Source organism: Pungitius pungitius, chromosome 7, assembly GCF_949316345.1.
Source record: "Pungitius pungitius chromosome 7, fPunPun2.1, whole genome shotgun sequence".
Taxonomy (NCBI): Eukaryota; Metazoa; Chordata; class Actinopteri; order Perciformes; family Gasterosteidae; genus Pungitius; species Pungitius pungitius.
The window spans coordinates 12,525,752-12,597,840 of record NC_084906.1 but is presented as its reverse complement, the minus strand read 5'-3'; the positions used below and the strand labels follow the sequence as shown (position 1 = coordinate 12,597,840).

The 72,089-nt window shown below is 41.4% G+C and overlaps 3 protein-coding genes across 3 annotated transcripts; all 3 read right to left on the bottom strand.

Moving 5' to 3' along the window:
• Window positions 1-17,851: 17,851 nt before the first annotated feature.
• Window positions 17,852-54,137, bottom strand: kdm4b (lysine (K)-specific demethylase 4B). Its single transcript, XM_037469319.2, has 22 exons — window positions 53,988-54,137; window positions 51,417-51,833; window positions 50,825-51,000; window positions 49,628-49,742; window positions 49,071-49,264; window positions 44,142-44,191; window positions 40,028-40,131; window positions 37,284-37,421; window positions 31,758-31,954; window positions 31,143-31,390; window positions 30,221-30,465; window positions 29,677-29,797; window positions 29,099-29,259; window positions 28,650-28,842; window positions 26,987-27,063; window positions 26,486-26,541; window positions 25,881-25,989; window positions 21,624-21,818; window positions 21,202-21,378; window positions 20,630-20,749; window positions 19,472-19,564; window positions 17,852-18,766 (listed from the first exon to the last, which is right to left on the bottom strand). The coding sequence occupies exons 2-22, from the start codon at window positions 51,804-51,806 to the stop codon at window positions 18,323-18,325; spliced, it is 3,603 nt and encodes a 1,200-aa protein (XP_037325216.2). The 5' UTR covers window positions 51,807-51,833; window positions 53,988-54,137; the 3' UTR covers window positions 17,852-18,322.
• Window positions 54,138-54,667: 530 nt separating this feature from the next.
• On the bottom strand, window positions 54,668-64,009 carry uhrf1 (ubiquitin-like with PHD and ring finger domains 1). Its single transcript, XM_037470375.2, is given in 18 exon segments — window positions 54,668-56,430; window positions 56,723-56,821; window positions 57,028-57,176; window positions 57,373-57,475; window positions 57,789-57,926; window positions 58,132-58,294; window positions 58,384-58,490; window positions 58,656-58,760; window positions 58,874-58,981; window positions 59,109-59,232; window positions 59,598-59,784; window positions 59,964-60,079; window positions 60,242-60,457; window positions 60,911-61,062; window positions 61,670-61,936; window positions 62,213-62,375; window positions 63,863-63,925; window positions 63,927-64,009. Coding segments are annotated over 18 exon segments (2,490 nt in total). The 3' UTR covers window positions 54,668-56,283.
• A 467-nt stretch (window positions 64,010-64,476) lies between these two features.
• On the bottom strand, window positions 64,477-71,170 carry kcnn1b (potassium intermediate/small conductance calcium-activated channel, subfamily N, member 1b). Its single transcript, XM_037469776.2, has 10 exons — window positions 71,047-71,170; window positions 69,170-70,315; window positions 68,557-68,985; window positions 68,322-68,417; window positions 67,762-68,180; window positions 67,334-67,475; window positions 66,942-67,052; window positions 66,583-66,710; window positions 66,315-66,384; window positions 64,477-65,711 (listed from the first exon to the last, which is right to left on the bottom strand). The coding sequence occupies exons 2-10, from the start codon at window positions 70,298-70,300 to the stop codon at window positions 65,424-65,426; spliced, it is 2,814 nt and encodes a 937-aa protein (XP_037325673.2). The 5' UTR covers window positions 70,301-70,315; window positions 71,047-71,170; the 3' UTR covers window positions 64,477-65,423.
• Between the last annotated feature and the right edge of the window lie 919 nt (window positions 71,171-72,089).

The following is a 72,089-nucleotide window of genomic DNA, read 5'->3' as shown; positions in this document are numbered from 1 at the left end:
ACTGCATCCTGCCCCAGCCCGAGTGTGACAGAATGACGCGACCCAAGGAGGACTCAGCAGAGTTTTGGAGCGGTCAGGGCCCCGACTATTTGGACGTGGGAAGTCCATTCTGGCAGCGCAAGACGGACCTTGTTCTCGGGCCCAGAGGCTACAGGGAGATGTGCCTCGAGCTTCGAGACCTCCTCAATCCGAGGAAAGGGAGCCCGGGGGGGGAGGAGACCTCGAACCCCCCGGTCCCGGCTCCTGTCCCGGCCCCCAGAGTCTCGCCTGCGCCCGTTCCGGCCCCCGGAGTCTCGCCTGCGCCCGTTCCGGCCCCCGGAGTCTCGCCTGCGCCCGTTCCGGCCCCCGGAGTCTCGCCTGCGCCCGTCTGCGCCCGTCCCGGCCCCCAGAGTCTTGTCTGCGCCCGTTCCGGCCCCCAGGGTCTTGTCTGCGCCCGTCCCGGCCCCCAGGGTCTTGTCTGCGCCCGTCCCGGCCCCCAGAGTCTTGTCTCCGCCCGTCCCGGCCCCTCGACGCCCGATCTTGACCCCCCCTTCCCACCCTCTGGGGACCGTCTGGAATCCGGTCCTTGGAGGGGGATTGGGGTCAGGGCTCAGCCCGGTGATCCCCGCCACGACGACGCCGGAGCCGCACCGCCCGGCGCCCCCCGCCACGACGATGCCGGAGCCGCACCGCCCGGCGCCCCCCGCCACGAAGCCCGGTCGCCGTAGCGGCCGGCCCCCCGAGACCCTGAAGCCCGGTCGCCGTAGCGGCCGGCCCCCCGAGTCCCTGAAGTCCGGGCCCCGTGGCATCCCGGCCGGAGGGACCCGACACTGTGCCGCCGACTCGTGGAGTCCCCTGGGTGGCCGGGGGTTGTTGGGTTTCCCGCCCTCCCTCCCTTGTCTGTTTTTCTAGGTTCCACCCTCCTTTAGGACCGTCTGGAATTCGGTCCTTAAGGGGGGGGTTCTGTCACGGTTTGGCCTCGCTTCCTGTTTTAGTTTGAAGTTTCATGTCTCTTGTGGTCCTGGGTTAACTTCACTTCCTGCCTTGTCTTGTGATTGCGTGATTGTCTCCACCTGTGTCCAATCACCTGCACCTCCCTTGTGTATTTAAGCCCTGTGTGCCTGTTGTCCTTTGTCGCGTCATTGTCTATATGTCCCTTGTCGTTGGAGCACGTCTTTGGTTTGTCTACAATAAAGAGCACTTGGATCGAGAACCTCTGCGCCCGAGTCCTCACTGCATCCTGCCCCAGCCCGAGTGTGACAAAAGGCATATACATATCATGTTTTAAATTGGTCTGGAATTCCCCTTTTGCATATCAATTTTGTAGTTTTTGGAGATAAAGGAATGTTTACACTAAAAAGCTTCACTTAAATAGATTTTAAGTCTCTTACAGTAATAGAAATTTGACATGTAGATTAAAGGAAGGAATAATTAAGAATGTAATTAATATAGTCAGTATTGAATAATCAATCATTTCTTGAACAAAATGTCATCAAGTACCAAGTTTCCAAAAGTGTGAAAGTCTCCTAAAGCAGAAATAGTGTAGCAGAGCTCATCATTGTGACTCTGGCAGAGAAATGTGACAGCCATGTTCTTAATTCCACCCACAGAGCTTTCATTGGCTTAGAAAGGAGCTTTCCCTAAAAGCTCCACAGCAGATGGACATTTGAAGAGTAGATAAAAAGTGCTGAAAAGTTCAGTCTTTCTGACTGGACGTGGTTTAACTTTGACCCTGTCTGTGTAGTACACATGTGACGCTGTGATGGGTGAATAATCGTGACCGCACAAAACCTCGATCTTTGAACATTTCATATTTCTATGGACAATTTCAGTCCCAAATATAATTAAAGTCTTTTACTCTTACAGTAATAAAAAAATAATAGTATTACAGTCATGCATTTCTCTCTCTCTGCCAACTGAGGTCAATTAATCAAATACTTTTTTCATATTTACAATGTGCTGAGCTAAGCTGATTACTGCTTTCAACAGGGCTTATGCTGCGACATAATGTGATGAGGATTTGGGGAAAATGGCTTTAGAGTGATCTGATTGGCTCTCATCCCTGAAAGCTGAAATTACAGGAGGAGTACAACATCATTAACCTTCAGAAAACACCTGTAGCTATTGTGTAAATTGCCAAGATTGCAGAATTGGGTTATGTCCTCTCACCTTGCATTCTCCCACTTATTTTTCTTTCTACTGCCTGTCAAATCGAGTGTCCATACCAGGGTCATAAAAGCAGAGACCAGGCTGTTACTATTGGGTGAGGGGCAGGCAGAGAAGATGTAGGCTAAGCCCCTCTGTGACCATCGAACACAGCAGCTTCACCCTGGTCGGAAAAACATGACGTGCGTTGTAGTGCCACCAAAATCATTTTGAATTTTTCCCCCAATGCATGGTAAGAGTATTATAGAAATTTGAGGCAGGACTGTGGTCACACGGTACTTGTATTTCACAAGTGTAAATGTAAAGCGAGGTCTTTACAGGGCACATGGGGGGGGGGGGGGATTAAGCCAATAGCAGCAGCTCTTAGAGCGTAAAGCCCTTACAAAATAGAACACTGTATTTCTACTAGTACTTATGGTCATTGGGGTAATACATATAACGGTTAGCGCCTTGCTGGAGTTCTGCATTATGGCCACATGCACCACAGGTGATTCGGCCAGTTGTAAACACCGGTGCTCGGCTTAACGCTGTGCCTTCCATGTGACTGAGTTGCTGCATGGAGGTGCAGAAACAAACAATGTTGCTTTTAAAGAAAAACCTCGCTGGCAGAGAAGTCCTAACTTTGCTGAACTAACAACCGACGAGAATAGAGATTGGAACAGAGAAGGTCTCTTGGATCCTGTAACAGATAACTGGTGCACCTCTGACCTGCAGAAGGAAGATTCACAGTATTGTTCAGAGAGAACAAAGGGTAATGTCTACTCGCCATCTTCTTATTTAAGTTGACATGTTTTAGAAATTCCTCTAAAATCCATTAAAATCACTGCTGTCGAACAGAGGATTTGTTTGCTCAACCTTTTCCTACATACAAACACAAATACACACTCCCCTCACCCTGGGATTTGCTTTTAGGTATTGCGCTTGTAGTTGTTTGTTTTATAATATTTCTTTTAATCAATCTTAGGGAAATAAACTCTTATACTTTTAAGGAGCGGTATCAGTGATTGTTTAATATATAGATGTTAGTTATCGCTATGTGGATTAGTGTGGGAATAGTCCTCATGAATATGAAGACTTTTATTAGTGTCATTATTTTGTTTTCATACTTTCTAATCACCATACACACTTTTGCCACGTCCCTCCGACCGGGCGGTTTGATCCCGTGCTCCATAGTCCATGCCGATGTTTCCTAGGGTCAGACTCTTAACCCCAAAACTGTAGCTGCGCTCAGGGTGTGAAGGCTGCTATAATGTTAGTTTGTCCTGACTGGCAGGTGGCACCACGGGAACCACTTACAACAGTGTATGACTGGGTAAATGATGACATACAGTGTTAAAGCTCCGAGTGGTTGGAAGACTATAAAAAACATGTCAAGACTACAGGGGGGATATTCTTGATCTAATCAAAGCACCGCTAACAAAGAAATCCCATCGCCTTCATGCAAGTACAACACAGGCTTATTTAACATAGTGACATTAACATCGGCAACATGTTACTTTGAGGGGCTGAAGGGAGGAATAGTGGAGGGCGTGTACGTTCCAACCACGAGACTTCCACTTTCTCCATCAGGGCAATTGAGATCAGTTGTGCCAGTAGACACATTGTGGACCTCCTCTCCTCATCGAGGAGGGCGGGTGCAACAAGGCACGGAGGAGAGACGTCAGGGGGTAGACAGGTTGGGAGAGGAGCAGTGTGGGGGCTCCCTCGTAGCTCCAGAGTTGCTTTGATAAAACAATGTGATAAACCAAGTTAAAACACCATTCGCCTCTTGACTGCTGCGCTGAGATTAGTCAGAGACCTCGGTGCAATCCTGTTACAGTTACATTGCGTGTTTCTGAGGGTCATTTAATTTCACCCTCTACTGCGCTGGGAATCGCAAAGTTGGTTGGTTCAAACCCCAGCTGCTCCGTGAGTGTCCCTGAGCAACACACCCAACCCCTGACTGCTCCCTGGGCGCCTTTACAGCAGCACACTGCTCCCACGGGTTAAATGCAGAGAATCATTTTTCCAAGGGGATAAAAAAAGGACACTTTCTTCTTCTTAATTTGATATGAGACATCGAGTTGTATTACACCCTTTAGATCAGTTGCTCTTCTTTTCTGCCTATCGTCTCTTGCCCATTCTGCCTCTTTACTGCTCAAACTACATCGTTATTCTGATATCTTCTCACTACCCTATCCTTCATAAAACGGGGCGGGAAGAAGAGGGAGAGTTACGCCGGGATTAGGTCTCAGCTGGCTTTAATTCAACCTCCTGAAATGAGATCCGCGCTGTGACCAAAACGATGGCAGCTCGCATCCCTCACACACACACACACACAATGCAAAAACCTACTTTCCTCTATTTATATCTGGGATTTTGTTAGATAGAAAAGTAGTGGAAGAAGATGGGAGACTTCTGTAAAGTTGTCTGAATTAGTCTAAGATAATTAAATTCATTGGCAGTGAAACCACCTCATCTTAGCAATTAACACAGCGAATTTACACTTGGAGTGGTTTAGTCATTAACAAATATCCCTGTCCTATATTTATTTCACAGTATCATACAAAAATGATTTTATCACAATAAAATAAATGAGTCATGTCTATCAATTACCTATATTTTGTGTTTGTTACTTACCTCTCATGTTTATTGTCACTTCACTTGCAGCCTGTGTGTTTTCCTACCACAGTGATTGATCCTACACAATTGATCTCCAATGTAATCTTTCCTTTTTTCATCAGGGAGTAGCTAGATGAAGGACTGAACGACTGTACGCTGTGAATTGAGCAGGATCTGCAAAGCATAGAGGATGTTCCCACCATTCATTTACTGGGTGTGTTGTGACCACTGAAATAACAGGCTTTTATCGACACATTAAAAGACAGCAGACTCATTGTCTCATCTAGAGTCTGCAGTGACTTCAGAAACCTTGCAAATCTTTGTCTTACTGCTTACAAGGAAAGTAGATATCCCGACTAATTTAACTGACTCTTCAAAACAAAGAGAATGCCCCACTACTCCCCAACAGTAAATGGACCCATCTATTCTCCATTTAAAACATGCTTTCTTAAAATAACTAAGCAGGGATAAGGTTTAGGAAGTTTTTAAATCTTAGCCCTGCCAATCCTTGGAGTTAAGGACATTCTTTAAGCAATATTCATCAGAAGGATATTAATAGCCACCTCAAATAGTATACAATCAGGTAGGTTTTCCTTCTGTCGTTAATTTGTTCAATAACTAGTCATGACTGACCCGCAGAGACCCGACAATGCTCAGGTAACGACTGCATTGTTTAGGACTCAAAATGGTGTGTTAAATCACACTGTGGAAAGAAAAATGATTGCAGACAGTGACAGAGATGAAAACGTTGAAACTTTAATTGTTTCAGTGTGTGTGTGTGTGTGTGTGTGTGTGTGTGTGTGTGTGTGTGTGTGTGTGTGTGTGTGTGTGTGTGTGTGTGTGTGTGAATGGAAGGGGGGGGGGGGGGTCAAAGGGTGAACCAATTAATTCTGGGTGTTGTCATCATGAGTGAACATGTGGGGTTTTACTGCCCCCCAGTGGCAATGTGTGGACGGAGGTTTGACCAGTTATGAAGTGATGGGTCAGTGTGTGCAGCCTTGTATAACTCATTGTGTGGGGACATAAATCTGTTTGCACTGTCACATTGCTGGGACTAACAAAACGAATGACTCCATGACATAAATCATGACATTAAAAGGTGAAGTCTTTATTCAGAGTTAGGGAGGCATCCAGTTCACACAATGGTTGAAGTCAAGTAAGTTATGGTTATTGTTACACTAAAAATCCAGGGAATGAGTGCTAGTCAAATAATTTACTCTAAAGTGATTGATGACTCAGCAAGATAAATTAGGATAAAATACAGAGACAGATGGGGGATTTCTAGAGTAACGGAGCAAGAAAAAAAGTGGAATAAAGCGGGTTGAGGAGAGAGTTAGAAAACTGCAAGAGCTCCTGCAAACATTGGCTACAACTCTCATACACTCAACAAATTCAAGAACGTGTGGGCAAAGAATCATCTGGTTTCAGGGGACGGGCTGAGATTGATTTGAAATCAATGGATTTGATCCTTGTTAATACAACTGTGTGGTAAAAGAGAACTAGCAGCAGTACATTGATGGACCATTACAAATGAGATTTAATTTTTTTAATACTCCATCCAGGTCATCTCCTGTCCTACGCCATGGACACAGGGCCAAACCAACATAAATGGCCATATGGAAAGAGACACAGAAGCCGAAAGACCAAATCCAGGGATGATGGAGAAAGAGATTGAAAAATGTCCCCCTCAGCGCTTCTAGGTAGTTTTCACTGTCTGGTTGTCTGTGCGTTCTGTCACTCACCTGGTCTCTCGTTTCGGGCTCCTCCCTCTTCCTGTGTGATTCCAAGCTCCTCCCTGACTGTTTCCACCTGTGTGTTGAGTCTGTGTCCCGTGAGCTTACCAGAAATTCTTAGTGTGTTTTTGCCTTGTACCTGTTACTTAATGCCTGTGTGACTGACTATTATTTTAACACAACTACGTTGGCCTGAGTGTGCTTTTGAGTTCTGCCCCTTGTGGTTAGCAGAAGACACAGAAAATGAGTGAAACCGAATACTTTAGATACTATATTAATGAATTAAATGTCCTTCCAAGCAATCCAGCACTTACAATAAACTATATGTGTTGAAAGAGACGAGCTGAGGGGAGGAGCAGATGGAAGATAATAGCATAGACTTTCCATTCGGGGATTTATACACAGAGGCGTTGATGACCCTTTAACTACACCGTGCAGGACAGAGGTCACAGATGTCCAACAACCATTCATTCCTTTGGTATCTGTGTTTAGGGAAGTCTATTCAGAATTACTATCCACGGGTGTAAATTGAATGGCAGACGCGGACATTTTGTAGGGCTTTATGGCAAGGTGAAGTGAGTGTTGAGGTGTGGTGCCAAAAGAGGAGCTGAACTCATCTTTATGCAAATTTCAAGTGTCGGCAGCAATTGCGCGCATACATTAGCGAGCCACTTTATTGACGCGAGTGCATGGAGCACTTTGTTTGGCCTGAAACCAAAAATCTAAACTGGCATTCTACTACCAACCTAACCTGACATGATAAATACATTGTTTTCCATGTTGGAGTTACACAGTTCAACTAAATGTTAATTCATCTGAGTTTAACGATCACACAGGTGATGGTTACATGAACTCTCATCTCAGCCTATTTATTCAACCATTCATCTTTAAATCACCAGATGTAACTAGCGGGATCACAAGTCAAAACCCTGCACTAGCATCAAAGGGCTTCCTGCCATTGGCCAAACGGTCTCTCATGTTGTCCAGATCAGACGATAAGGTACGGAGCATATAAAGAACCTCTGTATGCCAGTCTAAGAGGCAGCTACAGCCATGGAAGGTACAGAAGCAATGTCTGCCTTTGAGTCTCATTTCGTAACGATTTCCATATGGACGGCCTCAGAAGATCGCCGTTTCTTTCTGCATACGAATGACATGAAACCACCTGAAATGGACAAGCTTTAAATAAGACATTGGTCTGTGCGGGTTGGGTGAATAGAGAATGCAGGGTGCATGTCATCTTCAATGGAGCAATATTTCACACCAAATCTCCAGTTGATAACTAAAAATGCCAAAAGCAAAAGTGTAACAGTGTTGCCAAAACTCAATGTATACATTATTTCACTCGCTTCCTTGTCTCTAGTTTTGACGGTGTTGGCTGCATGAAATTATACAAATAAAAGAAAAATGACATTTCTAGTGACACTATATTTGAAGTTGTCGTAAAATGTTTCAAGCTGGTTATAGATGCTGTTTCTAAATTGACTTCTTATGGTTGCTTTTAAAGACACTACCGGGAGGATTTCTTGATGCAACAATATCAAAGCAATGGAGATGTTGAGCAAAATTCTGCAAATCCTGCAGCTTATCTCTGCCAATGTTTATAACCATGATTCGTTTGTTAAAAAAAAAGCAGAATATTAAGAAAGAATAGGCAGCAGCATTAAGCTGCTTTGTTCTTTCAAAAGGCAGGATTTATTTAAAGGTTTGGCCTTGGATTTTTCATGAAAGCTGTACATTCCTTTCCTGTAGGGTGTTAAATAACATCCTATAACTCTAAACCCATTACAGTGTTGGTGAAATCCAGGATTTTAAGACAAAATAGAAAGCACTTAAGATCACGGCAGTTGCTTCCAGAAGCTACTACTTCTTTTCATAGTAAATGGACATAATAAATGTCCATACTTTGTATTCTTAGGTGTAGAAACATCCACCGTTTAGTGGCGTTATCTTTATTGCTCCATTAATGCACTGCCATGGGCTCGTCTGTCCTCTCTTCTATTTCCATTTCTGTACTGCAGAACAACACTATTTGTATTCTACGGCTTATTTGTTAATCATTGAGTCAATAAAGAGACCAAATAAGGACTTATAACCTTCTTAGATAAACAGACCCAAATGTCAGGGCTGTTGAGTTTTTTCCCATTTAACACTGAGAGTCATTTCTCCTTTTGTCTTAGCGTGTATTACTTGCCAATGTGTGGTTGTCTACTTTGTCCCAATTATTTCCCACTGTTTGTAATCATCCTGCTCACTATGTGTTTCTCAATGTTTCACCTGTTATTCCAGTTCCTTTTCTCCTCTCGTTTTGAGTTTATTTGTCATTGGCCTTCGAAATGTCCTTACTGCTTGTTTCCTGCCTGCCTCTAGTCATTCTGCTTATAAGTCGTTTTTTCTTTTTCTCATCACTGTTGTTGTTGCTTCATTCTTTTCTGTGTTTATGGTCCAACCGGCATTCTTGGCACATGTTTGCCCACTGAAATTTGCACAAGCACAGCCAATCAGGCTGTTCCTAAACAAATGTGTACAAGGCATCACACATTATGGCAATAAATGTTTCCTGATTCGTGAAATGTCAGACATACAAGGAATTTGACTTGGCAGTTGGTGCATGACAGCAGACAGTACGACAATAGAAAACAGACAACATAGTGCAGGAATAAGATAAAAATATAATAAAATATGATGCTATGGGTTAGTAATCTAGAGCTATGGGTTATTTAAGTTACAAATAATGATAAAGTGCACCAGCCGATAGAAAGTGACAAAGTGTGTGTACATGTAGAGAGGGAAAGTCAGGGGGGGGCCTGTTGATGAGCCCGACTGCCAAAGGGAAGAAACTGTTATTGTGGTGGGAGGTCTTGGTCCTGATGGACCTCAGCCTCCTGCCGGATGGAAGGGGCACAAACAGGTTCCGTCCGGGGTGAGAGGGGTCGGCTACAACCTTTAAAGCTCGCTTCAGGGTCCTGGAATTGCAGTCTGCCGTCCCATTTCTCCTCAGCGACTGGTGATTTGACCACTGCCTTCTCATGATTTTCTTTGACAACGACAACAAGGTCACCTGCCAACAGGTCATCCTGGGTGAGGGAATGCTAAAGAGAACTTCTCATCACAGTCTGGTACTTAAGCATTCCACGGCGAGTATCCAGATGAACTTCCCCTTATTGGCCATGGCTTTTAAGCCCAAAGGCAAATAGTCTTAATCCTATATAGACCCCTATTAAACTGTGGTTGCACATTTTTGGTGTGTGAGTTTTTTTTTTTGCTTTGACAGGCCGTAAATTCATCGTCTCCGCCCACTTTACCATCAGCGCGCCGAGGAGAACGGGGCCTAATTAAATTAATGAGTTACGTTTGCAATATTTTAAAGTTCCATGAGCATAGAAAGTCCTCTACCTGTGAACCCTTACATTCCTAATCCGCTCGCTAAAGGAGTTTTAGGGATACACACATGTTGAATTGTACACTTATTGTATTCAGGTATAGGTACATCCTGATTGGCACGCTGTGGCAAATAATCTCTTCCAATATTGAGCATTTTAATGAAAGCAATTCTTTAAGATTGAGGTGTATTTGTTGATAAAGAAGCCTTTTTCCTGAGCATCACTCTGCAGTCCTGTGCAGCAGAAGACGAGGGGTGTCCTGCTTCACAGCTGGGAGGGAAAGCCAATTATATCTTAATTCATTAATCACCTCATTACAAAGGCTTTGGCCTTCCTTTAAAGGAGAGTTTTGTCCTCCTCACACTTTATCATATTAGTGCTTGATTTAGAATTATGTCCTAGCATCTTGGTTTTAATTATGTGAAGCCCGGCTCCATTTGAAAAGTAACCAAAGGGTGACATGCAGCAGCAGCAGCTCCGGAGGGGAAAGACAGGGAGGGAAAAGCACCGTGGCCTTTAGCTGAAGTACTAAATTTAGCCTTAATGATGGAGGGCACAGCTTCCAGTCAACTGTTACTTATTTGGAAGCGCAAACATTGATGCGCTAAAAAGTAGAGGGGCGTGTGAAGGGTTGCATGTGCCCTCACCAATTCAAAGGGCTTTGGCACTTCAAACAAACACAGCTCAGGTCAGCTGTTGCTGCTCATTAGCTCCTTTGTCTTCCTCATTTCAACATATTTGCTGGTATTATACTGGGGCATCTTTGTTGTGAAGCAGACTTGGTCCTTCAACCTCTTGCTGAACTTTGGCAAACAAAGCAGCAGCAATGTGCAGACAAATTCATCCTCAAATTGAACCTTTTATTTGTTCAGGTTGTGTCCAATGAGATCTGTGTACAAAAAATGTACTACAAATAAGTAAAGTCTAAAAGGTTAGGAGAAGATGGAGCGGCATCCAAGTAAGCCTTTAAAAATCAGTTATTCACTCACTATTTAAAGTGTTGCATGTATACTAAATGGTGTGTATTTCACAGTATCTTAAAACCTTCATAATTCAGTGTTTTCATTTCATTAATTCTTTGTCTTAAATTGTAATCTAATTAATGATTTTTGATAATTAATTCAGACAAATGTTGTTGTTTGCTGCTTGTTCAACCAATGTTAATGTTCAACCTACTATAAGAAAACGATGAGGTTTGGATTATTGGTATCATTCTGCACCATGTTTAGAATAACTGTTAAAAACACCCAACCTGATTTCTTCTTACTAATAAAACAAATATGGAGTAATCAATATGTTATTAATTGAATGACTTCAAGAGGCCATCAGAGCTCAAGAACATCCAACTGAGAGGAGGCCCCAGGGTGGACCCAGCACATGCCCAATAGATTTCCCATCCTGTCTGTCCCTGGGATGCCTCTGTGTTCCCCGGGAAGACTTGAAGAGACCTGCTTGGGAGAGTGACACCTGGAATGAGCCTTCCACCCAGCAACCTGCCACCGGATCAGTAGTAGATGGAGATGGATAAATGAAGGGATGTCTTCTTTCAATGGTGCGTGGCACCTTATCTGGCTAGTTGACAATTAATCAACTCAACATATTTGTTCCTGTTGACAAGAAGAACCAACATGTTTGCTTTTATTCATTTCTTGGTTGCTAATGTTGACCCTCAAAGCCTTGGTGGCACACACACACACACACACACACACCAGTTTCTCTGTGATGCTGATAGTGTTTATGCAAATGTATGAGAGAGCTGAGGATGTTATGATCATATTATTTAGCATTTAATAATGACACGTATACTGAAGAATAATTCAGATTTTTATAATGAATATTGTTACGTGTGATTTTACACAGTTTTGCGTCTGTATCCACATATTTGATGATTGTGTTTAAACATTTGATGTTTTGTTTTTTCTTACCACATATTTAACAAAGTGAAATATAATTTGTTCAATTGAACTTCAAAATGTTTGATTTTCAGGTATTCTGGAGAACATTTGATTGTCTCTTAAGATGTGTGCTTGTAAGTAAAGAATAGACCTTTCTTTGTTCAAAATTGCTAATCTCTTTTTTTAACAGAGGTTTGGTGAATGTCATTTTTGTTATGGACTGATAACAGGCACCTGTATCTGCATTGCGTCTTAAAAGTTCATTGGGTGTCTCACACGCCCCTGAGCTGAATGATAATGATGATGATAACAATATGATTTAAGAGTTAGATGGAGATGTGTTGAGCTGTTGATTCAAGGCAGACGATGTCTCTGTCTCTGCTTTTCTGTTGTCTTTATTCCCCAAAAGCTAAAGGAGCACCTGGTAACGTATTTCCCAAATGTTAAACGGTAAATAAATTGATTTCAGAAGAAAAGCAAAGTTGCATTTACATGCCATTTAGCTGATGAATTTATCCAAAGCGACTTATATTGCATTTTTAACCCATGGCTTACATTTTGCCTGGGGAGCAATTAGGGGGTTGGGTGTCTTGCTCAGGGACACTCTGTTATGGCACACACAAGGGCTGGGATTGGACCCGCCAATCCGCACCACACTACTCCATGCGCCACCATCGCCCCGTTGGGGTTTATATCAGTAGTTAAGTTTCAAAGAGCCAATTAGCTGAGAACCTGGCAGTGTTGAGGCTATGCAAAAAGAAAAAAAACATTTGGACAAAAAAACTCACTGAAGAGAGGACAGGTGAGAGGATCTTCACAAAACAAATTGTCTGCCTGCGCTGGAACTGATAAGTCAGATCCTTACCTGTGTTGGTGCTGAGTAAAAGAAAATGCATGGGAGGTAGGCAAACTGTGCTTGTTCCCCTTTGAATACGGCAACATTTCCCATTCAACAGTTAGTCCCCAAAAAATGATCGACCTGTAAACACCAGGACACACCCGCCCCACTTAAAATTCATAAGAGACATAATCAAGTAGCTGATTGACTTTCTTCTGAGAAACTTCCCAGACTGCAGAGAAACAGACTGCACTTTGACAAACATAAATGACCCATAGTTTTGTTTTAAAAAAATAACCCATTTAGAGCCAGCTGCAGAAGAGACGCGGCATAATTTAGTTGTGACTTGCCTGCAAAGTAAAAATGATAAGCGTCGTGAAACCACTGCAGTTCACACAAAAATAAATAGAAGCAGCAGAGCAGCTCTGCCGCAGTGAAATCTCTCCCTTCTCAGTGTAATTAAAAAATCTGTGGCAAACGAATGAATAAAAGGCTCCCAGTAGCATTGATAACCCTGCGGTGGCAACAAGCAAAGGTCTCCTTTGGTCCTAATAGGACTGCTAAGAGGGCCTTTTAATATGTTTTCTCCTGTAAACGATCAACACTCCTTTTCAGTAACCTCAATAGCGATCTTTATCCAGAAGTGAAAGAGGAAATGTTCACAAAGGATGGAAGGAAAAAAAAAATACCCTCAGGCGACAGCACTTGGATGGGCTAAAGGCTAATTGTGTCTGAAATGAGATTTTAAGCGGCTGAATTAGCCGAGGATGCAGCACGTGGCTGATGGAAACGGAAGCGAAATGCAGGGGAAGTAAGCGCAGGTCACATACAGATAAGCGTGCCAGCTCTTTGGGAGCCTGACTCTGTGTTTGTGCAGCTCTTTAAACTACACGGAACACTGTCTGGTGATTAATTAGGCTTACTCAGAAGAGTAAACTCTGTCAGAGCACATTCGTCTTGCGTTTCAGTCATTTAGACACCCTCCTCTGCAGAGCAGTATGCAGGGAGTGACGGAATGAGAATGAATTCATACATCTGCAAATAAAAGTCACTGCAGTCTGACAACAGATGGAACAAAATACTCCACCAAATGACTGCGTATAGTAAAGAAGTGCAGAAATATTATAACAAGACAGCACTGTTTTTAGTGCAGGTGGAGGGGAAACAAGTGAAGATGTTGAACAGTTGAGTTTCCAGGTTACTGGTTAAAATGAGTAATGTGAGTATTTAAATGATGGCGGGAGTGAAATGAGATGGGCTTGAGGTGTGGAGAACTGTGTTTATCGCACACAGGTAAGGGACTAACTATGATGTTGCATCTCCAGCTGTGCACTCGGCTCTGTCAGCGCGTGTGGTCGGCATGCAAATACACGCCGTGATGGATGTATTTGGTTTTGTCTAAGGAGAACAAGCCATAGCAGAGGAGGGGGGGGGGGGGGGGCTGCTGCGGTCGCTTGAAGACTAATGGGCCGATTAAAAGCTTAAAGGAGGCAGGCATTTATTTGTTGTGTGTGACTGAATGAAAATTCACTTCATTAATAAGGGATGCCACTTACCAACATTTTTTTTTTCTTACCTCTTGCCCTCCAACAAGCTTCTCTTCTCTATTAATTGTGTCTGGAGCCAGAGAAACCCAATGTGCAACAGAAAAACAGCAGCAGAGCAAAGGAAACACTTTATATTACATATATATACTACACATTATATTACTATATTATAAATACTACAGTATATATCATTAATTATAGAGTTCCATTCATTTTTCAATCGTGGTTTCTTGTAACATTCGCACCACAGGATGTAGAATTAAAGCCAAGGAAAGATAACTGCATCACAAGCAAGCTAAATCAATGTGTAAATCATAAAACAGAAGTAGGTTTATTGTATAGGTGCGCTGGTTGTGTTGATCACACACCTTTTATCGTTCGGTTTTTACTTAATACCTGTGTTTACAGTGTGGTTTGTTGTTTTGAACCTCTTTTGTGAGCACTTGATTTTGATCCCCTTCTATCTTCTTGCTCTGCAAAGGGAAGTGAACTTGTGACATAAGCTAAGATATTAGATAATGTCATTTTAAGCCCTTAACTTGTAGACCCAGATCAGGTTAGAAATGTCGGTAAAGAAGCAAGTTTGGGTTCAAATTCTCTCCATCTACTATGGCTCGAAAATCATTTCATTAGGAGGGTCCAAATTGATGAAAGTTTGTAACTCGGTGTCTAAATGCGCACGTTTCTTAACACTAAAAAACAGAAAACAAAACGTAGGGAAAATAACCTTTTAAAATTCAGTTTATATTCAACACATGTATAGCTTAAAAGTGTATCTAGAGAAGTTCATTGACATCAGGCCCCTCCGACTTCTCAATCACATTCCCTTGGAAGGGGGGACAGTGTTGACAGAGCGTAATTATGGAAAATACAACATCACTGATGTGATTTACAACGCTGAGATGTAATAAAAGCTTACGGTTATAACGGTGCCCGTCGCATCAACCAGCTTCTCAGCATAATTGCCACTTTCGTCTGCAATTAGATCCCGCTGCATTCACTCATCTCCATTTCCATTCGAGCCACTGTCTGATAGTCATCGAGCAAGTTGGAGCTTTTAGTGTCGTCCCTCAAGGACATTTTGGTGGAGACAATTTCCCAATGAATGTCACCAGTTACTCTTGTTCAATATGATCAAAATATCTCAGGTTTCCTGTTCCTTTCCATATTGCCATTCGTTTTTTCTTTTAGACTCCTCGTACTCGTGTTCCTTATTAGTTTCACCCCTGGCCGGGTTCAAATGAATAAAGAAATCAAACTAAGAAGTTGTTAAAGTAATTGCCAAGCTGGCACATCCCCAGTTTCTCTGTAAAGGCACAGTGGGCACTTCAGAATGATAATGTCCAGTGATCCAGCTAGGGCAATGCAGAGAGAGTGTGTGTGTGTGTGTGTGTGTGTGTGTGTGTGTGTGTGTGTGTGTGTGTGTGTGTGTGTGTGTGTGTGTGTGTGTGTGTGTGTGAGTGTGTGAGTGAGTGAGTGAGAACATTAACAATGTCTTGTTCTTGCAGTGACCTTCTCTCCCCACACCCCCCTCCTCCTCTTCTGTCCTTTTCTGGTTGGGCTTCTTCCAAATTCAGAGGCTCTTAACGCTGAAGAGTCAAAGTAAATCCTGACAGTATGCAGACAACGAGGAACCGAACCATCTCTCAGTTTGTATCCTGTGTAACGTAGTTTTCTTTTACAACGGAACAGCAATCCGTAAACAACAGGACGTTTTATCAGAATCCTGAGGCAGGAGTGTCCCTCCCGAGGCAAACATTTGAATGATTAACATTTGCAAGATTGCATTATTTTTTCTTATTAGTCCCAATAATGCGAAAAGTGTTGCTGATGGTGACAAATCAACATTATAATAAATTCTCAAATCAGCAGCCTCCCTGAGCCGCTTAGCATCTCAACATGATCTTTTCTTTATGGAGCAGGCATCATTTTTGAGCCCTTAAAACTCACCGTGCACTACTTGCTCCGCACCAACCAGCAGACACAGGAAGACATTTAGCAGCTAGAGGTGGATGAATTAGGTTAATGCATATTTCTCAATGCTCAATGTATAGATATATATATATCCATCTAATAAATCAAATTAGATGAATAGGGCATTGTTGTATTTACGTTTGGTTTCCGCTCTTCTCAATTGGAAAACACCTAATTGAATGCATATTATGGTTTGTGATAAAAATAAGTTTCTATACTGAAAATGTAAAAAGTTTCTAAAATAGTATGTTTAGAATTTATTTTGAGGGAGATTAAGCTGGGTTTTGCTCCTGCTAATTATACCATTACAAATAAGCGGCCAAGCACAGAAACATTTTTCCCTGTTGTGTGATTCCTGCCAATGAGACACTGCGGCTAATAAACCACTGGTCGCACTGCCAATTATTGAAAATCTCTTCTTCCGAGTTTGAAGCACAGGATGATGTCTAAAAAGACACGATGTGCCAGACCCACATCAACCCTGTTTGCATTAACTCTTTTAATTTATGAATAAATTATAAAATAATTCAAAATATTTATTCCCCCACGCTCAAGGGGAAAATATCTATATATAGAGAGTTGTGTGGTTGTGGCGTACCATATGAACGCAAAAGGGCAGAACATCACTATAGTAGCGGAATAGGATTGTATTCGCTCTCATAGTTTGCGCTACTGAAACACAAAACACTGACAACTAGCAACCAACTTTAATCCATTTGAAATAAAATATCCTTAATGTATATTATTTGGACAAAGGATCATACTTGAGGCCCTACATTTAATTTGAGGTGACAGGAAAAAGAAATATGTATGCAATTTACACATTTGATTCACAATACACAAGGCCTACAATATGTACAAGGAAACTCATCAGTCCATCAGTAGTAGCACCTCTGAAGCACAGATTGATCATACCTGGGGAGAAATGTGTATTTGAGAGTACAAATAGAGTAATTGCCTGTTAAAAAAACAAATTCCCATTTTAGATTGCGTGGAGTTTGTGAATTATTCAGAAAAAGAACAGACAGGAAACAGAAAAACAAAACCATACATATATATATACAATATTGACTTGTACATCCAATTTAAACAAAGATGATGCAACACGTTTCCAGATTTTAGGGTTCCTACAAACATTTTCTTCTACCAACTATGAAACATTTTTCGTACTTGTTCTTATAGTTTTGGGTAGTTGGTATGCTAAAAGAAGAAAGATATCACTCATAATGGACGTCCATCTGTTAACAGTAGCATGTATCGGATATTCCTATTCCAATTAAGACCGTGCAACATTCTCTGGGCTGTTCTGAACTTCTGGAAATGTGTGATGAAATGCTGAAATTCATTTTCCTAATGTAGGAACCCTGAGAGTTTGAGGTGAAAAGTGGAGCTGCCAGATGAGTTTGACTGTCAATACATAAGATTTCATAGTTCATTAGTTAATTATCCTGACACATCTTCACAACGTTTTTATGCATCCTGCAAAAACTCAGGTTTGCATTCAACAGTTTTTCAATTACAAATAATTCAATATTCGACAAAGACATTTAAATACTGAGTTCCTCCTATAATACATGTTTTTACCTCAATCCCCCATTTACCTCTAACAATAAAATACCTTACTGAGCATGTCCTGGAGATTTGAAAATTTACTTCCACCAAAGACTTTCAAAGCCACTGTGGCTGCATTGAAAAATATATATATTTTGTTGCTGGTTATTTTATTTAAAAAAAGAAAGAAAAAAAGCTCAGTCCACAAGGAGCCTCGGTGCTGAGAGGTTGTTGCAGTAATTAGCTTCCTGGTCAAAATAAAATGAGAGTGTGCTGTTACTGAGTTAATGCAACGAGGTATGGAGTTGATACCATCCGGAGACGTATTCATATTATGATGGAGCAGAAAAGCACAGCAGCTGACCAAAAGAGGAAAAACCCTACAAGGCCAAAGAAACTATTAATAATAATAATACAAATATTCAAATGAAAAAACAAATTCTTTAGCTGCTGCTTCAGAGCAACCTAAAGCACCAATGCAAATACATTAACTCAAAATTAGAAAACTAACATGCATTAAAGAGTGCTCGTGTGCCTTGTACTCTGAGTCAGTGGAGTAAATGTTTTGTCCTTTAATCCGGCACTCAGTAGAATCCGCCTGCTTCCTAACGGGTCAGCCTCCACTAGCCGAGTAGCAGTATAGTGGAGTCACTTGTTAATACAGGGGTCCTTGACTACTGTCCTGAGTGAAATGTGAATGGAAGAGGCTCTCCATGTAGGAAACGTCAACTGAAAAGGGGGTCGACTGTGGTGTCGGCGTGGGGTCCGAGGCCAGGGATGACTCTGTTAGAGCATCGGTGAGGGCGACGCTCATGTCCATTGGCGTCTCGGCGTCCATCTGAATACCATTGGGTGGGCTGGCGGCGCCATGCGGGGTAATGCTGGGCTGGGCCGGAGGATGTGAGTTCGCCAGTGTATGAATACTGTGATCTTCTGCTGCGAGAGCTCCTACTGGCGCTGTGGTAAGGGCGCAGGCAGGTTGATTTGACATCCCCATGGAGGTCCCAGCCACTGGGGCAGAGTCTGAGGGCAGCCGCCGGCGTTTTGCTGCTTGGGCTTCATCTGCTGATGAGACCTCCTCCAGTGGCACAGGGATGGCCTGGAAAAAAAAAAAAAAAGTACTTAGAAAGTTCCGATGGCACCCAAATGTCCTCCATCCAGATTTACATTATGGGACACTACATTTACGGATTGAAAAGCCTTACCATAAATCCCTCACAATAGTTTTTCAGCTTAATCGGTCTCTTACAATTGGCTGACCTTTCAACCGTATGTTCTGACATGATTGGACGGCCAGTGTGACGTTAACATGGTGAGTGCTGCAGCATTCCAAGACCTAAACCATTTCTACTTCAGAACGCTTGCGCATGGCGGCCATCTATGCAACGTCAAACCATCATCCGCCACGTGTAAATTGGAGGAGACCGGTGGCAGTTGATCTGGTCAATCTCAAATTGAAACAATGTTCTACTATTTCTGTCTTTGAAACAAGAAAACATCATCAAGATGATGATATTCTTATCATTATTAGGTACAGGAAATATATGTTAATATATATAAATATGTATATAAAGGATAACCAAGACGTTATCTTCTGTGAGAAACAAAGCCTTTTTATGCTTAAATAAATAGTTTTGAAATAGGTCTGCAACCACTTTTGTGTCCTTTTATTAACCAATGCTGGTTGTACTGCCCTTTCTTCAAACAATTTGGAAATCTGCTGCATTACAAGAGATCCATCTTTAACTGAAGCATATAGGTGTGTGAACACAGTTAAAAGCAATAATATATACAATATACTCACCAGTCTGGCTCTGACCCTCTTTGGCAGATCCTGTTCCAGCTGATGTATCTCTGAGTGTTTCAGTATCAACTGGCTCTGGTCCTGAAACTCAACCTGGGCAGATGATGAATTTGTAATTAGAAATCGACTCAAATCATATTTTAAACATACCAAAGGATAAACCTTTTTAAAATAACCATGAGAAATATTCAAAAATTCAATGTATAAAAACATTTTTTAGAAGGGATTTGAAAGATGATTATGATAAAGTCAGTAGTCCATTGCTTGGAGGCTGTACCAGCAGGAAAGCATAATGAGATGCAACCATGGGTGGTGAAGAAATTAGCAAAAATGTTAAAATTCACCCAGTAAGTCACAGATGTCTCCCCCACAACAAATAGTTTAACCAACAACCACCAAAATGCCTCTGACCATGTCCCTGAAGCCTAAAACCCATTTAGCTTTAAAAAAAAAAAAAAAAAAACTAACAAGGAAACAGTCAGGGTCGCAGCATTGACAGAATGACCAGCTGGAGATATGGTTGTTATTCATTGCGCTTCTTGTCTCAAACAGGATTCAGAGCACTGCAGATGGGAGGGTAGCGGACAAAGACGCAACACACACTGAAGAGGTGTATGCCGTCCGGGCAGACAATAATGTTACTTTCTAAACTTCTGTGAATGCCAAACAATTCTCACCCTAATCAATGAGTTCAATGTTTTACTCAGAAAGGAAACCAAATTGGGTTCGAAAGCTTTGCAATAGTTCTAAAACAGCCTCCACAAACACTCTCCCTGTGCATTTATATTACTAAAGCACCAACTGATGTCCTCACAAAAAGATCAACAAGGCAAAAGATTAACAGCCTCTCTTAAACGTTCAGCAGTTAATGCATTCCTGGTAAATCCATGTATGCAGGTAACTTCCAAGATGTCATCCTCTGACAAGTCCCACAACAATCTTTTTCTACTCTGTGAGCACTCCCATATTTGCCCCATGAATTCCCCAGCATGGATCAGTGATGCTGACTCCAACTTCATAGTGTAATTGGCATACTTTATCAAAATGCGCTGTGATCAACAAAGGCAGGCAACCTTGTCACACAGAGATACATACATTGCAGCCAGATCAGATTGTAAATGAGCAATGCTAATTTCTAATAGTTGTGTTTTTCCTCACCTGGTAGAATTTGTGGGTGTGCTGTCGGACAAAGGAAGCATTGACAACCTGGCCCTCGGCTGTGCTGACCACAATCAACTCCCCCACCTCAGGAGGACCGGTACGCAAGCAGTCGTGACTCTGAAGGAAGAGAAACACGATGTAGTTCAATTGGAAGAAGATTGAGAGGAAGAGCCCTAAGAGTTAATGGTGAGGACATACCACTCACTCCCCAGGCATGCCTCATTTAATAAACATTTTAAACCAGCAGTAAGCACCTTAGAAGTTGACCTGAGGCAGTAAAATTCAATTTACCAAGTAAAATAAATTGACAGATTTTCCTAGTTATTCAATAAATACTTTCCACTTTCCCCCAATTCAAACTGTTTTGTCGTTTTACACTATCAGACTACCTGATTACTTAATTGTAGTTCATAGTTCTAACTAGAACCTCATCACGACAGTTATGTGTGTAACAAGTGGCAGCGATTTATCCAAGTGTGTTTGAATTCACACCATTTACGATTATAAATGCTGCTACATTTTCTCCTGACTTATCTATCGATCTATATAAAAAAAATTGAAAAACTCACCAAGATATTCTCTGGGTGCAGGTTGTCACAATACGAGCCATCGTCAAAGTTGACCTCGTAGTAGGTCTGCGTTGCCATGCCGATGATGGTACAGTGGTAGTACCAGCCGTCACTGTTGCGCCCAATCACCCTCTGGCTCAGGTTCAGACTCTGCGGGCCTTTGGATGTCGTCTTCGGCTGGAAGGATCAAAACCCAGACAGACCATTTGAGGTTAAGAAAGGGTTAAACCTGCGTGTGCTCTACCAGCAGCGGCACATACTGTCCTCTGCATGAACACCGAAAGATTAACTTCTCATCTAATGGAAGTCGGTCTGAAGTTAAAAAAAACCCCAAATGTCTACAACCTAGAGAACAAGCATTCAAGCTTGCTAATACAAATTACTTAATTTAACGGTTGACTATTTCTCTTGAAAGCACTTACCTTGGAGGAGACCCTTTTGCTTTTATGCTTTTGACAGGTGACTGACACCACGTACGGCCAGTCGGCCGGTGTCATGACAACTCCAGCGATTTGGGCGCAGGTGACGTGGAAGGACGTGGCACAGTTGTCGTGTGAGCACTGGATGCAGGCGCCGCGGTTCTGATTGGCAGTCTTTCCATGGCAGAACACACACTTCTACAATACAAAAAAGACTTTGGTTGATGATGCAGGTTAGACACAAATGTCTTTACTAAATTATCTTTCAACGACCTTCAAGAATTTTCAATTATAATTTTTTTTTTTTAAAAAGACTGGTTTCCTAATTGCCAGTGAACCTAAAGGGACAACATATCACATACTGGTAGCTGGGCAAGCACATGTGTCAATGAATTTGCGGTTGCCATGGTGGAGGTGTGGAGGTCCCAGTTTTAGAAAACAGGTTGAGCAAACTATGGTGAAAAAGTTAAGTTAAAGTTAAAAGCGACCAACGAAGCTCCAATACCAAGATTCACCCTGGCAACAGGTAGACAGAGACCATTTTAGAGCAATTGGATGTAGATTTATCTTCAATACAAAAAAGTGCCTTATTCAAAGCGGGAAAAGGTGTGAATAAATTCAAACAATTGAGTCCATTAATTAATTACCGTATTTTCGCGACTATACGGCGCACTGAATTACAAGGCGCACCTTCAATAAATCGCCAATTTTAGAACTATTTTCATATATAGAGCGCACCGGATCACAAGGCGCATAGAAGTAACTGCAGTAAAACGTTTGACTGGGGCTGCGTTATGCATTCACTAGATCCGGCTGTGCTAAATCAAACGTTATTAAGCGTTCTGAAAACTCTTCACTCCCATGGTAACGTTGTTCAAACGTTAATGTGGATATTAACAATATCTCTTTCGTTATTGGTTAATGAAAACATTCTTGGCAAATGCTTTGGTGCATCTTGCACCGAGAGGCAGCGCTGGAACAGACGGTGGCGCCTCGCGGCGGACCGTCAGCGCGATCCCGACATCGAACTACGAGCTTTAATGTACTGTAGCGACTCTCGCTAATGAATCTCTGGACAATGTGCTTATCTTCTGGTTTTATTGTCGAGAAACAGGCTACTGTCGGCCGAACAAAAACACACCATCGCTCTCCAAAACAACAACAATTCCCGCGTCCCCATAGGTGGCACTAAGATGAGTGACGTCACATTGTGCGCCCTTCACTGACCATCCCAAAACTCTGTAAAGTGCAACGCCGCTCCAGAACATGAAAACACAGTCCGTTACAATACGCTGTTGGAGCTGGAATTACCGCGGCTGCTGGCACCAGACTTTCCCTCCAATGGATCCTCGTTAACCAGTATGGATCACCCAATTCATCCATAGATATGGCGCTCCGGATTATAAGGCGCACGCGCCGTTTTTTTAGGAAGAAAAGGATTTTAAGTGCGCCTTATAGTCGCGAAAATACGGTATTACCAAAATAGATGATAAAGTGGTGGACTGTATTAGTCTGTGGCCTACGTTACATTGTAAATATATCTGCTCGGCATTAGTCTGACAGGGAAAAGACAGAGGCAAGAAAATAAAGAGAAGAAAAAATAAATAAAATCGAGAAAGCCTAATCTGAGTAATAATATAATTGGAATACAGAGGATTATCAAAAGGTAAGCATTTGCACTATTTGGATATTGGCTGCAGCTTTATACTTTTAAACCGTTCGATATCCTGTCAGAAATTTACAGACTCACTATTTAATAATTTACTTTCAAAATACATTCTCCAACACTTTACTCTAATATTATAGAATAATCAGTGACAGCTGACGTAAACCGACAGATGTATGGGTCTGCAGTCACACGGTTACATCTTTATATAACAGAAGGAGGTGAAGGTGACTTGACGTGTAAAAAGGTCATTTACGCCAAAGGCAAGATACAAAGTAATGACTGACAGCACAAAAATGCACAGAAGATGAAAGTCCAGTGGTCAGGAGTCAGATGACATTCTCTTCGAGGCTACACTGAAAGTGTCAAGGCTTTCTCGAAGACCAGCTGAACGGACACTGTAACAATCCGCGAAAAATAAGTCCATCTTTCTTTTTTTCCCCTCTGCATCCTGGCGTCTTGCATCACCAGTTCGACTCCTACTCTTGCACAATCAAACAAGGAATTTCATATCCCCCTCCTGGAACATTTCCTCTTCAAATCCCTTCATTCTATCCCCACATCCAGAGTGTGAAATAACCAGTCAACCAAATCTTTGCCTGGCAGTGAAACCAGTCCCCTCTCCAATGAGACACTTTGACACGTGTCATCCGGCACATGCAGCCACACAACATTCTTCTTTAATTTTCAATTCACTTTGAATCCTTCAACACACCATGGCTCCATTGTCTTTACCCAACCCGTCACCACCCCTCATCCTTTTTTCAGTTAAAAAGAAGAGAACAAGGCTCAGAGAGATGAAAAGTCGGGACGCACCAAGGAAAGCGAACAACAGGATGTAAAGAATTCACACTGTCAAAGTCAGTTGTCCTCAACACACCAGGATTGGACCCTTTGCAGAAACATTATCTTTGAAGAAATCACCTAAAAAGGAATACAATTGAGGGGCAGAAAAGTGCCATTGTGTATATTTAACTTGTGACAACATCCATGTATATTACACACAAACTCATTACCAAACAACTTTGGCAGCTGTGTCATCTTGTTTTATTGGAGTTATCATTTGAATCGATGTATCCCCTTTCTCTAACCATTCCTTTTTAACCCCCCTCATTTTCTGACAAATCGCACTGCGAGCAGCTGTATTGTGGCGCATGGCCGGTCAATAAAAAAAAGAAAATTCTTAATTAAACCTGCAATGCGGATCTTTTGTCTCCCCCCTCTGGCATAGAAGTAATTACAAACACTGCCGATGAACGATCATGACGTACATCTGCCTTTGAGCAAGTCCTAAACATGAGGTGACAATACTTCAAGTTTAGAACTGATGTAAGAAACAATATTTTTTAACAGACCTGTGTTGTGTGACATTTTATAGGCCAATATGGTATGAGTTATAATAAGCTTGAATATCGCAGGCAGCTGGTGACATCAAGCACCAAGTAGCATTAGCAGTTTTTTTCTTCATGACAAATTTCTTTTCTGATTGAAAAACCACTAAGTCAACACAATCTCAAAAGCCTCCATTTTAAAACATTCTATAAATTGTCTCAGATTTTGGCCCCGTCTTCTGGTAGCATAATACAATGTATATATCGATGTACCCTAAATCTACCCTCTGAAGTAAAATGCAAACTCGAAAATTATGATTATGATGGCAGTTAACACCGATAGAACTGATGAAATCATTGGTTTTGTGTGTTTCCACCTGTCCAGGTCAACTAATGGATTGACCTGGACAGGTAGGTGGATAACAGTTTAAAAGATTTCATGATTAATTTTAGCAGCTTGCAACTGTAGTGCCTATAGGTACAAAATGCAACACTACCTTTGGGGGAAGGTACATTTTGGAGATATCACGGTGCAACTGAGGCTGAGAACGTCAGCTTGGTCAATGAAACCCAAATGTTTAAAGAGGGAGGGCAAATAGATTGCTGAACACACTGCAATATTAACCGGTTTCCAAGTGTTCACATTTGATCAGGCCAGTCATCCGAATCATTAGAGCGAAGAGCTCCTTCTTATGGCCTTTTAAGAGAAGACGGAAGAGGAAACCCACTTTGACAGCGCTCAGACGCAAATGACTCGCCTTAAAAGATTATACAAAAGATGGTAGAGGCATCACTATGTTTAGATCGGTTATAGAGGAACCAGAAACACTGCCATTGCTTGTGAGGTGGGATCACAAGAAAGAGCAGCGATTTGGGGAAGTTGCCTCCTACCCACGGGATCAATGCAGTTAATTTTGCGCAGCGAGAAATGACAGCTGATTATTCAGCCATTCCCCTCAGCACATGTGAGCCCGATGTCCTCCGCAGCTCTCTAAAAAGGATCTATCGGAGCATCAGAGATGGCTACTGAGAGAGAGCGCGAGAGCGAGAGCGAGACACGGGTGCACAAGCAGGAAAGAGGAATTTGCTCAAATGTGCGAAAGAGAAAAAAGAATCGGTAAGGAGAGAGGATTCCTTATTACCGAGACAACAGAGGCTCCAGTGAATAAGCACTTTTTTTCAAAAAGGTGGAAGATGATGATTTTGACTTTGACAGCAGATTAAAACATGAGATGAAAGCGTGTTTTGCTTCGTCGTATTTACCAGATTCTTGCGCGTATCCGGAACGGCACTGACATCCACGGGCTCCCTCTCAATGGCGTTGACGAAGCGAGCTTCAGCTACAGCGATGGCACAGATGACGTGCACCCATCTGGTTAAAGAGGAAGAAACGTATACCCCTTCATATTGTTAATTTAAAAAAATAGCAAGAACAAACTAGTGATCCCCATGTATACACCGTCGCACAGTCCTGATCTGCAGATACTTGAGGCCAGCGAAAAGTCCCCATACTATTTTACATATTGGAAGAAAACCACATCATCATATCTGACCCTAAAAAGAAAAAAACTTAACATGGTAGTCTAGACCATGCAGGGACTCATTGATGACCCTTGATCATTGATTAACCATTAACTAAGCTGCCATTTCTATTGGGACTTTTCTTATTGGGAAAAATGCTAAAAAAATGCTTTTTTTCTTTTTATCAATTGAATTTTTATTTAAGTCTTGCTCACACACAGACTCAGTCATTAATACTAGAGTTTTTAAATGTTTCATTTTGCAATTGTTTAATATATATAATGTCCAACGTTTTTCTTATCTGATATTCTATGCACATTTAATAAACCCAAGAATATGCTACTGACCGGTTGTCCGTGGTTGTCTTCAAAGCTCCTCCCCGCAAGTTGCAGAGACAACACTCCTGAAAAGTCGGAAGTAAATTATGATTAAGGCAGAGACAGAGTGCACAGTGACACAGATCCTGTGAGCCCTCATAATTTCAACAATTCAGTCACTTTGTTAGTTTGCTGATTATGGAACCGAGCTGCTTTAACAAACTAATTATCTGTCCATCCACCTGTTTGTCTACTACAGTCTTTTAACAGCAATTAAAAATATTGTAATTTATTTCTTCAGACTCAGTTTTATAAAGGCCCAAGTCATGTCCCTTCAGTTAAAGAATGGACTTTGAAACATACGAGGGGTCTTCTGCAGCGCGATGCTTCCAATTGGAGCAAGGCATGCTGATCAATGAAAGTCATACGACAAGCTGCAGCAAGAGAATATTTTCAACTTAATACTTGTAGTTTTAAGACTTGTGTTGGAACTAAGATCTTGGTCTGTCACAAGTTAGTGCTGCTACTCACCACTGTCCAGGCTCCTCCTGCACATCTGGAGCACATCCAGGAATCACTGACAGAGTCTGGCTTCACACCGTAACAGCCTACAAAACACAAGAGGAATTGGTTAATGTATCTTTACTTTAACATTTTGCATTCAGTGTTTCCCGAGCACTTTCTGGATGAATTACTATGCACTTGATGCCAGACCCTTTTTAACCATTCTGTTAGAGCTTTCTCTTTAAAACAGTCACATTATCCTCCTGTTGTCCGAATGAAGCTTCTGAATGTTTACATGCACTTTGACAGGTCTGAATGATCCTTCGTTGAATGTCCACTCCCACAACGAGCAGCAAAGAAATAGAGCGGAGCTGGTGTTTCTGACAGGGGTTCTTTCTGCTTTGTATCCTCTCATCAATAGCACTGCTGCTTCCCCAGCCGAGTCCAGCTTATCTCTGGAGCACTAATGAACTAGCCTTTTCAAGGTGCACTCCAGCTTCAGGGATAATAAGAACCCAGGAGGTTTGTTTTGTGTGTGTGGGTGTCTGTCACTGACTGAGCTCATGTCCAAAATGTCATTCATCCGATTGCATGTGCTGCCTGACACGTAACTAAGGCATATAGTTATATACACACCCCAGCTGTGATCCACCCATCACCAACTCTAGTTTGTTTGAAGCAAACTCTTATTTCACAAAGCTGATGGTGAAAACATGCATACTCTACATGCCTTTCCCCGCAGTGGCTGAGCAGCATTGTGGGAGGCAGACAATTTAAATCAAATGAACCCATAAAAGCCAAACAGCGATATTCTCTGCCAATTGCTGACATATTCCACCAATACGCCAATCCATATGCACACACATTTATAAAACGACCCACATTTAGCAAGTAGAGCTAAGCCCAGAGGTCCCGTAGCTCGTACACAAAGTTAGCAAAGTTAGCCTTCCCGCTTTGCTGTGACAGATACCATATTCCCTCAATAGTTGACATTCTTTGTGAAAATGAAGTGTGGAAAGCCGAGCAAACAAGAGCTAGGAAGCCTTAGGTGTGTGTTGCCTTCAGAGAGGCCTTTGCATTGCTTGAGCAGCCTCTCGGCTAGTTCAACCAGAGTCAAGGAGAGGTAAACTAGGGGGCCTCACCAAGTGTGGCGACGGGGTGATTGAGCAGACATATTGTTGTGCTGTGGTATTGGAGCCTCATCTTCAGTGCCTTCTATTATTCCAACACTATTATCAGGGGCCCAGGGATATAAAGAGTAGAGAAAATGCCCAGTAGAGTCCTTCTAGAAAGCTTGTCAGTCTGTATGTGGGCTTGAAGCCCACAGATTGTTATAAATCAGATGCTGTGCCCTCAGCTAAATGTCTCCAAGGTGAACAGAGTCATGGTAACCATTCCACAACAACAGGGAGAAAGCAAATAACACTTAATATCTTGCTAAAATGTTTGTTTTAATGGTGCAAATTAGTATGAGCTCTTGATAGTTAAATTGCTTATATAATAAATAAAATATTGTAACGGCAGATTACATGGGGATAGTTTTACTTTTGCAGCCAGCCTTGAGTGGCCGTGAAGGGAACTGCAGTTCTTGGCACTTTTGCGTTGACTTGGTTTAATCGGCGCTGGGGGAAGCCGCTGAGTGATGCCTCGACTGCAAAGCAATCTGAACAATTGAAGGTTTTATACTTACTTGCATGAACCTGCATGTGGCACGACGAACAGCAGAGGAGCGGACTAGTTCCATCCTCCCCAATGTGATAGTTGGTGGGTGGAGGCTCAGTGTTGCCTGCAACGCTGAAGCACATCTCTGGGACCAGGGGACGAGTCAGGCGGGGAAGGGAGCCACGCTTGGTTTCATTTACGACAAAAATGTCCTTGTGAGGCTGGAAGGGCCAAAGGAAAGGAGATAATTACATTAGTGGATTATATCCACGTTGTTTACTGGCCAGCCTTCAACATTGGTGATAAATGAAGACAGGACCAAGCTGTTGTAATTTCTATTTGTGAGCATTTACTACAAGTTTTCCAGTTAATCTAGACATGACCAACCTCACCAATGCCACTAACCGGCCCAACTGAACACCTACTGCTTTTAACATCACTACATTTATTGCTACGTGCTTCTGTTGCAGTGCGTACCTTTGTGTAGGGACAGAAGAGTGAACAGACAGCGCAGTGGGGTTGGAGAGCTGCCACAGCGGCATTAAAGGCCTTTTCCGCCAGGAAGTTGGGCGAGTGATTCTGCCACAGGTGCTCCTGTTTTTTCATGTCACTGTCCAGGGGCATGGGGGAGGACAGCTCTGTGGGCAAAAAAATCAAATACACACATTATTTACTGCCAGTACTCTCTTTCTCCCCATCAACCCTTCTAAAGTACATGTCCCAGTCAGGTGCCCTGCTGGTGACGTAAAGTGACTTAGCAGGTAATGGGAAGTCATGATTCCCGGATCAATCATTTTGAAAATGAAAGAACAGAAGGGAAGGGCGGGAGAAGAGGCCTTGCAGTATTCATTTCATTATACCCATTGGGAACTTGCCCGGTTTGTTTTTCTTTCGCCGTATTGAATCAAAACAAAAAGGCTATCTTATTCCTTTTAAGTACGTAGATACAAATAATTAAGAGGACAGAATACATAACGTGATATGACAGAATGTTCAGATATAAATATATTTCAAATAAAATGCACTCATGGATTACACCATTTGCAGACACAAACCTTTGTCACTGGTGGGGTCTTGCTTGAGAATGGACAGGGGGGAGCGCATGGGGGGCTTGCTGAGGGGGTGACGCCGACTCTTTTTGACCTCAGTTGGCATTTTTACCTTGGAGAAGCATGCCTGGAAAAACACAAGATCGTTTCATACTGACTCAACTTATATTTCTTGTCTAGGATTTCAACCTAATAGATTTAAAAAAAAAAAATTTGCAAGATGTTCTGCTGTGGTAAAGTACTTATATATATATATGCCTTTTTAGAACAGCTGTAACTTTTTATCACAGAGATTCATTTCATATCACGTAAAAAATTAAATAACGTTTTGGTCAATTAACTTGTTGATTTTTGCATTGCAATCAATGTAACTGCTGCAGAGAACTAATGGAAATGTAGCAGTCCAACTCTGTTCTTCACCCAGATCACCCAGCTAAACATCTGTGCAGTAAAATGCCAACGTCTGTGGCTTGAGATAATTAAGATTCGCTGATAAACTTCTTACAGATCAGAGACAAATATAATCAACTTAAAGCTTCAGCAATCTTACCTGGGCGGCAATCACATCGAGCTTGTTGTCTAATGGGAGATCACTCTGTCTTGGAGTAAGAAGGTTCCCCTCCGCTCGTTGACTGACCGCGGTGTTCGTTAAAGCCTTGGTGCTGGTTGTGGCAAACTGCTCCAAGACTTCCTCGTACCCACTTATGTTGCTGTAGATATTTGACAATTTCTTTGACTTTTTCTGCTTCTTTTTCTCTGCGTCCTCCGACGGGCTCTGTGGTTTGGCCTCAGATTCTTTGCAAAGACAATTAGAAGAAAAAAAACAAGAACTTCAGACGGATAATAAGGACTGTTGTGCCAACTGGAAAACGTGTTGCGTCTACTTAGGGTGAGATGAATAGAAATGAAATACTGCAATGGATTATTTATGGCACTCAAGAGCCTCCATTTAAACCCTGGGGAGGCCCCAAATGAGACTGAAATTAATGTGGTTACATTGCAGCTTACAGCTGAATTTTATTCTTTGTTAAAAACAGCTTATCGACAAGGTTAGAATGACACGATGAGGCCATATTTAAATGAAAATGTAATACACTTTTTAAACCATATATGGGTGTTCTACTTTAACCTCAAGTTCTACACCAAGTTCACAGGCTATGCCAGCCCGGCTTTATGCTTGGGTTAAATTTCATCATGTTCTTTCAGTCACACGCACACAAAAACGTGGACACAGTTCCTGGGAATAGTTGTAAGGAGGCAAAAAAGGCAATCGACAGCATGAAGGACTGACTTCATTAATGGGACGGGGACTAAGCTGAGACAGGATAATTGTTTGTTATCCATATTTCACTGTGCAGCTGCAGAACGTTTAAGAGGCCATGCCCTCGTTAATCTAGTGGAATAAAAACCAATCTTCCATTTTCGAGTGTGCACACAAACAAACAATCTCAGAATGCTTTTATTGTCCTCACCCTGTGCAGCTGGAGCTTCTGCGACTCTGGCAGCAGCCTTGGCAGCCTCCTGCTCCTCTCGCTCCATGGCCTCCAGAGTCATTATGGCCTCCTTGGCTAGACGCTCTTCTCGCTCTTGCCTCCGTTGGGCCTCACGCTGCTCCACCTGACGTTGGTACTCGGCGGCATTTAACTCAATGCCTTCCTGCGCAAGCACCTTCACCTCCTCTAGCTTTAGTCGACGAACTTGCTTCATCTTCTGCAGGGCCCTGAGGTGAGGCACAATTATTCAATTAATTGACATACAAATACATATGAATAAGCAACATGTGGATCAAAACCTTTTAAAGGCAAACTGAACGAACAATGATTAACTAGCGTCCAATGCTCCCCGTGTATTTGCCATTTTGTTTTAATAGCGGTTGTTCCAAACAACAGATTGTCGGCCTTTATTTTCTGATTGAACAACCGCCCCAGAGCCGACTAAAGTCAATGAGACAACACAATGATGGCAACCGAGTGTTGGCAGCGCGGAAGCAAGTTACATATCAATTTGCATACATTAGCCACATTTCAACGATAACAAGCTGCTAAAAAAAATTGCTGACGTTTCACCTATGTAGTTTGACCTCTCACCTTCTCAGGACATTTGCTCTGTGGTTCACACGATGCTCCCGCCAGCGCTCTAGTTCGGGGCAGCTGAGCCCAGTGGCCTTAAGGTGGTCCAACACAGTGCTGTCTTTGCCCTGCTTCCACAGCTCGTAGCGATCCGGCTGCAGGCAGCGCACAAACACGTCCATGGAAATCTTCACCATGTCTTTGCGACAGGTACACTACAGAAAAACAAGCAGAGAATTAAGAGATGGCCATATGTGAAAATTAGAGAATAGCTACAAGCAAACAAGCATACTCCTCTACAAGGAATACTTTTTTTTGTCTACAGATGGAGGATCTGCATATGACAATGTTACCGACATGAAGAATCTCGAACGAAAGAATTGAAGTGGGTGGTAAAAGTCATGCAGGAATTCCATCTGACAGAGGTTGACCTTGTACTGAATTTTTTACATAAATAATTTGTTGTATTTTATAATTAATACATCATTGGATCTATTTTTATGAGAAGTGTGCTATGCACTCTGCCAAGAACAAGTCTTGATACTCCACACTGAAGAGGCTTTATTCTTTGTAATAAACAATATTATGAATGGACAACAATTCTGCACTTGAAACCTAAGGTATGCAAATCACCTTCATTATGATACACCTGACTTAACTTCTATCCCAATTACTGTGTAACTCAGAATGGAGTGAGCTACAACAGTATGCATATAGTCAGGGAATACGATTGGCAGAATAATTGACTAATGAGTGATTTTTTTTAATTATATAAGAATTTTGTGCATGAACAAGTAGAAAAACCTAGCACAACAGCTGCAAGACACTGACCTGCACCTAGTTTGTTAATCTGCATTTGCTGAAAATTAAAGCAAAAAAAGCTGATGGGGGGGGGGGTGACTACTTTTGAAATGGGCTGCTCTCAGTCTCTGTAAGGACACAAGTGTTCAGTTGAGGGGCCAATAATTGGTCTCCCATTGGAATGTAAAAGTGCAGCACGCTACAATATGCAAGTGAGTTAAAGGGTGGGTTATAAGACTCTGGTCTATATGGTACTAAGGTAAATGTTTCCTTATGCAGACAGGTAAATGAGAGCCACCTGTGTGAGGTAGTTCCTATTATGACATGTCAGGATGTCACCACAAACCTTAATGATAGCAGTATGACTAATGAATCATTCTCCTGACTAGAGAAAGGAGGAGCTTCAAAACCCAAGTCCTGAATATAATGCCTGGTAAAGCAGAGAAGAGTTTGGGAATGAGAGAAACAAAAAGGTAAAACATGAACAAACAAAGATTGGGTTGGACAGAGACAAAATATTTACTTGTATTTCTTGCTTGCTGCTAAATTTTTTAGGAGCTATAGCGAGAGCCCTATGTTCAATTACTGGAAACCCTGCAACTCCCCCTCCCCTGCAGAGCAATATCCGGCCTAAATCTCATCTCGGCACCACTTGACAGACGGAAACATAAAATAGTGTGTCGAGAGGAATGTGCTGCAGCAGAAAGTGTGGAGGGGGGGGGGGGGGGGGGGCAGCTGATTGCTACCATCATGAAACCTTCAGTGAAAACATCAGCATGCCGGGAAACTACAAATGCAAAAGAAGACCAAATAAGTAATGCTCCTAAACTAATTGTAGTTGGCAAAATGTGCCATTATGATTTGTTAAAGGATATAAAGGCTCATTTATTTTTCATGAAACTATTAAGAGGTTATGGAGATTGTTGCCACCCTCAAGGGCCCAGACGGGTTATACTTTATTATCATATAAAATCGTAATTAGAAGCGGGAAACAGATTTGGAGATGCACAAGTTCTGGGAAAACAAAAACCCGCCCTGAGGCAGCAAGTCAATGAGCCCTGAAGTATACTTTGGCTCCTAATGAGGCTAAATTGTTGGAGTTACAGAAGACTTACATACTGTGGACTCAATGAATTAGTGGACATGTTTGATGTGCCAAATTCTAAAAATAAAACAGGGTTTTATTCTAACCTGTCAGACAGTGACAGGAAAAACTGAATTATTCAAACGTTATGCTTCCTTTGATCACACAGTGACTGATGACAGAAATAACCAGAAAGATGATCCTAAAATACAAGAAATATTTAAATAATAACCCCGGAGGCCTGTGCTCGTGCTGTTAAAACCTCATGTGAAAAAAAAAAAAACATTCAGAGATTTGGTTTCTTGTTTCTGTTCAAGAAACAATATGACAATAATAATTAAATAATGCTGATCTACAACTCATTGTCCCTCCTTCCACTCCTTTTTGTCCTGTTACTCATCCCCTAAAATATACTCCCATTCAACAACAGCGGCTTAACACGCTGAACTTAAAAGGGGATATTTAAACATACTGCAAACTATATATTTTAATTAGTATGTTTTCCATGGCTTTCACGGCTGCAAATGTTTGCATAACAGCATAACTAGAACTGCATAGCTGCATGTTTTCTCTTTTAAATGTCAGCAAAATGTCTACAGTAGTGAAATCGCATACAATAATCTTGCTGTGTGTCTCTAATTCATTACATTACGACGTGGCTGCCTTCTGATGGCAGTGAGCGGCGGCGAGGTTGCTTTAAAAACGAGGCGAGGTTGCTTTAAAAACTAAAGTCGCCTTCACTTTTTCATTAACTTTTTGATGGTCATTACCAAATATGGTCTTATGCTACAGCAGATTATGCTTTATCATATTTTTGCAGTAAGCCGAACACACATTAAAAAAAAAGCTTTTTGTTGATTGTATATGTGCAACCTATGACAGTGATAACAGAGTCTAATAACACATTTCTACGTCTAGTCACAACATGTCTGGTTTGTCCAAACAAGGAAGGTCTGGTAACATTTTTTTTTATTATTTAAAGCCGAGTACTCCGTAATTCACTTTTAGGATGAAAAAGTGTTGTGATTTGGTCGGGGAGCTGAGAGGATGATTTCTGCTCCTCTTGCAGACAGAAAAATCACAGTGGAAGCCTGAGGGAACGGCAGCAAAGTGTGACAAAGTGTGACAAAGCACCAAACAAACTGAGAGAGGCTTCTATTTAGAATGCTACGGCCCAGAACACAGAAATTGACAACATTCAACAACATAATGGTGCTGCAGACATAACTATTTTCAGAAATAATCTGAGGTCCTTTTTCCATCATCAGTGGGCTCAACCCTGAGCTTTTTTTCTATCAAACTTCACAAAAATAATGCATGTACACTTAAGTATGTTAACTCAGTATGGCTACTAGTAAGGGGCTTTAAGTTTTCCTATTTATTCAACAAAAAAACAGTTAACCGTTTTGAAATTGTAAGCACATCAGGTGAACAGATCAAAATGGGTACGTTTTTGTACAAATGAAACAAAGGACTGATGTTCCTGGCATCTATTGTGAATGTGATTTCTGTGCGTAGCTATAGATTATTATACCGTTTTGTTATAAGCTCATCCCTATAAATAGCCACTGTAGTCAATGGGTTATTTGAGGTTATTATACTTATTTTCCTTCTTTTTTTCCTTTTTTTTCCACCCCAAGTAAAAAAGGCTTATACCAAATCTGATGCATATTCAAGAATGTTGTAAGAGCGTTAATTAGGACAGCAAAGTCAGAAATGTTAGAAGTAGAAGCACACACAGCTTGCACGGGGTGCAAAGACCGCAAGTGTGTGTTCACTTGGTAAGACAGACAGATGGGTCAGCAGTTGGGGAGCCTGTGTTGAGGGAGACCGACATGAAGCATGCCCAAGCTCGCTCGTTCTCTCTCTCTCTCTCGCTCGCTCTATTGTGTGCTGGCACCCCACAAAAAGTGACAAATTAAATCGCGAGCCCCATCGTTCACCGTCCTGTTTGGCGCTGACAGAATAGGGCTCGTTGGGGGGGGGGGGGGGGGCGGAGGAGGGAGGGGAGGAAGCCACGTTTACAGACGACAGTTTGAGCTTAAGACAGAAGGGGGGGATTGGGGAAGCTACGGGGACCGAGAGAGAACGAGAGACTTCTTTGTTGACAACCAAGTGTTCGGCAGAGGCCAGTTAAATAAAACAAAAGATTAACTACCATATTTCTAGGACTCTACGTACGAGTGCACTGCTGAAAACCAACCTGCTTTTGTTGTTCAGCTGTTAGACAAATTGATGCTAAAAAAAACAAAGAACTAAAAGCTTGCACAATCTAAAAAGTGTGTATTGTGCTGTGTGTTTTATTCAACACAATATCAAGATTGATCTGGGGTCACTGCTCTAATTTCACTCTTGACAACTGAAACCATGGCCAGAAAAGCCACTTTAAGGTGCTGAGCTTGCAGGTGAAATGTGGCTGCACACTAAATAGCACATGCAGTCACAGTGATACAAACAAACAAAGCATTTTGTCAAGTGTTTTTTTCTAATGGTTTTAGCCCACATATTATGACATGAAATAAGACAAAAGGCAGAAGGCTTCAAAATCGTATCTCATCATTTTGGACAGCCAAACTCAATGAAATGGCATTGAGCCTTTCTTACTCAATTATTCATGAGTGAAGGAGTCAAGGTTTTGCTTGAGGACAAGCAGAACCACTGCAGTTGGGACTGAACACCTTTAAGCAGCACTGGTTACAGGACAACCTCTGTACCATCTATGGCACTACACCGCCCTGAGAGAACAACACAGTCAGTGGGCGCGACGAAAGAGAAAACTAGTGGACATGCAGAAAGAGCATTGGCCAAGCTGTTCGCCTTCATATTCCTCGGAGTGTGTGCGCCTCGCGCTGGCGATTTGTCGACTTGAATAAGCAGTGCAGAGTGGACCACTCTTATTTCATTACACTGAGACAAGTGTAGTGGGGATGCTCCCTTGAGCACTGGGCTGGATGGAAGTAAGAAGATTGCTGGAGCCTGAACTAGTGGTTCTTAAATGATAAGGGGCCACATGGGCAAAGTGGGGAGGCAAAAATGAGAAAGAGGAAGAAGAGGCGGACATGTAGTTCTGCAAACTGGCAACTCATGAATTTGACGTGTGGCCGAGCAGAGAGAAAGGAAACGGCACACATGTGTGAGCATTCAAACATCTGTAACGCACAAAATGTATAGAGTGAGACAAGGGGAAAGGTTCTTCCAGACGACATTGGATATGGGCTCTCGTCTATAACCAACCCATGCCCTGTCAATTTCATGCTCAGCAGCCCACAAGCAAGCAGGCAGCTTGCGTCAATGCAGGATTGCGGGGGTGCGGCTCGTGTCGGTAACAGATGGTGTGAAGCAGAGAGGCACACTGCTTTTATATTTTGATATGATCTATTGCTTCTTTTCTTCAGAGCAGCGAACAGCCAAAGCAGGAAGGCTGTAAAGTTGCTGCTGAATCATAGATTGGATCAAACCTTTTCAAGTGTAATGTCTACATTTGCCCGCAGGGTTTTTTGTGCGATGACAAGGGGGCTCACAACATCTGAGATGCATCGTCAATTGCCCGGCTTTCACAATTTGAATATATAACGATTACTTTCTTTTAGAGTTACACAGACTTCCCCTCATTGATGCACGGATGAAAGAAAAATGCAAATGTGTCCATCTCAGCTTACCTGGGTAGCCATTTTGCCGTAGTCGACCCAGCGCAGGGTGGCAAAGTTAGTGGACTCTGCGCAGTTGAAGCCATGGTTGAAGCCAGCATGGTAGCCATAGGGAAAGGTCACCATAAACTCCCCTTCATTTTGAGTAATCTGTTCGTAAAGCATGGGGGGAAAAAATGATTAGTTTTAGATGATTAGGAACGCGAAAAAAAAAACAGAAAAAACACGTCCTCAAGTTTTTATAAATAAAGAGTAGATTTGTTCTAAAAACTTGTTTTACAGAAACGTTCACAATCCTTTTCACACCTTCAATAACTGTCTTGACTAAAACTCTGCCATTAGAAAAAGGCAGCACGCCAAGTCCAACATTGTTCCGCCACAGTTTAATAACAAACCGGAAAATATTTTTACACTTCTCATGAATGGACTGGCTGGCCGGTCCTGTCACACTGCAGTGGTGCGCAGTCACGGGCCGGTTCTTCAGTTGATAAAGTGTCTCGCGACTCTGGCCATGACAGCTAACAATCCTCCCCCGGACGGCTGCTTCCCGAGGCCCCGAACTCGGTGTGACCCTGCGGGGAGCGTCAGAGCGTCCTGTTCCCGACAGGAGCGCTAATCTGCAGCGAAGGGTTGGCAACCTCGCCGACACGTCGAGAAGATTCACAAAGCACGCCGAATGAGACCGTGAGGCTGTTTTGCCATGTCATCACCATTTACATTTATACTAAAGTGTTTATGAATAAACTATTAGAAATACACATTTAAAGCCCCAAAAGTCAAATTATACTCACAATCAAGGCCTATTTTAAATTAATTTGGTCAGTCTTTTTATTGAATTATAAATTATTGATTTATATAGCTGTAATGCAGCTTGTAAAGATACAGCTTACTGTAACCAATTGATCCTCTTAATTATTATTATAATTATAAGCCACTGCACTACTTAATACATAGATTTCATTTGACATATTTTAAAATAAAATTCTGAATCTTCTAGCTTGGAACCAACATTGTCCTGTAAATGTTAAAAGTGCCATATTTCCCTCTGAGGTGTTATGGAGTAGATATTTAACAGTTACATAGTCTGTAAATATCCATGGATTTGATTCATTTTACTACAGAATCCTAAATGTACAGAATCAGTTCAATGGTTTTGCCATTTTCCTTTTTTTTCTTTTTTTTCCAGCAGGCTCAGCAAGATATTTCTCCTGGGGAGCCCATAGCCGTTTCCAGGCCAATGGAGCCCCTTTTGCTTCAATCTCATTCGACAAGTGTTCCTTTTGATTAGCGTGTGTGCTACTATCAACTGTGACTCCAAATAAGATGTCCATTTAAGAATGATCAGATATTATTCTGAAACATATTCTGGTCTTAGTCATGAGTTCAACAACTGCAGCAACTTTTCGCTAAGCTTTTCTGACTTCACAGCAAAAGTGATTCAGTCCAACGTTACTGCTGCTCCAAGCGTTGAGTCTTCCCATGAGCTCAGAGTTATTCTGAGATTTTGGAATAATAAGAAGACAGGTTAAGTACATTCTTTTCTCTTTTTTTCACTCAATTTTTCAATGTGTTGCCCCAAAACTTCAGCCCTATATGTCTGGTTGTGGATCGCAACTTTTTTTCTTAAGTCTGGATCCAGGCATTCGCACATCAACCCAGAGAAGGTGACAGGCATGCAGGGAGAAACGGGGCTATAGACTGAGAGAAAACTTCTTCAACTAAAGGCAGTAGTTCAGATATCAAACATCCCTTTTTACTATTGCAAGAAGGGAAGGAGACGGTTTTATTTTTACGCATGAATCGAGAGATACCGTAGGTGTGTAACGAGTAGCATGTTCGCTGTGATAATGACGTCCTGAGGGGGGAGGGAGACGATAAATGTGATGGCGGAGACCATCTGCGACGGCGGAGAACTTTGTACTCCGGCTCTGTGCCAGTTTTTTGTCTTATTCAAGCTTCTATTATTTTTCGCTCTGTGAAAATTCCTATTACGTAATGAATAGAACAAAAACAGAAGGAAAGAAAATCAATCGCCTATGATAAACACAGCCGGAGATCATTTCTCCTTCTGTATCAATAGTGCAGCCTGGAACATTTGGGATGTTTGCGTCAAAGCCGAGCCATTAACCTCCGGTGAGTGGCCATTCGTCATTCGAAATAAGCCAACTCCTTCTTATGCAAGACCCACACATGTAATCAGCCAGCAGGGAATGCATAACTTATCTTTCTCTTTAAAACAGGATATAGTTAAAGTGTCTTTATCATTTTAATATTAGGGGCTTCACCACATCTCGACACAACTGAGGATGCGTGTGTGTGTGTGTAGATTTAACTATGAAGGTATTTGCCTTTGTAGCAGAGTTGGTAGGGTTCAGGCCATATATCCCCAACATCCTTGATACATGCCATAGCCCCTTTGGCCAAATAGATTCGTACATTTATGTATCGTTGAAGCAATAGGAAATATGCTGTCGTGTATGCACTGTTACATATAGCATATAAATATTTATGAAGGAACACCTGCATTAAATAATATATAGCCATATATCCCTGTAACCAGGGAACAAAGGTAGGAAAATGGCTTCACTTTTAAGCATGCATTGCGACTCCCATTCAAATCTGGCTGGATTAGAGATGTGGAAGCTTTCAACAGTGACTGAGAGATTGCCCCCTTTCACCGAAATGAACACTTTTATCATAGAGCTCTAAGAAAAATGTCCTTTTAATTCATGCAACATGGAGCAGCCGGCACTCACCCTGTCAAAGGGAATGCCATATTTCTTCAGAATGGAAGGAGATATCAGCGTCATCTTGTGGCGGAGGAAGGCGTCACAGCCTTGGGAGCTGCCAGGGAAGAAGCCTGCGGGGGGGGGCGACAGCAAAGACGGGTTATTTAACACATTTCACTGAAAATCTAGATAGAACCACGGATAACTACATAAATACCAGGAGGCTCTACAAAAGACAAATGTAACGTAGCAATGTGTGCGCGTTATATCCTTCTTTCCATCAGAACCCTATACAAATTGACGTTCAATGAGAGAAATAATTCAAGAAATGAAAAGTCGCATGTGAATGGCGGTGTGCTACAGCATTGACTGCTCTGGTGGTTCCGTCAGCAATGAGTCAAACTCAACAGTGTTTTCAGTCTGCAGTTACACGGACTCTGTCGCCCGATTTAACGATGCCCATCCCTGGGGGAGGTTTTGCAGCAAATGCAAACATGATCACGTCCTGGTCAACTCTCATCAATGATTTTCTCATCTCTAATGTTTCCTTTATTAGTTTAAATCCCAACACGAACTTCCCCCTCGATTTAATTTATTGCCCAAAGCATCGTATGTGTGACTCCAGGTAGGATTTCAAGCGATCTTTGCTGCATTAAATTAGACAAAGACTATCACACGAAACTTGGACTGAGTGCTGTAAATTCCAAAGATCTTTGCACCATCCGGCAGGACCATAAAAAAAAAAAAAACATTTGCTTGAAGATTTACTTTGCAATGGCAGCCAATTGTGTGCACAGATATTGCGGCATTAATCTTAAGAAGCGGCAGCACTAACAAGATTGGAAGGAAGAGGCTACCAATTGTATTTAATGTCTTGTCTTCATTTGAAAACCTCACTAAAGGCTTTGAATGTTAAAACAATGACTTTTGTTAGGAGAAACACACCACAACCGAGCACTCTGTCGGAGTGAGGGGTTAATAGCAGCCGTTGCTCGGAGAACACGACGATGAAGAAGAGACGTCATATTTAAAACTTCACTTCAACGTGTATACTAATAACAAATGTAAGTTTAGGTGACTCAAATTTTTGCCACCGTCTAATGTTTTTGTCAACGAGTAGAATAATATAGTCCTCTTAAAATGAAATAAACACGGATGTATTAATCTTTGGAATTTTTTGTTATTAATGACAAGCAAGCATGAAATATTCTCAGACATCCTTATAAGTTTGTTTTAAGCTCCATCGTACAGTGTATGTACATCACGTATGTCGAGATTCACCTGCTCATTCCAACTTTTGCTGATTTTAGTTTCCCTCTAAAGAACTTGGTTTACAGCTAAATGCAATCGTTCTGTTTGCCAGGGGATTAGTAGATGATTGCACCTATCAATGTAAACATATCATTGAATTGTCATTAGAGTCAGCATCGACGCAATATTGGTGCATCTCAATGTTTTAGGGAGTGAGGTGGTTTACACAAATGTTTACATCGCCATTTTTGAGGTGAGTGCTGAATCCTTCTTAGTGGGCTTTGCTTATATTGTAATAGTAGTTGAGTTACGCCTGATGGTGCCTTCCACAGAAAGTAAGGATCTCAGTAGCTTCCACAAAGTGAGGAATGAAAGGTATTAATTAGGTATTGGTCGAGCCTAGACATTGCTAATAGACTAAAGGTGTTGGATTGGTGACGCTTTATTAAAAACACTGCTTTACGATTATAATATACCCCTTTGACATATTGGGTTTTCAAAGTCACAACTGTCTAATAAAAGGCTCACTTTTGCTGTTGGAGACAGAGAATCGGCTCCAGCATAATCAAAAGAAAAAAAATTCTCCATCGCTCACTCTTAACTGTCTGTACACGCCAGTGCCTCAAAGGGGGTCCATCCCAGCCTCCACCCAGTTAAAGTTTAATGTGACTGACAGTATAATCTGCACCCATTTCATCCTTCATTTTCCATGCATTGTTTCAGCCTCTGTTCCAGCCTACAAAGCAAGAGAGGGAGAGAAAGAGGGCTTCTATTCTCTCATTGCCTGCCTGCTTGTTGGAGCTGATAAAAAGGTGAATAATGTGCAGAGAGCGCACGGGTATTAATCCCCATTAAAATGCAGCTGGCTCTCTGAGCTCTCCACGGGGTAATATTAACTTAAAGGCTTCATTCTGTCCTTTTGAGTTTGAAAATTAACTTCCAGCCTCCAACTTTGCCCCTCCTCCTCCTCCCCCCACTCATCCTCCAGACACCGCCAACCAAAAAAGGTCTGATGCCATAACTGAAATAATGGAGGGATGAGCGATAAGGCCGACGGCTGTGGCTGTGTCAAATGTTATGGGAGGAGTTTTCACGTAACAAGACTATTTTCCCGGGCCCATTATGAATTCCTTCTGCACTCAAAACTGCCCTATTAGGGCTTCGTAAACAGTTGGCTACCTTTGTCGACGGTGGCTTTGATAGGACAGTGGGTGCTTGTTAAATAACAGGCATTGCCTTACTCCCACTGCCAGCTGCTTGGATGAGAGGAGAGGGAAGGTCTGCAATCTGACTGTGGCTGAGCTCAATGCCTCACAAGAGTTTTGTGAGAAGAAATGTCTACAGTGTGCATTTCAAGGTTGGGGTTTGATATCTACAACTTCAGTTTGGAATTTGCTACCAATTCGGAATTCTTTTGAATCGCTCATCAAATCCATTCAGGTGCCGTTTACAAATCTCATTAAAAACAGAACAGAAAACAGGAGGTAAACAAAACGTTTAACAAATGTAATCTTAAATACATTTTGGTACTTCAGCCACCAAGAAACTGCTAGCTGCACTGACAAAAGAAATTAATATTCCACTAATAATATGAAACGGTTAGTCCAATCAGCCAGAGAATGTGATAAACTGCAGGAGAAGCAGCTAACAACCAATGCGGGACTGGAAGTTGTAATCTGCTTCAAAAAGGGTTAAAGTTATTTAATATTTATGGAAATTGAACAAAACAAAGGTGATTCTTTAGCAGAAAATCCTTTGTGTCAAAAAAATAACTGTCCCACGAGCAGAAATTTGAATAGGAAAGGTGGAAGTAACACTAACTTAGCTGCACTTCTATTAAGATGGGTCAGGAAGTCAACGTGAACTGTAGAAATGACACCACCACAGCGCCCATGATTAGGGTTATTAATGTCTGCTGTGAAATTGGTCCTATTATCTAAGGCAGTAGTTATTTTCAACACTGATTTTGCAGTGTTTTCACCAGGTGTTTCACTTAAGTGCATTAGAGGGCTCGAGGGAGAGAAAATGGGTCTCTCACCAGGATTTCGCTTCCTTAACACGGATTGTGTCTGCATGCCTTTGTTTGACACAAGTATAAAAATGCAAATGTAAATAATGAATTTAATAATACCTGAATAGTTTGTTTCCATATGGAGAGACTGATTGTCTTTCAAAGATCAATGTTGTGTATTACATATTACCAAGTTCAGGCCATGTCAGTAAAAAAAAAAAAGTAACAAGGACTATGATTTGGTGATCATTGATTGGTTCTCAGCTCTTCACAAAGACAACAACAAGGACAGACTGTGCATCTTTGGACGTAGTTTGGACGAGGACATCGAATTCCTCACTCTGAGCAGCTCGCAACACTCAAGTTAATCCTCATTGATCAAAACAGGGGACAGAATGGAGAACAATAAGTGGTGGGAATGAAACAGGAGAGACGCAAGGAGAAATCTTATGTTAAAAAGAGAGGGGATGGTGGTTGAAGTAACACCTGTGACACAGAGATACAGTGTCAGACAATTAACACAGTAGAAAAATTGTGCGTCATGAAATATATATTATAAAAGTAGTAGAAAATAACAGATAGGCAAATCCCGCAAAAAATATGGTTTTTTTGCGGGATTTACGGGATATTTTAACTGTTAAAAATAAAAACTAGTAGTGCACATAGATTCCCAGGAGACATACCCTGAATGAGATATTGAGATATTGCGTATGAAGGACAATTGTATGTGATGACAACGTGTCAATGTGCGGCCAGCCCCATGCACCCCACGGTTCAGTGTTGAGGACCTCTCTGACAGAAGTTCAGCTGAGAAATCATTTAAACTCTTCATTAGATGAGTGAAATACATTTTAATTAAAAGCCTCATTGGGGCCTCACCTTTTGCCAGCCTCTCCAGCCTCTTGCCATGTTCTGGTGGGACAGAATACCTGCAGACAGATGGGAGAGAAGGGTGATCAGTAAAGTGGAACATCACCATACTGTAAACCATTCTGACATTTGTAACAAAACAAGCTGAAGTGCACCCTTTCCTCTAAACTGAACCAATAGTGTTCCCCAAAAAACGCAAACTAAATATTTTCCTAGAACGTACGCAAATTCGCTGAAATTGGATTCGTTTAGAATAAATAAATTTTTACATCTTTGAACTATGAACTCTTTGGCTGCTTTGCACAATCAAAATTAAACTAAAAAGGCAAAGGGCAAAAATCACCCCAGCGATCAAATTTGCACAAAAAGTGGGAGAAGGGAAATTTGCTTTGTTAGATCATAACATGCGTTGATAATTAAACGACTATCAATCACATTACTGCCCTTGAAAGCGACCCGGTCTGGACTTTAAAAAAAAAAAAACATATAAATTGAAGGGAAAAAGACAAAGATAAAAAGGGGTTAAAAATAAATAAAATGAAATGGCCGGTAAAGGGCAGAACGGGGGGAAATTACAGTTTTACATACTTCATAATAAACAATAGCTAATAATAGCAGATGCTGGTTTTAAAGTTTCTAGCATCAACTCTGGTCTTTGTTCATTAATACTTGGTTTAAAAGTTGCTGTGTTATTAATACATACGATAGGGACTGTGAAGAATGTACCATGAAATCACATTTAGAAAGGAAGTTTATTAGTAAACCGAGCGGGAGGGAGCCTGCAAAGCTAAAAGCTGATCAGTTCATTTGTGAAGTTATTACAATGCTCTTTATTATTTCAATTATCTCCTCTCTGGGTTGCTTAAACCTCCAAATATATAGGGGGTTAAAAAAGAAATGTACATTTCTTCCTCCTAGTCAGGAGCTTCAAAACCACAAGGCTGTTTGAAACAAAGGGATAAATAAAAAGAAAATAAAAGCGATCGAGCAAAGATGCACAGATGAGAAACACAAGACACAGAGGGAAAAGCACCATAAAAGTAAGACAAAATCCAATTCAGTCAGAGGGGGCAATTTATGGTCCCACAGTGCCATCTGTAGACGAAAGCTTTTAGAGCTTCACAGAGGTGCAGCCTCCTCCAAAATGTATTATTCCTGCATGGATTTGCCCAAGCATCGGACATCACAGGCTACGGACTATTGTCCTTCATTCATTAATTTTGAACAACAAAATTTGATTTGAATAGCGAATATAATAGTATTATTATTATTAATAATAATACTATTATATTTAGAATAATAATGATGGTCTTAAAACTAATACTAAGTCCCAATATTGGGACTTAGTATTAGTTTTAAGACCATCATTATTATTCTTTAAATACAATTTCCACATGCACATCTTGCGCTTAGGGTTATTAATGATGAGTTCTAAGGCCAGAGTTGTACTTTGTCCTCTGACTACAAGACAAGTAATAAAATCTGTATCCAACTAGCTTGTTACCCAGCATTATGAGCAAATACACCAGTCCCACTTTGCCTTCACGTCGACTAGTGTTTATTCATTTTTTGATACAGTACCTGTACCATAGAAACTCAAGAATATCAACCCACGATGCCCAACAAAACTGTCCACAATAGTTATTCTTATCAGTTACATTTAAGAAATGTCCAAATCATTTCACTGGGTGTTGTGAGCACCTGTGGACAATTTTAAATGGTAGGACTTTGAGCACACTCAATTCCCACAGCATTCATCATTGTGATGTTAGACCTAACGTCGTCAGGTGGAACGCCACCATACCCAGAGGGTGAAACACTGGCTTCTGTCACGTGCCGTGTTTGAGCTCAGCTAGGCTAAACTTATACCTCCGGATCTCGGGGTGAAATTAGTATTTATCTTCACGTCTCAGTAAGAAAGTAAATAAGTACATTTCCTAAGCTTTTAGCACATTACTTAAAAAAAAAAAAAAAAAAAACGGTCTTTGGGAGTTTGCTGGGGAAAATCACATTACAGAGTTTGCTGTGTACATTCGCTCCTATTTCTTCACTCAGATGATCCCTTCCCATCCCGAATTCAAACTAAACACATCAGTCGATCAGTGCGTGTCCTCCTGTTTCCTCCCTCCTAAGACCACGGTTGGCATGGCAGCAACACGCCTCCCCCTCCGGCAGCAAAAAGAGACGCAAAAATAAAAAACACGTCACATCTCCCCTGAAGGAGATGGCGTGTTATTTATGTATGGAGGGGTAGCAAGACAGCACGTGTTTTAAGCAAACTTCTAATTTAGTTGATAGTAAATTCGGGGTCATGCATGAAGAGGGACAGTATTTACGTTACTGTGATTTTTATGGTTTTGCTCGCAGTCAATCATCGCAAGTGTTCTTCAATTTAATGCGGCGTGTGACTTAGGAACAACAAAATATTACGAACATTCTACTATACAAGCACATCCAAAAAATGGCAAAACAGGAAGACCATAGGACTGTTCATACCTTACTTAAGGGAAGACACATGCACAGCTAGACACAAATACAAGAAGTAGCCAATTTAGGCTACTTCTTGTATTACAAATAACGATGCAGTCCGGATTGTGAATATGGTTTCAACAACACCTGAATGCATTTATTTTTTAGCATGAATCAACCGTTTACCTTCAATTGTTGCTGTATTTATATTCCCTTACATACGCGAGTTACGGAAACCCTTACCAATTACTAATAATCAACACTATGTCCATATGCAAAATTCTTAAACACTAAGTCACCGCCTACAAACATCCAAACTTTAGTTATAATCCAACTATTGCCATATGCAGATCTTCAGCTCTGTTTCAACAGAGGCTACAGATGAGGAGGATTGATGGATTCATAATAAACTCAGGAATCTGCAGCTGGGTTACACTTCAAAATATCCCTTTAAATCTTTCCTTACCTTTCTGCCTCACATGTTCTGAGGCTAATCTTTCATCTGACAGCAGATCTGCTGCTATGTGTTAGATTAGAAAGGTGATAGAGAGGGTTTCAGCAATGAAAACAAAGAGAAAGTGATCGAGCGATAAAGACGAGGAGAAAGTGACAGACTGCCAAGGATATTTTACACCCTTGCCCCCATGTACAGCAGCAGCAGTAGTGGCTATGGGCGGGTGGGGGCGGTCTGACTTTGATGGGAGCCGAGTTGCAGGAAGAATGGACTTAATTTCACAAGCAGCTGAACTATGAGAGGAAAAATGTCCGTCCGAGTGTGTGTTTTAAGGGGGCATGCTCTGTTTAACAGCATGAAATTGTCCCACCACACACAAGTGTAAAAGTGAAAATGATTTGATTTCAGAAAAATGAGGATGGGACGGCTTGTCAAGCACGGAGCGACAGAAGGAGAACAAAACCAAGTGAGAGAATTAAAAGAAAGCAAGGGCAAGAATGAATGATGTGCATCCATCCATCTAAAACTAAATTAGTCGTAACATGGATGATGGTAGTGTAAGCATAAAAATGGAAAGAGCAGAATGTGAATATGCATTTATATTTTGGCAAACTGCAAACTCAATATGGGCTTATTTAAGCAGTAAAGGACCATGGAAGCAATATGACATGACAAATAATAATAATAATAATCTTAAAACAGAGAAACAAATATGCAAAAGCAGATGATTGTGTTGGAGAGGTTGTACGAGGAGATCCGCCATAACCATCAGTTTTAATTGGCTTGGACCATCAATTGTAGTACAGTGTATAGGAACAGCGTGGATGTGTGTTGCTCATAAAAGCCTGAGTCCTCTCAGTGAGTGGTGAGAAAACGAGACGGATAGACTATTTTAATGATCCCATCACAGAGAGGGGAACGGGTGACACGCGCACAGTCGTGCTCAAACACACAGACCGAACACCACTCCAGGATTCAGACAGGAGAGGGAGGAAAATGGGGGAAACATACTGTGACAAAAAAGAAGACGGGTGAGAGCGAGCGAACACACACCAACGGAGGGTTGGCTGGCACTGCTTACCACCTGCAGCGCCAGAGATGGAAATTAAAAATAAAATCTGCAGGTACCACAGACCTTCAGAGGAGAGTGGGAGAAGGACATATATGCTTATGATGCACAGAATAGAAAGCAGAGTAGCTCATGCAAAACATGGTTTCCCTTTGTTCATTCTCTACTGCAGTTACAATGCAACCACGCGTTTCTATACATGCGAAAATCATGACATTCCTCTGATGTTCTGTACTATATCTTAAGGAATCAGAACAAATGTCTTTAATTTGATGGAAAGACATTGAGTAAATCAATGTTTTGTACGTTATCAGCTGGAAGTGCTAGAAGAGATGATGAATGAACGAATATCCTTAAGTGCCAAATTTGAAAACAAAAGCATGTCAAGACCCACTCATCTCAAACGTTCGTTATTTTCCAAAAAAGGAATCCGGAGAAGATTAAACAATCAAGGAGAAGCCTTAATATTATATGTATGTATAGCAAAACACAGCATGTTAGAAGTAGTACATGTAACTAATAATATGAAAATTTGTAATTGTAACAATTTGAGAGATTATTTTTGTGATATAGGTGGCCGTCGGATAACCCACCCCGGCCTTTGAGTGCATCTACATGTATTACATAATACTATTGATAACAGCAAGTGGAAATGAACCAATATATTGCTGTATCTATATTCTGACCCACCGCCATAGGACAAATACTCTATTATACATAGAAAATAACATTACAAATTACCATACAATATCAGGTAAGGTCCCTTGTGCTAGAAACCATTAGTAATTTAGATAATGACCAACAGGATAACACTGGTGGATTGGTTCATAATAACTAGTGATTGAATTCAATCAGTTATCACTGCAGAACTCCATTGCTAAAATTTAAAGAATATCCTCTTTTGTTGGTACATAATTGGTAATATCGTAATTAAAAAGTGACTGACCAGGACTTTGACTGTCCAAAGTGCAGGTAGTTGATGCTGTAGAGGTCCATGTCCTCGGTGTGCCAGGCAAATGTGGTCTTCCACATGCCAAAGTAGAGGTAGGGAGTGTTGACACCCTCAATGACGATGCCGCACTCCTGCTCCACCATATCCAGCAGTGTGTTGAGATGGCCAATGTTCCACTCTTGAATGTCCTGAATGGAGACAGACATTTTTATAAATGGAGTCAGAGTGGTCTACACACAGCCCTCAAAATGGTCATGGATCAATGACCACTTGAAGGTGCTGTAAAAATGTACCTGCTTCCTCTATGATCTTGTCCCCACTATATATAAATATAATATATATATATATATATAATTTTCTTTCCTTATGTTCCCAGGTCATCAAATAAGACAATACTATTCCAAATATTATCAATTAAAAAGGGTGCACTGTCACGGTCATTGAAAATCATTCAAATTTTGACATACTAAATTAATAACTAGATCAAATAACCTATAGGAAAAAAAAACGCATCAGCAACGGCTTGTTTTGAACAGACACACAAACCTCACCTCATCATAGATTGAGCCACTGACATCAGCACCATAAATGGGCGACACAAATGTCAGGTTCTTCCAGTACTTCCTCTCTAGGTCGTCAAAGTCTTTGTGCCGGGGTGTGCAGTACCTGAAAACCAGTCAGGTTGTGAGCAGTGGTAACAGGAGGTCCAGCAATAGGAGCTGTGAGTTTTAAAATCACCAATCACACACACACACATAGAGAGAGAGATGTTTAACTTTTGTATGTATCTAGCTTCCTTTAGACCAGTGTTTCTCAACTGGTGGGTCCCGACCCACTAGTGGGTCGCGGACCCGTTTGTAGTGGGTTGCGGGCCATTGCATTGGGTCGCAGCTCGTCATTAAGGGGTAAAGGTGGGTCCCGGAGCCAGAGAAGTTGAGAACCACTGCTTTAGACTAAGACCCTATGACCACTAGAGGGCAGAAAAGACCCTATAGCCAACCTATAGTAACAAGGCTTTACACAGTGCCTATAGGGCAGTGGTCCCTAACCACCAGGCAGCAGACTGGTATGTGGGCAATTTGGTACCGTGCCACACCACAGAGAGAATAGTACCCATTTTGTCATAAAATACTTATTTTTTATATTTGCTGCATTACATTTTTTGGTTGCAAATTTTAGATTTTCAGATTTAAATCTTATATTTTCAAGTTTCCAATCTATTGTTCAAAATCAGGTCCATTCAGATTTTTCACCGTGATGTGGCGTAGGGACAGGGCATCCACGGAGAGGGGCGTTTAAAGAGGAGTGCTTTAAATGAGTTTCTTTTTGAGCAGTGTAAATAGATCAGAAAAAAGTATCCTTGCGACAAAGACACTTTGTAAAGTTACATCTCAATCCAAAAACAAACATGTTGGTTGCAGTGTGTTGTGCCAATCATAAAGCCATCATTGTTATTAAAATGTAAGTTTTAAACCATTTGCTGGAACTTTTAGATGAGTAGTACAGGTCATTTCATCATCATTTTCACAGCCATATTATATGTTTTTTAGCCATTATGCTTGTATTTTCTTTATTAATGCGAGCACATACATTCATTATTTAATTAACAAAATATTGCTTCTAAGACCAAAGTGAAGCAGATGATTTTCATATACAAACAGAATCCCATTGAAAAACATGGCTGGAAAGATCTACAAATACGAGAGCATACATTATAAATGAGACTTCTGGATTGGGGACCAACTTACTTCTTGCTGTTGGCCAATTTTCGGTAATCGTTCACCGTCATAGACTTTTTCTGAATGTTGTACTGGGTGAATAGACCCGACTGCCCGGTTACCACCTGCATGATGGGAGCTGGAATGACCATGTCGTCGATGGTGTCGTAGGATCTCCGTGGCTTCCAGCCCTCCGGGGGAATCACCTGGGGTGGGAGACAGATTAATGGCATTTTGATTCCTCCAAATTGTCCTTCCTGATTGTACAACACTTTATTTGATCAGGACATTCAATTGAATCATTTAATTTCACTGCATTAACTATACTATATTTGACTGAACATTTATTTGCGTATAAATTGCCAGAAATGTGCTGATTAGCCAGATATATAAAAATGAATACCGAACGTTTAATAATTTGGTGTGAATTTTGTGCTTTAATACGATGTCATTTTTCAATATTGGTTGTTAGTTTAAGATACCAATATTTTAAATTGGCAATTGGGATTGACATTGCAAGATCAGTAGTTGCTGATGGAATCAAACTGTGTAATAGTGAGGCTATACTTATAGAGAGTGACAAATATGTGTGTGTAAATGAGTACACGTGCGCTGTCTTCACCTTAGCCAGGCCAGCACGGTGAGCTCCTTGAGTCTCCATGTAGACTATGTATTTTGCGAAGTCTTTGAACTCCTCTACGGTGGGCCGGAAGGTCATAATCTTGCAGCTGGCGTTCATAGCGCTGACTGGCAGCAGTGGGACATGGGCATGCTCATTGCCTGGAACAAGGACTGGGTCAGCGTCTGCATGAAATGCGGGGGTGAGATCTGGGGGACCATCAGGCTCTGGGGCCATCGCTGTGTCTTGGATTTCAGCTCCGGCCGGCACCTCGATGGGAATCTGGTCTTGGGCGGCACAAGCCCCGTGATTGGGAGCTGGGGCGGTGTCAGGGGGTGCGGCTGGGGCGGGATACGGAGCCGGCACCGTGTCCTTGGGCATGTCGGTAGCCATTGGGTCTTTTTAGGGATGCAGGTAAACCTAGAGGGAGAACATGGGCAATCAGGGCATGTTTTAACCTTTCCTGCATCTTTTAAAACAGCCTGGAGCACAGTGCATGGTTTCTTTCTCAAATTGAAACAATCCAACTTTCCCAACATGAAAGCCTGACGAGTTGGGCGGCGCAGCATTTTACCTCTAGTGATTTATACAGTGACGTTTTCCTATCAGAAATGATTGTGATACCGCCCCATTGTTATAAAATGGTCTAAATTCCCAAACATGATACAGGATCACTACGAGTACAGAATAATGAAAATGATGCAGATGTCCCTGTTGAGGGACTATTGAAGACAGAGACATGCTGATGTACTCTCTAGTTTACTGCTGCATGACTATAAAGTTTGCTTGACTGTTTTAATGGATTCATTTTATTATCAGTTGTTTCTTTTCAATTAGCTGATCATAAATTGAGTTTTTTAACTCACACAATCCAAACACTAAAAACGAAAAGAAAATCAGGACAGCTTTTATCAAACTCTGTCACACAGAACATTTGAAACCAGTCTGAATACTGATATTAGCAGCAACAAATGCCTGCTAAATGCGTATTTAAAAAAGGAATGTGAATGGAGAAGGTCTGTTGATCTTTTATCATCAGGTTGGGACTTTTGGTTCAACAAATAAAGCAAGGTGACACATTGGCCTCCAGGAACTCTTTGTGAGGAGTTTTCACTAGTTGACCTTTTGTAGACAGAATCATTTATTGTAATAACGAAAAAGGTTACTCGAAACTTACACGCATGTACTGGGACTATTTTTCTCTAGACTACTGAAACGCGATAGACAACGTTTGGTCACGAATAGTATTGGTGGTGAAAGGCAGCTATTTACTATTTACTCACTGGTAACCGTATTACACTGCGCGTCGAGCCCAACTACACCCCCGAACAGTTACATCAGTGGACAATAAAGTAAAGCCTCTCAGAGAAGTGAAAAAATAAATTCAGACCCAATACATAATGAAGACACATTTTTTTGAAAATACAATTGAATCATCACGTTCTGTTTGACATTCAGGTCAACTAAGTGTTCTTCTCCTTACTCTGGATAGAACACTTATTGCTATCTATAATGCAATTAGTGCCCCAACTGTCAATTTTTAACTAGATGTATAAGTAATTTAATGAACAAATATTGACGACTGTATCCCTAACTTTGCATGGCACGTTGCTTCTCTTTGAGGAAGGCAAGAAGAAAAGATTCACCGCTCTATTTGCATCAAGCACAAACACCTTGTAGAGCAGGAAACGTGCACTTAGAACGACGTCGATAGAGTTCAAGAAAACCGACATATTAACCTGATTTTAATGTATTAACGTTACGGACTTCACACTTCTATGAGTTTCCTCCTCAGGGACTGAGAAATGCACGTACCTTAACCATAAAACAAGAAATTACAACACGTTTTGTGTCACTCGCCTCACACACCTTTTTCGAAGTACCGATGTTGCGTTGAACGTTAGATTAGCCCTAGTTAGACCACGGCAGGCCACATGACCCCCCTCCCCGCCCCCAGCTGTCTTACCACAACATAGAACGGCCTCCGCGGTCCCTTTAACTGATATCTGGGCCCGAAACTTGTTTCAATATTGCAGCACACACACTGCCCTCCTTCCTGGGTGGCTAATGTTAACACACTGAGCCACAAATGTTCACACACAATGTTTGTTAAAACAATAATGAATTGATATCTCCGACACGGAGAGTAAAACCTCGAGGCTCGATTTAAAACTAAGTTGTTTTAAGGCTGCTGTTGCTGCTCAGGTCAACGATGGCTATGCACAACTGACATTAACGTTACCTGTTAGCATTTCATCGAAGACAGCAAACAAGAAAACGTACCCGACGCGCTTCAAAATGAGTAAAACATTGAACTCGCATTAGCATCCGATGCCGCCCTTTAACGGTGTACACATACGTAACGTTAATTAACAATTATCAAACATTCTTTCCCCGGGCCAGACGTTTGTGTGTTATTAGCTGACGCTGTGTAGCCACTAGCTAGGTAGCTACTCCCATGTCTGAATTTAGAAAAAAAACAAAACAACGCGACGACAGCAACCACACAACACATTTGCACGATAATACTGAGTTCACGAAGGCAGAAAATGAATCACGCTTAGGGAATCTTACCTCCTGCGACAACGTTGTGTCCCGTACTTGTTTTGATCAATCAATTTGGTTTCGTTTTGCAAATATTCCCAGGATGGATTTTCCTCTAGCACTAGCTAGCACAGGCTACTCGGAGTCACGCCCACCTTATACACCACGCCTCGAGATTGGTTAAATTCCCCGGATGGTGAATTTCTTCTTCATAAACCCAACTATGTGGTTGGTCTGTTTAGCTAATAGACGCCCGCATCGACCAATGAAAATAGACGCTCGCTTCTACTCCTCTGTGCTTGTAAGTGTGCTGCCGTGCACGTAACTGATCGCTAACAGCCGTGGCGAAACGCGACGTTCCACTGACCAGAAAACTTATGACATGGATTGCATATGAAAAAAGAAGCGGTATCGATGGGCCTGCAGTGGTCTTCAGCATTCCTTTGTAAGATAACACCTGCTGTGCGGAAACCGCACGTACGGTTTGAACTGGAGGCTTTGCACCCGCTGTAATACATTGACATGCCACTTGCCACCATTAGATCCAACAGAATCATGGAATTCTAATCATATTTACCCGATGTGGTTACGATGCCGTAACGTTTTAAAGGTCATCGGCTTTGTTGTAAGATCCATAACGTTTTCCTAAATGTCTTAATTATAATTGCGTTAGAAAAAAAAAAAAACTTCAGAAAAAAAATAATCCAGTTTGTCAATTAAAAAATACAAATGTCATTTTAAATTTTTATTGAATAACACTGAAAATGTATTGACAATTTTCTGCAACAAAGTGTGCAAGCATTTTAAAACTACATATAAAAACTAAAAAAGGAACCAAATTATACAATTTCAGAAAATATACATTTTGCAGTTTATCCAAATAGTGGTCTCTCCATCAAAACGCAAAGAGCTGGCATATAGTCAGTCAATGTTGCACACACTGCTGTTGAAATTCAACACCAAAGAGAACCAGAAGTAGTCAATAAAAAATTCAGATAAATAGGTTGATTCAATTTCAGGAGCAGTGTGTGGAATTTCCTTAACATTTCATCTTGACGCAAACATTTGTTTTTAAATAGAGGTCTGGTATTACAAGTGACCACAAGAGACACAATCATTTCAACACACCCTCCCCCAGAGATGGCAGTAATGGATTACTTCATTAAAAGATGAAACGGTATAAAATTAAGTTTAGAAAAAAAAGTTTCTAGACTGAGGTTTGATCTAAATAGATGGGATTCCTACATTCACCCTTGGTTAAGCACTTTTGTTTCTTTGGACCTGAACAAAGTAACCTTCCAAAACAAGGAGAATTTGTGTCTAGCTTTTAAGGTTTTTAAAAATCCTTGGTTCTTTCAAAATAAATCTCCCAGACTTCATTAACAGGTATAACGTTATTGTATGAACATATTTAAAAAGGAACCAATACAATGGTTAGTAAATCTAACCACTCGATGACACCATTCCCTAACAAGAAACTCTTAAGACAGCTCAACTGCATAAAACCAAAAACGGACATGTTCAGATTGTCTTGTATATCATCATCTGAACAGAACGGAGCAGCTTTGTTCACTTGCCAAGCTGGTGCAATTTCAATCATCTGATTATTTCAAATGAAAATGTCAAATTTGGTCCTTGAATCAAAGATTATGTTAGTAAGTGGTCTATTGAATCCAAATAGAGATACAAGTGGATAAGAGTGCATGACCCTTCACACAGGACGTGGCGTGCATTTAACTTATTGTAGTTTGACTCGTCAATGTGCAAACAAAGATGGGAAATGATGGCTTTCAAAGCACTTGCTGCATTCTGTGTTTAAATTTCTTGTCAGATTTTTCAAGTCAAGATGTGAACACAAACTCATTATAAACACTTACTACGCTCTTGATTCTTTTTAAATCAAAATAACCATCCTAAAACAGAACAGAACAAATCCAGGATTCAAATAAAATACCCAAACAAGTTGAACGGCTAAACCAAGTCTGACTCAACATTCTCAAGAGGAGTGCTAAACATGGAGGAATTGGACTAAAACCTTTACAATAAAAAGATCAAAATTAGCATAGCTAGTGGAACAAAATAAAATGCTGGGTCTTGGTAAAAGATATTAACGGAGTAATTGTACAGTTTAAGGAATTTTCGATTATTCTATCTACACACTATGGCAAAGCCAAGGTGAAAACGGTAGCATTGAAGTCCACAAAAATTGCAGTTTTATAGTAATAAAAATATATTAAGAGAAACTGATTCTTTATTGCCTCTACTGAAAATTCCCCTTACAGTTTACGTTGATATTCCTTGAGCGCTGAATTGGCAGAACCCATGATCATCGGCCACTGCTGTACCCTGGGAAAAATTGATTTAGAATATCTTGCAGGGATTTGTTGACAGTCATGGGGTAGTTTTTTCCCATGTCGTGCCTGCATGCCGGGCAGGTGTACACATCTGCCCTGAATGACCGCTGGAGGCATTCCTGTGGATAAAGGAAACAAGTAGCGTTCAACGTTACATTTAAACGCATGACAAAATGTAACCTACCCATCTACTCTATTTTACCAAATAGCGCTTTGGAACAATCAAAACAAAAGTCAATGGCTTTGGCGAGAGCATAAATGGGCTCAACAGCTTTGGGTCGCCATGATGCGTGAGGTACACCGGCTAAAATATTATCCATATGGAATACACTTAAAATAGTAAGACATTGTGAACCTCATGCAACAGCACAAAACTCAAACTATCTAGCAATTTTAGACAATGTTTCTTACCCTGCAAACATTGTGTTGGCACTCTGTGGTAACAGGCTGATAGACCACTTCCTGGCAGCAAATGCAATGGAAAACTTCTTCAACTTTGTTTAAGAATTTCTGCAGAAAAAAAAATACATTAAACCTTGAAACTACTTCACAAATGGCTCAATGACAGCTTTGGAACAAAATACAACACAAACACAAGTCATTTATGGTTCAGCATTTGGCTTGTTTTGTCTTCTATATGGAGGGAAATAATTTCCCTCAAAAACAGTATCTAGAAATCCTGCTGGTGCCTTTGCCAAATACACAGCACTACTCACCGGTCCAAGAGACAGTGACTCCATGGCTTCGTCCCAAACCTTCTTGTTTTGCTTGTCATTCTTGATGAGGGATTTCTGCTCCTGGGTAAGCTTGTAGACTTCCAACTTCATTTTCTTAGGAGTTCTGCCTGGTGGGGTTTTTGAAGAATCTGTTGGCAAAAAACATTTAAATCACTACAGCATTTTGAGTGTAAAAAAAAAGGTAATTGTCAGAACATTGACATTTGTAAATGGAAATCCTACATCCCTTTCTGTATGCAACCGGTGATAATGCGCAACATTGCATGCCTCCGGTGCAGATCATATAGAAGTAAAAAAATGTTTTTTTTAAAACTCGGAACTTACCGCTGCCTTGAGATTTTCTCTTCCGCTTTGCCTTGCTGGGTGTCGCCGCCTCTTCCTCCACTTCATCTTTGTTCTCCTTTTCTTTCTGATACCCAGCAGGATACTATAAAAAGATTGAGTACAAAATAGCACAGCCTGTCATTAATCAGGATAATATAAATGTTACACACTTTATACTTTAATTTAAATGAGGCGTGAAGGATCTTATTATAAAACAATGGTGTGTTTTGGTACATATTGGGCTCAAGTATATAACGGCTTTTCTCCTGTCAAATATATATATTTTTGGGAGTGTATTTGAAATGGCAGCAGATAAAATTGCTACACCATATGTCTGTATACATCCCAAATAAACTGACTTTTTGTATACAATTAAAAACCCTCCAGTATAATGTATTTTGAATGATCATCGCTACCTGAATGGTGAGACCGAGCTTCTTTATGCGTTCCTTGCCATCTCTGGTCCATGGAGCCGGCTCATCATCGTCACGCCTCAGCAGGTACCGCCAGACCAGGAAGCCAGACTTGCCCTTTGCTGGCCAGTACTTCACCACCTGAAGAAGTCCACAGCACAAAGTAAAACTAAAAATCAGACATTGATGGATGGTTTACAAGTTTCTGGCACTTGAGGCCAAGCAAATGCATCCATTTATAGCTCTAAACATTGTACCCAGTGAAAATTACTTGCTAAATCTTTTTCCACATTAGCCAGTCTGATAAGGCAGAATGAACTCCTGAAACATGTCCATATACTCATACCTTATATATGCCATCATATCGGTTGCCTTCCTCAGGGGAGTATTTACTGTGCTTGCGGCCCTTGCAACTGCGCACAACTCTAACTGGTTTTCCTTGTTTCCAGCTCTTTGACTCCGCCCCATTTTTGTCATTGACTGGGACGTTGCAGTTGAGAGCCACCGCCCTGGTGAGAACAAGAGTAAACTACTAAGAATTTGACAATTTGAAAAAAAAAAAAACCCTCAAAGGAAGTTAATACATTAAGAGTCTTACCGGTTCATGTGGGTAAGTGTCTGATCACACGATTGCTCAGCAGTCCTCTTGTTTCCAGAAAGATCTCGTCCCCCAGAGCCAGTGTAAGTGAACTCATTACCATCATCCTAAAATTAAGAAGCATCGCATATTAAACCGATTCAAACTATTTTAAACCGATTCAAACTATTCTAAACTAAGTTTAGCAGCAGATTGCACGTTGCTAGAAACATATGGTTTCACATCACACCAACGTCTTTGGCATATTTTAAGAAGTATTTTTTAAAGCATACCACATCATCTTCATATCCTCCTGCCAGCACTAGAGAGTAGGCCCCGTCATTGCTTCTGCCGTGAATCCCAGCCACATGAGGCCTGTGGACGCCAGATTCACTGACCTAGCAAAATAATTTAAACATTATTCCTGGCCACATGAGGAAATTATAAGGAAGCCCCTTTATAGTTTGCATGCACTGGAGTGTTAATTCAACTCTCCGGTTGAGTTACTCACCTGCACTCTGAACTTCCACATGGAGCCAACAGGGACTCCGGGGATTGGTCCATAATGGTTGGACGGGACAATTGTGCACTGCTTTGTTCGACCAACACAGGCCATTCCCTGGAGGAGGAGAAGAAAATAGCATTTGAAAAGTAAATTATAATAGGTAGTCGTTGTCACATCAGCAAAATATTGGTGGCACAGCTCCCGAAGATTCGCTGTCCTGCTACTCTGTGTGGGCACTCACCTTGCCCCAGTCCCTCTGACTCGAAGAGCTGGCAGAAGCCATCTTAGACTTCTTCTTGCTTTCCTTCAGCTTCTCGCCAGCCAACACAACCTCACTGGCATCATTACGGCAACCTGGGCAATACCTGAGATAGTACGACATGCAGAGTAAAGGTTTAGCACAAAAGTGATGACCAACAGGATAGATTTCAATTAAATTAAACTGACTGTGGTTCAGTGTTTGGATTATGCTAAAAAGGCTATAACACACAACTATACATAAAGCTTCAAATGAGGCTTTGAATCATCCTTGAATGCAGTGTTTGTACGGAATACTGGCTTAATTATATAAATAGTTGAAAACATGCAAGTTTTTCAGTTGATAGAACGACATCCTTTCAGCAAATACTAAATTCCTGAGAATGTCTCATTCATCAACATATTACTGGTCAGAGTTATTTTTAAGATATATGAATGTTTGTATGTAAATTTTGCATTGGATCCTACTGACCAGTCCTCGTCTTCAGGGATGGTGGTGAGCGGAGGGTTGAGGCAGTAAGTGTGAAAGGCCATGTCACATTCATCACACAGCAACTGCTTGTCAGGATCCTGCTTGATGCCGCAGATGTGGCAGTTACACCACTGACAGTTTTTCTTGGGATCATCCTTACAGTGCTTGCACTCCGGTCCATTTGATCCTAGAGAATGTGGATGATTATTATATATCATTACACTGCAATTTCAATAAGAGGCAGGTTTGATAACATTAACCGTTAATAAATACAACAATCCAAACCCAAATTAGTCATTAGTCAGCCGTCACAAAGTAGCTCCCAGCACACATCTGTAATACCAAAAGGCTTCATCTTAAACCTACTTTTTAAGGGACTCTCAGATCCAGCTGGGGTGTCACCTGGAGAACCAGGCTCCTCGATTTTATAGATCTCAGTCAGGAACATGATCCGGCAATCATTAATAGAGTCACCAGCATCCCTTGAAAAGAATTAACCATCAGTTAAAGCTTTCCGCACGGGAATAGAACATTTTCTTGCTTTCAATACTTTGCATTGATACATAGATAAAACTTTAATTAAAACCATTGCTGGTGGTAGAAATGGCACCACAAGATGCTCACATGCCCCTCGAAGTCCTTACCCGAGAATAATCTTGGCATAGATTTCTCGCACAGTGCGCGTCTCCCTCTTCTTCTGGATCACAGCATCGTACCAGTAACCCCGCTCTTTGGGGTCGTCTGGGTTGTAGTTCACCATGATGACCATTTCTGGCTCCAGCTGGTGCCATTGATAGACAGTTCGCGCGCGTGGGCGAACATCCTTACCGAGCAACTGAATGACTCCATTCTCTGGGTAGCTGCCAAAGCAAAGAAGATACCATATCAGTTCAAATATTTCTATTTTAGTTGTTCAATCTATATCTTGAAGAATATGCCATTGCCATGTCAAACTTCTAGGTTTGGGACAGACTTGGGGGGGTAAACAGTCATTTTCAAGTAGGCGCTGCTGTCTGGGGTAACATCGCCGTCGAAAAACGCAGGACAGTGCATGCGTAGTGACCCGACGGGATTTTGCTTTTCTTCCAATGGAAGGGATCGACAGTGCAACCTTTAGACCAGTGCCAGAGTGCGACCCCCAGTGGACTTTTTAGGAATAGCAGCTACTTTTATAGAAATGCAATATCTTTCTTTCTGTAATTCTCACAATAGCAATAATCCGCCGGGCCAGATTCGGCTTGCAGGCCTTGAGTTTGACACCTGTGGTCTAAGTGATAGCCCTAGTCACGAGAAACAGAAAAAAGGATTCTTACTCTTCATATTTAACATGGTACAGGATCTCCTCACCGGACGCCGCCTCAGCGGCCTCCTCTTTAGGAGTCTTTGTTGTTTTAGTAACATTCACGATGTGGGCCTCAAACCAAGCCCCCATGTTCAAGTCCCTTGCATCCACCAACTCATTGATCTTAAAAGAGAAGAAAAAAAGATCTTTAGAGAAATTGCACAATAGTTTTCACCGTATTTAGTAACGCATTAACTGTTGCGTGAATAGATTTTTCAGATTGTCGTTGCAAACTGCTCGCCTGAACTCAAGGATATGTCCTTTGATATACAGAAATAAATGGTAATGTCACCAATGGCTACAAGAATTTGGTTGAAAAAAAGGAGACCGTCTCAAAAACATTCCAGAAACTACACCCCCACTTCACGCAAATTACCTACATTTGTGTATTCATGCAAAGTGTTAACCAAATTAACAGCCATCTCAGTTTGGCTGGCAGAGTTTAAATGCCAAACAAAACAGCAAGTTTACAGAGGTGCCAAAACTACGGGATTCCACAGAGTTGTGTTTGGACATTTATCATTGTGGTCATGCACTAAAAAGTAATAGCCCTAAAACATCAATGGTTAAAATATGAAAGTAAAAAATAAAAATGGTAAAGTGATTGCAGATGTTAATTTCCAGCCCTATTGTTGCATCCAAAGCAGAAATATTTGATTTGCCCCAAAAGTAACCTGCAAACACAGAATACAAAACAACCCAATTAATCCTAACTAACAGCTTTACAAACCTTGTAAGATCCAAACCCCGGATCAACGAGCTCCAGGGGGTTTGTCTGGGAAGAGGTGCTGGCAGTCTGACCTTCTACCTCTCCGTGAGTGGAGCTCTTGTCAGACTCACTCTGGGTTGAGCCACAACCAGAATCAGAGTCAGAAAGCTCTGCTTCCTTGTCCTTGCTTTTGACAACATCAACAGCAGACATTTTCTGCCTAACAAGCAGCTGCACTATGTCGTTTAGACCCACGTTGTAGTCGAATATGGTATGGCCGTCCTCCATCTGATGCAAAACAAAAACACGACTTTGAAAAAAAGGAAATAAAAAGCACTTCCTACTTTTGGTTGTCCCTCATTTTCTATCCTCATATGATCTACGAAAGATACATTTCATTCAAGGAAACTTATTCATCACATTTTAATTGATCACAATATTTTTTTTAAAGTTCACTTTTCATTCTTTGTTTTATTCATGAGTAAAAGTTAAATGAGAGATCATGCATTAGTAACAGCAATCAAGCACCAAGGACACATCTCCATTAAACCATTGCTGCCTCACCTGCTTGCCACGGTAGAACAGCCTCTGCCTCTCTGGCTCCACGTTAAAGAGCTCTGAGATTTTGAGACGCAGTTCATCCACCTTGGTGAGTTTCGACAGGGAATCCACCCGGTGGGTTTCCCTTCCATCCATTGTTCGCACCTGAATCCACATTGCAGCTGCCCTGTGTCAACAGCAAAAGCATGACCAAGTCAGCAATCGGTCTTGTTGATCATTTTGCCTCAGGCAGGTTTAAGCTAACCAGTAACTTCAACAGACAGCGCTATTCAATCTTGTCTAAAGGAATCTACTGTAAAAACATTTTAAAGCATTGATCAAGCTCAATAAATACTATCTGAAGCTGGTCAGACAATGCTTCGTATGATTTGCCAGCCATCACTGTTGTTTTAACATTAGGAACTTTTGTAATAAAAAAATTATACGTGCTTATTAATGCATACACATTTACTCATTCTCTGCATGTCCTATATGCATAATATATACATTTTTTTGCATTTTAAACACTGCATTTTGACACGTTTAAAGCATGAGGTTCACAAACAATCAGATTATTAAAATATATATATAGGCTTTTTTATTAATTATTTTCTAAATCAAAACCAGTACAACAGAACAACACAAAGTGTTTGCAATCAGTGAATACGCCAGCCACTTTTCTGTGTATTGTGGAAGTATTGCACTGGGCTGTCACTTCAACGGAACATCAGAAAGGGAGGGAACAGGCTGATTTAAATACAGTGCGGGAAACTGAGCCGCAGGCCACTCCCAGTTCTTTTAAAAAGCGAGCATATCCGGAGGGGAGGGAGAGCTAGCAAACAATGTGCCTTTGCTCAGACTGTAACGCACACGGAAATACTACGTTGAATATAGTTTGAAATCGAGTATTGCATAGCGGAAAACACTCCTTTACACACAAACAGACCGCACACTACTCTTTCTGAGGGTTAAACTGTGAGCCGGATGGCTACTTTGTTTTCACTTCTGCGCCCTCAGCTGAGGTGTTCACTCCGCTTTCCCCCAAATAAAACCAACATCAAGGAACACGAGTAATAACACGGGAAAAACAAACTGCTTCCGCCCAACCAAGAGGTTTTATTTCACAGACACCTTTCATATTCACTTAAAATACGGACGAAAAACATGAGGCAAATCACCAGAGGCCAAAAACGGAAAACACTCTCCGTAACGTTAACTGAGGTTAGCTTGTTTATTTTGTTTCATAAGAGGCGGATAAGTGTAATACCCCCACCGTGTGTTAACTTACGCATTATGTGCCTACAGTACAGATCAACAACAGCAGATAACAGCTCGTGGTAGTCGAACGCCGCCCCCCCCCCCCCTTCAATGTGCAACGTTACAGCAAACCACGTTAGAGCTTATTGTTGGAAAAAATCCTTTTAACGATTTGTTAGCGATAAGCAATCGGTGCATTCAACATCACGCTAACACTCGCGGTGTCTACGTTATGTTTAGTGATTCATTTAAATGTTTTACATTTGCCTGGCTGGGAAACTTTGGGCTAACATTGCGTTTACCCAAACTGAAACGAGGTAGCGGTTGGGACCACAGTGAGCTAGCAACTGATTCAAATATTAATGAGTAACGTTACAGTTTCAAAGTTTTTAAAACATACGAGAAAAGCTGCTCTACCTGTTTGTATGTCCAAGTGAAAACACGAAATTGACGTTTACGGAGAACAGCACAGGTTTCCCGCGAGTAACTTCTTAGAAAGGTTGGCACGAGAAACTCTACGGCTTGTAAGAGATAGATCAATGAGTTATTCTTCAAGACTTTCATACCCCGCCTGCTCTAGAAATACAGTTCCATCATTGGAAGGATGGTTCTTTCCAAATCCAGTTCATTGGTTAACAAAGATGTCAACTTGAAATGTGACTGGAGCTTAGCTTCAGCGCGCGAAACGACATTCTCGTGGGTGCAGCTTGTCTCTGGACACTTCTCGCGAGATTATGGTAGACCTTAGAAACCAATAACCCGTAGAGACAGACGCCTACGTTAGGCCTCTAAACAACCTACAAGAGCTGCTTATTTGGTCTGAAGTGTAAATGCTTCGGTATTTGTTTAGTCAACGAGTTTACTTCTTCAAAATAAGTGTTACTCAGTGGTTGTTTTATCAATTACAAGTTATTGAATATTTGAAATATTGTATATGCCGTTTTAATGGTGTGGAGGCCAGGGCCAGTGAATCACAAAGCAAGATTTCAGACCTTTAAATAATGTTCATAATTTATTATTATTTAAAAGGAATAAACTTAATTTCTATTGCCTGATTTCCAAGTTTGCAACTTTAAAACATACTGAAACACGTGTCATAAACAGGAAAATATTACAAGAAGTTCTTAAATGACCACAACTAAATTACAAAGGGTGAAAGTTAAGAACAATAGTATTCAAGTGAATTGTTACACCCATTAAATTTGAGTTTCTTTCCTTATTCCTGCTTGAATTTTCAAACATTCTAAAAACCCTTTCTCTAATTGAAAACATTGTTTACTGTAAACTACAGAAAACATTGTCCTACTAATACAGAAAAAAACACATCTCTAAAATTTATGGGAAACCTTTCATCTTATTCATTACCCGTTCATGAGAGGAAGCAGCCCACACAGGTGAACAATAGTAAGTTATCAAATTATATTTCAATAACTTTTTCCACGTCCAACATGTCATGATGAATGACGAGTACGATTTCGTAAAATAAAATTGCAAGGTAGGCAAGTAAAAACCAGAAAAGCTTATGCTGATGAAGCGTGTGAGGTCATGTGTGGGGTGAAATTATTTCTTAATGTATTGGTTTGGAATTGACTGTATAACATACGCTATTTCAATCATACATAATATTTACATTGTAATTGTAATTCTCCATACAGCCATTGTTTACAAATTGGATTAAGAAAAAAGTGGGCTCTATGGGTAGGTGTAGGTGAATACCCAGTGCCTGGACCAACTGTGAACTTTGGGAAGGAAATAAAAGAATACTGGTCTCCCCTTGCTCTAGAATCCTCTGCCTGAGGCACTTCCCCTTTCATTGGAGATGCCCAGTACGAGAAGCTAGCTGTAACTCCCCGGGGTGACTGTGTGTAACTGAATGAATTTGTTGCAGGCCTCTACTTAGAAAGGAGTGTGCCTATGGAGGAAAACGTTCTCAGCAGGAAAAAAGTGGCACACTAAAGAGAAGACTGCTGTTTTAGGCCTATGAGTTGTATGGTGTCCCTGGTGTTGTGGGTCCTTGTGAGAGCTGCCTGGCAGGGACTGAACAGCACTCAGAGCTCAGGGAGGATGACAGGAAGTGGACGCGACAGGCCAAGTCGTCCAGGAAATCCTTCTGCAGCTTTGTTATTGCTTGAGAAAGCACAACAGGCAGCGACTGCACGCCGTGAAGGATGGAGTCCAGTTTCTCTTCCAGAGCTACGATCCTCCTGTCCAGCTCCTCACTGCGGTGTTGAAGCTCCAACACCAGATCATACATCATGTTCTGAGTCTAGAAAAAAACAACAGGGAGGAGAGTGTCAAATCTGACATTTACAGGAAGTCGTGGTCCATTTTTAGGAGACATCAGGGTTAGTGATTGCAGAAAAGTTTTAAGATTTAATTTCACCAGCCAGAAAAAAACAGGTTTCGTAATGATTTGTCACCTATTAATGTACTCACATAGTAGAGAACTAACAGGTGGGCGAGATTAGCTATTTCATATCCTATGAAACGTAAGCATCCCCTAAAGACATAATGAACACTAATATTTATTTAATGTCCAAAAGTTAATAAACAATTTTTCAAAAGCAAAAGTTCTGTCATTGAAACGTTAGGAATCTATGAATGTGCAAATATCTTTCCATTTCCACCTCACTGAATAGTCCCCTCTCATTGTTTGTGGACTGGAGGTTTAATTTTTCCACATTCACACTTGTGTAAGTTTGATATTGGAACATAATTGACTGCCAAACTGTGATGTAACAAAATCCTGCTCCTTCGTAAACATGTTCAACTCCGAGAGCGTTTCTCCTTTCAGCAGATAAATATCAAGCCAGCCTTCTATAAAGCGTCTCATTCTGCACATACAAGGGTACTTTAATAAAACACAAACCTTGGCAAGGTCAGCAACTGTATTGGCTTGATCAGCTAGTTTCCTTTGCTCCATTTTGACTCGTCGCAGTCTGAAACCGAAAAATAAGAGCCAAAGTCCCTTATGTGCCAAACAAAATCAATTAAAAGCAGTTTGTCACAATAACAGGTTGAGTTATAGCCTTAAAAGACAGAAGAATATACATTACAGCCAACTGTAACTACCCATTTAAATAATTTTTTTGTTGTTTTAAGTCAGCACTCCCGACGTACAACATTTTTACACCTACTGATGGATGGCCTGCAGAAACTTCCGCTGATGGTGGCGCACTCTAGCATGGTCAATCTTCTTGACCAGCTTGGTGTTTTTGTAGATGAGCCACGTCTCCCTTAACACATTGGCTGCTGTGTTTTTTACCTGAGGAGGGTAGAATATCATAGGGATTAAAGTGCAGAAGAGGGATTCATTGAATTGCTTCTGGTAGCATTTGAAGTTTTTAATGGTTGTGATCTGCTTTGCTTTTGTCTACTGTATTGTAATTTTGTTGACGTCCATCTGTAAAGCTCTTTGAGATATAAATCAGACAAAACAAAATCCATCCATCTATATATATATATATATATATATATATAAAATAGTGTATTTAACCTTTTTGTAGAGTTGAGTGTCCATCATGAAGTTATGGACGTGCTTTTCGGCTCTGGTGAGTTCAGACTTCCTTGCAACAACAGCGACCACTAATGCTGTGCAGCCTGCTCCCTGAGAGAAAGAGCAGTGGATAGTGACACTGTGCTACCGAACATCCATTTCATCCATATCTCTGCCATTTAAACAGTGATCTTCATAAGGTTATTGACGGGACATTGTTCAAAAATGGAAATAATTTAAGCTTAAATTAGCAGAAGGGCTGCAGAATGAAATAATAATAATAATGAAGCGAAATTATTCATAGCGTCCGACCTTGTAACAACATAACATAAAACGTAAGGTCAAAGAAAGTTTGTTATTATCCTGCTTCACAATATCTGCACAAATCTTACCATGATTCCTGTCAGCAGACAAACCCCCTTTCCACAGTATGTGTGAGGGACCATATCGCCGTAGCCGATGGAGAGGAAGGTGATGGAGATCAGCCACATTGCTCCAAGGAAAGTACTGGTCACCTCCTTTGCATCGTGGTACCTATGGAAACATGACACCTGGACGTAACCCTTGAAAAGGCTGAACGACGTTGCGTATTTGCTCAATTACATCGACTAATGTGTTTTTTATCACTGAGTTTGGTGATCCACCATTTGAATTTAACTGAAACAAACTTATGATAATGAAGCAATGCAATTGGTTACCAATGGTGAAATAAATGCTTAAACCATTTGCCCAAATGTATTGCGGTCCAATGCTTGAGTAATTGAATTCCCCACTGAGTTCTGAGGGGAGAAAAAGAGTGAGAATTGTTTCAAGCTGATACCTCTCACATACACGAACTGTCCATGCTGCTATGATCCAACAGGATACACTGAAGACCAGCAGGACCGTTCCAGGACAGATGGTCATCAGAGTCTTCATGACAAAACGAGTGTCAAAGCTGATCTTGTTGAGCGCCCCGATACTGCGTGAGGAAGCGTCCGTGAACAGTTTGCTGTGGAGCAGCATGACCCGGCCAATGAGGTAGAGCCGCAGGAACATTGGCACAGAGAGGATGATGTCAATGTCAGCGTCCGCCACTGATGCTGTGTAGCTGAAGGCCAGTCGAGCAGTCCAGGTAAACACATATTGACCCGGGATCGGATGGATGGCACAGATAAGGAGCTCGAAGGCAACGAAGAGAATCCGTTCAAAGGTCATCGCTATCCTCCAATCGTCTGCGCCGTTGTCCACCATGAAGAGCTGCAGAGAGATTTCAGGATGATGGATTTTGCATGTTAAATTCAACTGACCTCAAAATCAGAGGAATAATAATGCCAAATGTATTTGTTTGAACTGATTTTTCCCTTTAAAGGATTTAGGACCACATTGTTTTTCACATACCTGGATTTCCCTTGCATGGTACATCACAATGAGCCCAAGAAGAACAGCTGTGGAGAGGCTGATCAGGCCTTTCAGAACATATGAGCACATGGATTCCTGTGAATAATGGGAGACAAAAACATAAACCTGATGTGTGTAGCCAGTTTCACACAGACGGAAGAAAACAATTAAAGTAGGTGATATCTGCCCTCAAAGGAAACAACCTTGTCACAGTGGTTCTTTTTGGTTACGGTACCTTGCTGTAAAATCCCCTCGACAGCTCAGTCTCGATCACCATGACGATAATGCCAAACATCCCACAGACCAAGGCGTAGTCACTCAGCTGTTTGCGCTTCCCATAGAGAGCTTTTCTCTGGCCCAGTCGGTAGCTAATGTCCTTGGTCTTCTTCTGCAGCACGCTGCCTTCCTCTCTGGTTTGATTCTCGCTGTTGGCCTTACTGGAATCCTCCCTGATGACTTTGGAGAAGGCGTCCTCCAGGATGGCACTGTGAAGAAGCTGAGGGGGCTGTTCACCTGACTGGAGACTGGATCTTAGATTCACATGGCTGCTCAGCGGTCTGACTGCATACCCGTTGACTATGTTGGCCGTTTCTAAGTTGGATGAAGGTGGAGGAGTGTGCTTCGGCAGGGAGGCTCTTGATTCACTGAATTGCTGAGAATTTGTCTACAAAAGAAAGTAAAAAGAAATATAATTTATCGCACAATACACCATATGCTGAGAGCCAGAGCACTGAAAAAATAAGACTGTATTTTTCATTTACATTGATGGACTCAAAGTTAAAAGCCTGTCATTTAATACATTTAGGATGGATATAACCCCCCACACCAGGACAGGAAAGTTCACATACCTGACTTTGTTGCTGTCTACCTCTCTTCACCACTAAATCCTGGTTCTCAAGTGAGCTACACTGGCTGGCAGAGAAGGACTGGACACTTCTGTTACTGGCTGGAGTAGAAGACCTCTGTACCCGCGTAGTGCCGGCTAAAGGGTTGCAAGGGAGGTGTCGACACTTGAGCACGCGAGAGGGATCCCCGGACGACTTGCAGGTCTGACCACTGCTCATCGAGCACTGAGAGTCTGGGTTTTGACGTGGCTGAACTAACAGTGGTTCTTTCCCAAAAAGATCCCTCCAGTTGAAGTCGGCCGGAACAGCAGGCTGAGGATGCTGGTAGAGCTTCTGATCCGTCTCAACACACTCAATGGAGTTCAGAGGTATATTGAACAAAGTCGCTTGGCTGCTGTCTTTAAGTGGGAAGTGATTGCAAGGCTGTTGCTGCAATAGCTCCTTTTGACCTTGATCGCTGCATTGGAGCATGAATTTATCCTGTGGATGGTTCGCTGCAGTTTTGAAAAGATCCCTTTGGTTTATTTTCTGCGGTAAAACTTGACAAGTACTCAAAGCTTGGGTGCTTTGGAAAAAAGACTGGGTGTGCGGTGAAGATAAAAGGGTTCTCTCATTTGAAACTCTGGAGACACAGTCGTGCTGGACAGTGCCCTGTTTTGATTGATGAAAACTAGGAACCTCTGGATGTTGCTGTGTGTCAGGGCAGGAACAACCACACCTGTCATTGTGGTTTGGATGTCCCACACCGGAGCCCGCCTTCTCAGCTGACGGTGAATCATCTCCTACATTGCTCACCTGGCCGCAAAGCAGGAGCCAGTCCTGATCACTCAGCTGCGATAAGGTTAGATTTCTGGTTTTCATTGGCGACATTTGGATTGAATCTCTTTGTGGACTGATTCCATTGGATGCTCCTCCATGGGGCGAGGCTGAAACACAGCACAGACTTGTCTCCTGTTGGGAACGAGATGCTTCCACAGAGGGACCCGCGTATCGATCCCGCATCCCCTCAGGAGTTTTTGCTGTGGGTGATGGGCCGCCAGCGGTGCAATGCTCGTGCTCTCCATCACGAAAGCCTTCACCTGTTGAATCAAGACGTCGGGTTGCATTGGTTGGTTTGACCAGAATCAACCTCATGGCATCACTGCAGAGCTGAAATGAGATTACACACAAATCATTTGTTTCACATGTAACAGGAAAGAAGGGAGATGAGAAAGATGAAGAGGACTTGAAACAAATGTCCGGAAATACATGTATTTACAGTTAGTTTTTTCTTATATTTGGCCAAAAGCTTGCTCTAGTGTTATCGTTCTAGTCTCCTTAAATTACTGTAATTTTGTGTTATATATTCTAAATTAACAAAACTTTATCATAACAGATTTTCTCCGGACGCAACGCACAGGATGACTGATGTGACAAGATGGGACTATGTTTAACTCCTAAAGCAGTGTTAAATTGTCATTCTGCAAATAAAAACTCTTAAAGAACTTGAAAGACTACTGAAAGATAAAATAATGAAAACGGTAGTAGCCTGTCTAAACGGTCTTTAAAATCCATGACTCATTGATCATGAATCGATAATCATTTCTAAAGATAATTTAATTTGTATACCGAACAGATTTTATCTTATTCATTCTAAACTGCTTGATTATATTATGTATTACTCTTGTGCATATTGTTAAGCACTTTCTTTGTATTAAAAGGTGCCTTATAAATGTTATAATTATTATTTTGTAAGAGTGCAATATTATTAAAAATGGTGGTTGTATTTTTTACTTTAATCCTTCAATTGCAATTTAAATCAGAATTTATATTTGTTATCTTCTACACAAGAAACAATAATATTGCATGAACAGATCTTGACTACTTTCGATTATCCTTACCTTCTTCTTCCATGAGTTATTTTTCTCCAAACTTGAAAAAGCAGGTCGCGAAAAGCAAAAGCTCCCTTTTGCAGAACAGAAGTGTTCAGAAGAAGAGAAGCCTGAGTGCGTGCTGGACAGCGGCTTGCTTCCCTCCACTACAAACACTTGATAAAGGAGCTTTGGAGACGGCTTTCCTTTGAAAGTAATCATTAGAATTCAACATGAAGAAAAAGGGCAGCGGCAGCTGGCTCAGTAAAAGGCTGCCATGCAAATGAGTGTGAGATAACAGCAACAGGTTAGAATGCAGGAAAACAAAAAGATGCAACATCAGACCAGTGTTAAGGCGGAACATCACACGTAAAAGCTCAAAGAAATCCCTACAAATTGGGAGTGGATTGATTGGTTGCTATGGGAAAGCAAAGGAACTAGGCGCTTTCAATGCAAAAAAGAAAATAAAAGGTCAGTTGAACATGTCATTGAAGCTCTGTGGTTCAAAGGCCTCTTATCTTCTCTGCCAACAACAGCTGGGCCTTATACAAAAGTGCACTTTTGGTACTGGTACTGAATGAAGTGCAAAGTCACGTCAGATCTCTCCAAACAAATGTAACAACATGGCCAATGTTGTATTAATCATATCAAAAGAAATATCAAAACAAAGAAATATTACTGTGCGTAGATTTCATTCATAAAACAGGTCTTATTCCTTAAAGTGATGCATGCGCAATAAAAAAGACAATGAAAAAAATCCTGGGAATATGTTTTAACGCTGCTTGATTTTGGACCGACGAAATATCTATCAATACTTTTAGCATTAGTGGAACATTTCAATTCTCTAAATGTCTACTGTTTTCACGATATTTTCATTTAACTTTGTAACCCTTTGAAAAGAGAAAAAAAAAGTGGGAAACCTCAAAGTCCAAAATATCACTGCAGATACTTCAGTTGAATAGCTTACTTCTATGTTACGTACGTTTAAGACGACTAAAGCTCAGTTTTGATTCCTGTTTTCTGTCCCTTCATCTGGCATCGTAAAAAGGGGCAAAGCCTGCCGCCTGCTGCAT

What these genes read in the sequence shown, in the direction of transcription:
- kcnn1b (XM_037469776.2), bottom strand. Translation starts at nt 70,300, where the DNA reads ATGAGGTTGATTCTGGTCAAACCAACCAATGCAACCCGACGTCTTGAT. An exon ending in TTTCTGCAGGCCATCCATCA is followed by an intron (nt 66,385 to 66,582) that starts GTAGGTGTAAAA and finishes TTTCGGTTTCAG; the next exon opens with ACTGCGACGAGTCAAAATGG. An exon ending in CAGTTGCTGACCTTGCCAAG is followed by an intron (nt 65,712 to 66,314) that starts GTTTGTGTTTTA and finishes GTTTTTTTCTAG; the next exon opens with ACTCAGAACATGATGTATGA.
- kdm4b (XM_037469319.2), bottom strand. Translation starts at nt 51,806, where the DNA reads ATGGCTACCGACATGCCCAAGGACACGGTGCCGGCTCCGTATCCCGCC. An exon ending in AGAGCAAATGTCCTGAGAAG is followed by an intron (nt 31,391 to 31,757) that starts GTGAGAGGTCAA and finishes GCCTCACCTCAG; the next exon opens with GGCCCTGCAGAAGATGAAGC. An exon ending in AGACCCCACCAGTGACAAAG is followed by an intron (nt 29,260 to 29,676) that starts GTTTGTGTCTGC and finishes TTTTGCCCACAG; the next exon opens with AGCTGTCCTCCCCCATGCCC.